This window comes from Mustela erminea, chromosome 4 (assembly GCF_009829155.1).
Source record: "Mustela erminea isolate mMusErm1 chromosome 4, mMusErm1.Pri, whole genome shotgun sequence".
Classification (NCBI taxonomy): domain Eukaryota; kingdom Metazoa; phylum Chordata; class Mammalia; order Carnivora; family Mustelidae; genus Mustela; species Mustela erminea.
In genome coordinates this window covers 148,682,562-148,738,246 of record NC_045617.1, presented here as the reverse complement: position 1 = coordinate 148,738,246, position 55,685 = coordinate 148,682,562, and the positions used below count along the sequence as shown (strand labels likewise).

General features: G+C 46.4%; 1 protein-coding gene, 1 long non-coding RNA gene and 9 other non-coding genes across 11 annotated transcripts; 5 read left to right on the top strand and 6 right to left on the bottom strand.

Annotated features, from left to right (window-relative positions):
- Positions 1-9,946: 9,946 nt before the first annotated feature.
- Positions 9,947-10,020, bottom strand: TRNAI-AAU. Its single transcript has one exon. It is a non-coding gene; the product is annotated as a tRNA-Ile (tRNA).
- Positions 10,021-14,224: 4,204 nt separating this feature from the next.
- On the bottom strand, positions 14,225-21,193 carry PRSS16 (serine protease 16). The gene is made up of 12 exons (XM_032338177.1): positions 21,090-21,193; positions 20,853-21,013; positions 20,467-20,566; positions 20,249-20,378; positions 18,950-19,073; positions 18,644-18,721; positions 18,514-18,561; positions 17,598-17,888; positions 16,732-16,873; positions 14,683-14,862; positions 14,458-14,603; positions 14,225-14,351 (listed from the first exon to the last, which is right to left on the bottom strand). Exons 1-12 carry the CDS (start codon positions 21,157-21,159, stop codon positions 14,283-14,285), a joined length of 1,539 nt encoding a protein of 512 aa, XP_032194068.1. The 5' UTR covers positions 21,160-21,193; the 3' UTR covers positions 14,225-14,282.
- A 3,333-nt stretch (positions 21,194-24,526) lies between these two features.
- On the bottom strand, positions 24,527-24,599 carry TRNAV-AAC. Its single transcript has one exon. It is a non-coding gene; the product is annotated as a tRNA-Val (tRNA).
- Positions 24,600-28,182: 3,583 nt separating this feature from the next.
- On the top strand, positions 28,183-28,265 carry TRNAL-UAA. Its single transcript has one exon. It is a non-coding gene; the product is annotated as a tRNA-Leu (tRNA).
- Positions 28,266-33,590: 5,325 nt separating this feature from the next.
- TRNAR-ACG lies at positions 33,591-33,663 on the bottom strand. Its single transcript has one exon. It is a non-coding gene; the product is annotated as a tRNA-Arg (tRNA).
- A 1,428-nt stretch (positions 33,664-35,091) lies between these two features.
- On the bottom strand, positions 35,092-35,172 carry TRNAS-CGA. Its single transcript has one exon. It is a non-coding gene; the product is annotated as a tRNA-Ser (tRNA).
- A 6,512-nt stretch (positions 35,173-41,684) lies between these two features.
- On the top strand, positions 41,685-41,757 carry TRNAV-CAC. Its single transcript has one exon. It is a non-coding gene; the product is annotated as a tRNA-Val (tRNA).
- Positions 41,758-44,794: 3,037 nt separating this feature from the next.
- Positions 44,795-51,623, top strand: LOC116587679. The gene is made up of 2 exons (XR_004284558.1): positions 44,795-44,993; positions 45,740-51,623. It is a non-coding gene; the product is annotated as an uncharacterized LOC116587679 (long non-coding RNA).
- TRNAI-AAU lies at positions 44,823-44,896 on the top strand. Its single transcript has one exon. It is a non-coding gene; the product is annotated as a tRNA-Ile (tRNA).
- On the bottom strand, positions 51,363-51,436 carry TRNAT-AGU. Its single transcript has one exon. It is a non-coding gene; the product is annotated as a tRNA-Thr (tRNA).
- Positions 51,624-55,259: 3,636 nt separating the features above from the next.
- TRNAV-UAC lies at positions 55,260-55,332 on the top strand. Its single transcript has one exon. It is a non-coding gene; the product is annotated as a tRNA-Val (tRNA).
- The last annotated feature ends 353 nt before the right edge of the window (positions 55,333-55,685 follow it).

Here is a 55,685-nt window from a genome sequence, read left to right as displayed (position 1 = left end):
ACAGAAATGAAGACTACATTACAAGGCACCCAAAGGAGAATAAATTTACAACACAAATGCTTGGTAATGGGAATTGAAGAAAGAGAACCCACCAAGAAAGTGAAAAGGAGATAAAGAAAGAAGAAAAATGGGTTGGATAAAAATGATTTAAACAAAAAGCAGGCAAAGAAATTCCAATATATGAGTAATTGGATTTCCTAAGAGAAAGAAAAACAGTCAACAAAATATAAATAATAATTAAATCTATAATCCAAGAGGTTTCTATAAATAGAGGAAGCCTAACATCAGACTTCTGAAGAGCAATATAAAAAAAAATAGATTAGCATGAAAAAAATAGAAATAGAAGAGTGAAGCAAGAATTCTAGCCAAGCGGAAATCTTCAAGAATCAAGATTAGAGAAAAGAGTTTTAAATATGTACATACTGGACTCTTCTTGCAGAGTATATGATAACATGGATTCATTCAGTTAAGAAATAAAGAAACTTTATTGGGTGTACATTAAATATATTTAATGGTAGATCGATGACTCAAATAAATGCAAGGGCAAAGTGAGAGCATAATATTAAATGTTTCCATTCTGGTACAAAAAATATAATGTATATAAAAATAGGAACAGGGGCGCGTGGGTGGCTCAGTGGGTTAAGCCTCTGCCTTTGGCTTGGGTCGTGATCTCAGGGTCCTGGGATTTAACCCTGCATTGGGGTTAAATCAATAAGTAAAATCTTTTTAAAAAATAGGAACAGAAAGGAAAGGAAAGAGGAAACAAAATAAATGTACTGACCACATAGACAGTAAGCAAGGGCAAATGGCCAACAACAACAGCAAAACTGGGGAAAAACAAGTTAGACAGAGTAAATAAATGGGGGAAACGGGCATTAAGGTAACTGCGTGGACAGAAATTCAAACCATTCTAGATGTCACAAGAAATTTTTTAAATGAGAAATACAAGAAATACACATTATAATGATAAAAATATGACAGAGTTAAGAACAAATGTATCGGAGTGCCTGGGTGGCTCAGTGGGTTAAAGCCTCTGCCTTTGGCTCAGGTCATGATCTCAGGGTCCTGGAATCAAGCCCCACATTGGGGGTCTCTGCTCAGCAGGGAGCCTGCTTGCCTCTCTGCCTACTTGTGATCTCTGTCTGTCAAATAAATAAATGAAATCTTAAAAAAAAAGAACAAATGTATCAATCATATCATATATATTAATAGGCTTACGTCATACATTAAAATGTTTTCAAATTGGCTCGTGGAACAAAACATAACAATATGTTAAGATACACATCCAAAGCAAAATTATTCAGAGAAGAAAAGAAACAGAATAAGGTACACCAGGAGAAAGCCATAAAAAATCAGGGTTCCTGATCTTGACATGAGATAATTTTGAATTCAAGCACCCCAAAATTAAACATGACAGAAGAGATCGGTTTTGAATGTTAAAGGCTATGAATCCAATAAAGTTAGAACACTTATACATTGTTACATACTAAAGAATGTACCAACTACATTTATAAAATAAAAATTATGGAAGACACAAAAAATAGGTTTCAGAGCAATAATAATAAAGACTTTAAAAGGACACCTTCAGCACAAGATAGGTGAAGAGAACTCAAATAAGAAAGGATATAGAGAGAGAAAAAAAAAAAGAAAGGATATAGAGGGGCGCCTGGGTGGTTCAGTGAGTTAAAGCCTCTGCCTTCCGCTCAGGTCATGATCTCAGGGTCCTGGGATCCAGCCGCGCATCCGGCTCTCTGCTCAGCAGGGAGCCTGCTTCTTCCCTCTCTCTCTGCCTGCCTCTCTGCCTACTTGTGATCTCTCTATCAAATAAATAAATAAAATATTTTTTAAAAAAAGGATGTAGAGAAGCAGGGCAGCGTAGTCAAGAAGGTAAACCTTATGGATATATGACTAAATTATAACCATTACCGCTATTTCTGCTTCTGTACCTTCGCTTGCTAACCCATGAGGAGATGGAAAAATACCAGCAGACTTTCTATAGGCACTCTGTAACCACACAACCCCCCGCCCAGATTTGAACCTGGCATAGGGGCCGCTCCCGGACCCCCACCTGGCTCTGGGCTGAGCGATAACAGTCATCTGGAGCCAGAGAAACCCCCACCCAGAATTAGACATGACAAAATGACTGCTCCCGGACCCCCCACCCAGCTCTGGGTGCAAGAGATAATAACCATCTGGCACCCCGCGGCTTGACAGGGAGACCCCGGCCAATCCTGAGGGGGCACATACCCTAGTGGTGCCAACCAAGCAGTTTGAAGAATGACAGCACTTTGACCTAACCAGTAATCTGTTCCCAGCCTTTTCCCGCTCTGTAGCGCGCCAGTCATATTATAGAGTTGCCGTTTGATTTTCCTGCGGTATGTGGCGATTTGTTACAAGATACTATGATGTATGCTAAGTCCCTGCCTCCCCAAAAATAGTGGATAAAAAGTGCTGTGATCCTGAGCTCGGGACCTCTTAACGTCCCCCACAACGAGTGTGCAGAGGTCCGGGTTCCAACTCCTAATAAACAACCCTTGCAGTTTGGCTTTGACTCTGGACTCTGGTGGTTGTCTTTGGGGGGTCTCGGAATTTGGGCATAACAGATATTTATCCAATTTATAACCTCCTCTAGAAAATATGCATTTTCTCCAGGGAACATTGACAAACTCAGGTGAGGTAGCATGTCACAAAGGGGGCTCCAATGCAGAGTAAGTTCCCTTAAGCAGAATCGTAAGAACCAGCACCCTGGTCCTAACAGGAGCCTGCTGTTTTATAAGACTCAGCCTTGGGAAGAGGAGTAGGAGACCTAAAGATCTCTGGGTCCCAGGAGTCCAGCTACATAGTTATCAAACCATTCTGAACATCTACAAACACAACAGAAGATCAAAGAGAAGAAAAGCAGCAGTTCTAGGAACAGAAAATCAACCACTTTCCAGAAGGTAGGACGTGCAGAGAAGTGAATCTGAAGTGATGGGGGAGGGGGGGGTCCCAGGAAGCGGCGGAGCAGCGAGCACAAAATCAGAGCTTTCAGAAGTCTGTTCCACTGAGGGACGTCACTCCAGAGGCTTAGTGGGGGGTGGAGCCCTCATGGGGCAGGACCTGTGGGGTCACAGAAAGACCAGGGGCGTCTGAGTGCAGCAGCGCTCCCAGGTATCTGAGTGGGGAAGCCAGCTACAGAGACGGAGCCGAGGGCTGGCTCTCGGCTGGGGTTACCTTAAACCGTGATCCGGAGCACAGCGGGACTATTGCTGTTCGAGCAGGGACCCCACAAGTGACAAGTCTGGGGAGACTCACCAGGAGGAGCAGGGCGGCAGGAATCTGCTGGGTCTGGAGACTCCAAACGGGGCCATGCGCCAGAGACAGAAATGCTCGGTCACAGGCCAGGTGAGCTCGGGGTGTGGCTAAAGACCAGGGAGACTGGAAGGACTGACAGCTTTTCTCTGAGGGCGCACTGAGGAGCGGGGCCTGGAGCTCTCGCTCCCACTGGGCAGGAGACCGGGCGGCCACCCTTTTCGTTCCTGTCCTCCAAAGCCCTACGGAAAGCGCTCAGGGAACAAAAGGTCCAAAACTGCGCAGATTTCTTAGCCTGGCCCCTGCCAAGGGCAGTACAATCCTGCCTCCAGCAAGGACATCGGAGAATCACAGCAACAGGCCTCTCCACCAGAAGATTAGCAAGACCGTCCAGCCAAGACCAAGCTCATTGATCAATAAGAACGGCAGAACTCCAGAGATACAGGAATGAAACACATAGAACTCATGGCTTTTTCCCCCATGATCCTTTAGTCTTGCAAAGTTAAATTAAAAAAATATATATATTATTCTACATTTGAACATTTCCTCTTTCCTATTTTAACATTTTTAAACTATTTTATCTAATCAATACCTTTTTAAAAATCTTTAAAAATTTTCATTGTTATAGTTATATTCTATTCCTTCATTGTATTTAACCTTATTTTTTGTATATGTATAGGTTTTTCTTTCCTTAAAATTTTGGGATACCGTTTCTTCTAATAGATCAAAATATACCCTAAATCTAGCACATGGGTTTGTTCTAATCTCCAGCATGAACACATTCTTTCCTCTTTTTTCAACCAACTTCTTATCAATTCCTTTTTTAGAATCTTTTAAAATTTTCATCTTTACAGTCATATTCCATCCCTTCATCGTGTTTACCCTTATTGTGGTGTATATATATAAGTTTTTCTTTCTTTAAAATTTTGGGAGGCAGTTTCTTCTACAGACCAAAATATACCCAAAATCAAGTGTGTGGCTCTGTTCTATTCACCAGTCTAATACACATATATATGTATGCATAATCTATCTATCTATCTATCTATATATGTACATGTATGTATATATGTGTGTATATATATACACATATACACACATATATATCAAAATATATATATATTTCCCCCTCCTTTCCTCTCCCCCCAGTTTCAGGTCTCTTCTGATTTGGATAGTGTAAATTTTTCCAGGGTCATTGCTACCCTTTTGGTATTTTGTTCTCGCATTCATCTATTCTTATCTGGATAAAATGACAAGGCAGAAAAACTCACCTCAAAAAAAACAAAAAACAAAAAACACAAGAGGCAGTACTGATGGCTAGGGACCTAATGAATATGGACATTAGTAATATGTCAGAACTAGAGTTCAGAATGATGGTTATCAAGGTATTAGCTGGGCTCGAAAAAAGCATGGAAGATACTAGAGAATACCTTTCCAGAGAAATGAAATCCCTTTCTGGAGAAATAAAGAACTAAAATCTAATCGAGTTGAAATAAAAAAAGCTATTAATGAGGTGCAATAAAAAATGGAGGCTCAAGCTTGGGGTTCCTGGGTGGCTCAGATGATTAAGCATCTCCTTCAGCTCAGGTCATGATCCCAGAGTCCTGGGATTGAGCCACATCAGGCTCCCTGCTCAGTGAGGAGCCTGCTTCTCCCTGTCCTTCTGCTACTCCCCTTGCTTGTGCTCTCTCACTCTCTGTCAAGTAAATTAGTCAAATCTTTAAAAGAAAAAAAAAGGAGACTCTTATTGCTAGGATAAATGAGGTAGAAGAGAGATAGTGATACAGAAGACCAACAACACCCCGTCATCTCTAACAGTAAAACTTACAAGTCTCAGTGACAAAAAGAAAATCCTGAAAGCAGCTCAGGACAAGATATCTGTAACCTACAATGGTATAAATATTAGATTGGCAGCAGACCAATCCACAGACACCTGGCAGGCCAGGAAGGACTGGCATGATATATTCTGAACATTAAATGAGAAAAATATGCAGCCAAGAATACTATATCCAGCTAAGCTCTCACTGAATATAGAAGAGATAAAAAGCTTTGGGGACAAACAAAAACTAAAAGAATTTGCAAACACCAAACCAATCCTACAGGAAATATTGAAAGGTGCCCTCTAAGCAAAGAGAGAGCCTAAAAGTAACAGACCAGAAAGAAACAGAGACAATATACAGTAACAGTCACCTTACAGGCAATACAATGGCACTAAAATAATATCTTTCTATAGTTACCCTGAATGTAAGTGAGCTAAATACTCCAATCAAAAGACATAGGATATTAGAATGGATTAAAAAAAAAAGACACATCAATATGCTATCTGCAAGAAACTCATTTTAGACCCAAAGACACCTGCAGATTCAAAGTGAGGGGGTGGAAAACGGTTTATCATGCTAATGGACATCAAAAGAAAGCTGGAGTGGCAATCCTTATATCAGATCAATTAGATTTTTAAGCCAAAGACTATAATAAGAGATGAGGAAGGACACTATGTCATACTTAAAGTGTCTGTCTCACAAGAATATCTAACAATTTTAATATCTATGACCCTAACATGGGAGCAGCAAATTATATAAACCAATTAATAACAAAATCAAAGAAACACATCAACAAAAAGATACAATAATAGTAGGGGACTTTAACACCCCCCCTCACTGAAATGGACAGACCATCTAAGCAAAAGATCAACAAGGAAATAAAGGCTTTAAATGACACACTGGACCAGATGGACATCACAGATATATTTAGAACATTCCATCTCAAAGCAACAGAATACACATTCTTCTCTAGTGCACATGGAATGTTCTCCAGAATAGATCACATCCTGGTTGCAGACACATGAAAAAGTGCTCAGCATCAGGGAAATACAAATCAAAACCACAGTGAGATACCATCTCATGCCTGTCAGAATGGCTAACATTAACAAGTCAGGAAGCAACAGATGTTGGTGAGGATGCAGAGAAAGGGGAACCCTCCTACACTGTTGGTAGGAATGCAAGCTGGTGCAGCCACTCTGGGAAACAGCATGGAGGTCGCTCAAAAAGTTGAAAATAGAGCTACCCTACGACCCACAATCACACTACTGTGGATTTACCCTAAAGATACAAATGTAATGATATGAAGGAGCACGTGTACCCAAATGTTTATAGCAGCAATGTCCACAATAGCCAAACTACAGAAAGAGCCTAGATGTCCATCAACAGATGAATGGATAAAGAAGATGTGGTGTAGATATACAATGGAATACTATGCAGCCAACAAAAGAAACAAAATCCTGCCATTTGCAACGATGTGGAAGGAACTAGAGGGTATTACGCTAAGTGAAATAAGTCAATCAGAGAAAGATAATTAGCATATGATCTCTCTGATATGAGGAATGGGAGAGGCAGGATAGGAGGTCGTGGGGAGTAGGGAGGGAAAGAGTGGAAAAAGATGGGATCGGGAGGGAGACAAACCATAAGAGAGTCTTAATCTCAGGAAACAAACTGAGGGTTGCTGGGGAGGGGAAGGGAGAGGGTGGCTGGGTGATGGACATTGAGGAGGGTATGTGCTATGCTGAGTGCTGTGAATTGTGTAAGCCTGATGATTCACAGACCTGTACCCCTGAAGCAAATAATACATCATAGGTTAATTTAAAAATATATTTTAAATTGTTTAATGAGTAATGATTTTACTTTATTAATATATTTTTAAAAGATTTTATTTATTTATTTGACAGACAGAGATCACAAGCAGGCAGAGAGGTAGGCCGAGAGAGAGGAACGGAAGCAGGATCCCTGCCGAGCAGAGAGCCGGATGCGGGGCTCCCAGGACCCTGGGATCATGACCTGAGCTGAAGGCAGTTAACCCCTGAGCCACCCAGGCACCCCACTTTATTAACATATTTTTATAGTAGTCTTATGCTTGATGTGGCACTCTGTATCTGTGTATCTATTGCTGTGTAATAAATTGTCTCAAAAAAGTTATAGTATATGTAAAAATCAACTTAAAATAAATTGTAGACCAAAACAAAAGACTCATTTATGTAATTCTGAGAAAACAATATAGGAGAAGATCATCATGACCTTGGGAAATGCAAAGATGTCTTAGGATATCTTTGTATGTAGTATAAAATACAAACATCGGATCAAATAGTCTCCATCAAAAGTAAGGAAATGAAAAGGCGAGTCACAGACTGTGAGGATATTCAGACATATAACTAAGAAAGGACAGGTATCCAGAATCTATAAAGGACTCTTATAACTCAGTACTAAATAACAAAACCCAAGAAAAACATGCATGAAAGAGCTGAGCACACACTTCAAACAAGAAGATATGTAAATAGCCAATACATCTATGAAAAAATACTCATTATTAGTTATAGCAAATGCAAATTAACACCACAATGAGATAATACTTCAAATCCAGTAGACTGTCTAAAATTTAAAAGTCTGACAGTATCAAATGTTGGAGAAGTTTGGAGCAAATGGAACTCTCATAAAGTATTGTTTGGAATATAAAATGGTATTATTACCATTTTGGAGAACACTTGGTGGTTTCTTAAAAAGTCAAACATACATTGACCAAGAAACCCAGTAATTCCACTCATAGGTATTTTACCCCAAAAGAAATGAAAATATGGGTGGAGAAAAAAAAAGAAATGAAAACATATGTGTTGGTTAACATTATGTGTCAACATCGCTAGGCCACAGAATCCAGATACTTGGTCAAACATTAGTTTAGATGATGTTGCAAAGACATTTTTCAGGTGAGATTAACATTTAAACCAGTGGACTTTGGGGTATCTGGATGGCTCAGTAGGTTAAGCATCTGCCTTCAGCTCGGGTCATGATTATGGGGTTCTGGGATTGAGCCCTGAGTTGGGCTCCCTGCTCAGCGGGGATTCTGCTTCTCCCTCTCCCTCTGCCTGCTGCTCACCCTGCTTGTGCTCTCTCTCTGTCAAATAAATAAATAAAATCTTAAAAAAAAAACATAAACTGTGGACTTTGCATAAAGCAGATTACACTTTGTAATATGGGTGGGCCTTGTCCAATCAGTTGAGGTCCTTAAAGAAAAAAGACCTTCTCTCCTGAGGAAGAGAGAATTCTGCCAGCAGACTGCCATTTGCCTGGAATAACACCAATTCCTTTCTGGGTTTCCACTCTGCTGATGATCTACCCTGCAGATGTGTATTTGCCAACCTTCACAATGGCCTGGGCCAATTCCTTAAAATCCCCCCCTCTATTTTTCTGGGGAGCCTTGAATAATGCAACACATGTCCACACCAAGACTGTTCCATTAATCTTCACAGCAGTGCTCTTCATAATAGCTAGAACCGAAAACAGTGAAAATGTCCATTGACTGCGAGTAGAAAGCAAATGGTGATACATCCCTACAATGGAGGAGGACTCCGCAATAAAACGGAATAAAGCCACTGATACATGAATGAATCTCAGAAGTATTGTGCTGCGTCCAAGAAGCCAGGAACACAAGTCTATATCATCCATGATTTATCAGAAATTCCAGAAAAGGCAGAACCTAAACAACAGGAAGAAGATCTGCAGTTGCCTGGGGCTGGGATGAAGGTATAACTCACCAGAAAGGGTATGCATTAGTTTCCTAGTGCAGTTGTAACAAATCACGACTAATTCAGTGGCTTATAACGAGATAAACTTACTACCTTAAAGTCTTGGAAGTCAGTCCAAAATGGGTCGGCAGCCCTGCGTTCCTCCCAGAACAAAGCAGGAAACAAATTTCCCTCCAGAAGCTCTAGAGGGAAATTTGTTTCCTTACTTTGTCCAACTTGTAGACTCCACTGGGATTCTTTGGCCAGCAGTCAGTCCTGCGTCTCTCCAAGGTCTGCTTCAGGGTCACGTCTCCTTCTATGACCCTGACTCTTCTCACAGACCCTTGTGATTACATCGGACCCAATCCAGATAATTCAGGGTAATCACTTCCTTTTAAGATCCTTAACTGCATGCACAAAGTCCCTTTTGCCATGAAAACTAGGGTATTTGTAGACCTCAAAGGTTAGGATCGTGGTCATCTTTCGGGGAGGGCATTACTCTCATTACCACAGAGCACAGGGAGCTTTTGGGGATCATGGAAATGGTCTCTACTTTGCGGTGTTTGTTACTTGTGTGTATAAATATGTCAAGTTCTATGCTTAAATCGGGTGCATTTTATTGTATGTAAATCATCTCATAATAAAGCTGATTTTAAAATAGAAGAATCAGAATCTTACACAAACTGTTTTGGATTCTGCTTTTTTCACATAACAATATGTCTCCAGCATCTACCAGACACAAAATAACAGCTAATTATTGCATTCTAAAGAGTGGAGAGTTTTAAAAACAAACGTTAAATCATGCATAATTTTCTTTCGCAGCTCCTTTAATGCTCACAGTTCAGGCAGAAAGTGCTTTGTTTGAACATGATGGAGGTTATCCCCACCCCCCCTTCTCAAGTCTCCCAAGGCCTCCCGCTGTGCACATTCTCGCCTTCAATGATGCAAACGGTTAGAGCATTTCACATTCAACGTTAAGCGGCGACTTTTTCAGAGATTAAGCATCTAAAGAAAGGCAATTAAGGTTAGAGCATTTCACATTCAACGTTAAGAGGCGACTTTTTCAGATATTAAGCATCTAAAGGCAAAAACATCTGAATAAAGAAAAAGTGGCCCGTACGGGGATCGAACCCGCGACCTTGGCGTTATTAGCACCACGCTCTAACCAACTGAGCTAACCGGCCGATGATAAAGTGCGTTCTTTGTTCTTGCTGAGAGTGTAATAGAAGGCAGAACCATGTCAGTTTTTTCCCTCCGACATGAAATAGGAAATTCTCCAACTCTTCCTACTCCCCTTACCTGTACCTGCCCTACTTTACTCAATTTCCTTTTAAAAAATACTCTCCATTTTAGCATTCGTATGTTACTTAAACAGACACACACACACACAACACATAACAAAACAAAACAAGAACAAGAGGTTAGGTCAAAACAGCGCTCACAAGTATTTCGGTTCAGCAGTGGTGGTCTCTGGGTTGGTACCTGGGAACTGCGCGCAGAAAATGGGAATGGGCCTCGAACCCGCGACCTTGGCGTTACGAGCGCCACGCTCTAACCAGCGGAACTAACCGACCACCGGCCGCAGGGATTCACCCTACCCGGATGATGTAAACTAAAACCGAGGGCCTCGCGGTTTCTTCAAATCCGGGGGCGGGGGTGAGGGCGGGAAGGGGACGCGTGAGGAGGAAGGAGGGCAAGGGGCGGGGGAAAGGGCCAAAACAAAACCCACGAAGGATGAACATTACAGAAATCAATCCCCACCGTCTTCCTAGTTCACGCTCCCCCACCCTGGGTGGGAAAAAGGAGAGGAGTTTAACATTTGCTGTAAATGAACGAAACCTCCTCTTGCGCATCTTTCTCAAATCCCAATTCTGACCCGAAAAGATTCTGACGAAAGGCGCCCAGCGGTGCTTTCTGTCCTAACCGTTTGTTACTGGCTTTTCTTTTCTTTCTTTCTTTTTTAAAGATTTTATTTATTTTATTTGACAGAGAGAGATCACAAGTAGGCAGAGAGGCAGGCAGACAGAGAGAGAGGAGGAAGCAGGCTCCCTGCAGAAAGCCTGATTCGGAGCTTGATCCCAGGATCCTGGGATCATGACCTGAGCCAAAGGCAGAGGTTTTAACCCATTGAGCCACCCAGGCGCTCCTGTTACTGGCTTTTCTTTTTAAAAAATTGATTTCCAGGAATTCTTTAATCTGGACACAGATCCTTTGCCAAATGTATGTAGTGCACGTTTTCCTTCAGTCTTTCTCCTTTTAATGTTTTTTAATGATAATTTTTTAATGAGAAGTTTTCATTTTGATAATGTCAGTTTATCCCTTTTTGTGTGTCTCACTCTATTCTTTTCTCCCCTAAGAAGTACTTGCCTACTACAAGGTCATAAATAATTTTTCTATTTTTTCCTAGATATTTCTTAGTTTGGATTTTACATTTAGACCTATGATCCACCTGTATTAATTTTTGAGGATGGCACCGTAGGGGTGAGATTGCATTTCTCCCCCCAGCTCTGGAGCTCAGAGAAGGCTGAGAGAAAGGAGCCTAGCACCAAACCCAGGCCCATTCAGATGATGAGTTGCAAAGGAATTTGCAAAAGAGATTGAAAGAAGGTCTATAATTTATCCAACTGTTCCAGAATCACTTGTTTTAAAGACTGTTCTTATCCATGATGAGCACTGGCATCTTTGTAGAAAACTAATTGACCGTGTGTGTGTGTGTGTGTGTGTGTGTGTGTGTGTGTCTACTTCTGAACTCGGTCCTGCCCGGTAGATCTGTCTATATGTAATGCCCAAACCTCAGTGTCTTAATTATTGGAGCTTTATGGGAAATCTTTTTTTTTTATGGGAAATCTTTTGATCAGGTAGTACTAGTCGTCCACCTTTGTTCTTCTCTAGATTCGATATGAGAGGTTTGTGTCCTGTTGACAGTACGGTCTAGAGAGGGTGCCTGGACAGGACATCTTCCCAAGGCCCCTGGACCTCTCGCTTCAGGATACGGTTATGACTGCATCTGCACCTGAGCAGAAACCTCCAAAGCAGATCACTCAAGAAAGATTCCCCACTTGTTCATGTTTAAGGACGGAATTTGCCTGCAACAAACCAGGGGTCTTCAGAACATAATGCTTCTACATCCCTCAAAACTGTTTACCTTCATTAAAATTCAATTCTGAAAATAGCATTTGTGGCTGGGAAGTACATAAAATAGTAACGTGATAGGGAGTGACTGGGACCTGGGAGCAGTCAGGAAAAGGCCTCCTGGAGGAGGTGACATTGGAGTTCAGCCTGAATGTTAAGGAAACAGTCATTTAAAGGTCATTAAAGGGAACAACTTCTGGGCAAAGGGAACAACTAATGCGAGGGCTTGAGATAGGAATTGGCCCTAGATTTTAAGTAACCAAAGAGGCCATGTGGTTGGCCTGCAGCACGGAGAGTGCTAGGAAATGAGTTCAAAGACTTCCAAAGCCAAAGTATGCAGGGCCCTGTAGCCATGGGAAGGAATTCGGACTTTATTCTGGTTGTAGCAGGAAGCGATCTGAGCATTTTATACAGAGAGGTATCATGACCTGACTGACCTTTTGAAAGCATCACTGTGGTTGCCAGGAAAAGAACAGATACGAGGGGCCAAGTATGGGACAAGAAGGCCAGGGAGGGAGAACAGCTCAGAATTTTCCATCCTTTTGTAATAGAGACAGTACTGTTATTTGCAGAACCATCTTGAGAGAAAACAGTGGGCTGCCCAGTCACCAGCAGCCATTCTGGGGACTCTGGCCACCCCAGAGCCACGAGGCACCCCCACAATGTATACTGCATAGGTCAGCCCAGCGCCACAGGCCCCCCCCCACAAGGAGTGCCAAGAATGCTTGAGAACAGAGCCTCACCCCAAACCCAAATGCATTCGGATGTCAAGTTGCAAGGAAGTTCTCAAAGGAGATGGAGGGAAGCTGTATCCAGCCGAGTGGAAGGAAAACCAGAAGTGTGTGACTAGCTGAGCGTAGACCCATCCTTTCATTTCCCAACAGGTGCTGAGCACCCACGATGTGTCAGACTGCGGTGCACGTGCTGAACATGTAAAGGGAGGCACTGAGGCTAGACCCCAGCACAACGGGCTATGGTTCCAGGTCAGTAAGTGGTACAGGGTAGCACCTGCTGAACAGGGCTGGGTTAGCTCTAGGCGAGGGAAGAAAGAGCTCGTCCTTGGGGTTTGAAGTCAAGATAGACAAGGAGGGACTTCCTCGCAGGAGAGTGGGCTGTAGCCTCTCTTACCCCCTGCCTTGTCCGGACCTGTCTTTACTTCTGCCCTTCGCAGCTCCCCGGAGATGCTGTCTCCCTGACTTGCTCCTTCCTGCCCTCCCCAAACCCGGGGCATCCCTATCAGGATGCCAAAGTGGCATCAGGTGGTGGGAAGTGATGGTGAGTGAAGGCTTAGGAAGGAAGGCTGAAAGAGAGAGAGAAGGACAAAGATTAAATGGCAAGAAGAGAAACAGAGAGGAGGAATATCAGAGACACAAAAGGAGATTGTCTCAGGGAGACAGAGACCGAGAAGCAGCAAAGGAGAGACAGGACAAGTCTGAGGTGGAGGGAAACAGAGCAGAGATACAGGATGAGGTAGAAAGTGACTCAGGTGACCCAGAGACCAAGGATGGGAGACAAAAGCCGACTGCAGTGGAGACTGTCAGAGAGGAAGTGAAGACAGACAGACTGGGACACAGAGAGACAGAAATGACGACATCCAGAGAAGGGACAAGACTCAGAGACAAAGGCAGAGGTGGGGGTGTGAAGGGCCCTGAGAGAAACAGTGAGAGGCAGGGGCAGCTCAGGGGTCCGAGGTCTGAGCAGGGTCTGAGCAGGACTTGGGCCAGAGCGCATCACTCTGACATTTAGCATTAAAAACACCAGTATTTCTTCTGTCACGTGGGGCCCCAGAGAGAAGACAGCTGAGTAGGAACCAGGGAGCGAGGTCTCACCAGACACCTGATTTTCCGATGCCTTGATCTCACACTTCCCGGTTTCCAGAACCATGAGAAATCACTAGCTTTGTCCCTAAGCCATCACATCTATCGCGTGTTCTCTTATAGCAGCCCAAAGGGGCTCCGCCAAGCTTGACTTGATTCCTACCAAGTCGCTGTGTTTCCGGAAGTAGGAAGAAAATAATCAGTGTGAGATCGGCCCAGAATTCTATGACACAAAGTAGCTTTCCAGAAGATACTTGAAGCAACAAAAAAGGATAGCCATGAAACGATTAATAAAATGCTCCCTAAAAAATAAAATGAAAAACCAGTATTCACAATGAGGATAATTCTCCGTTTATATTTTCACAACTCTGGGTCCCACAACACTTTCGGCCACGTTTGTGGACACAGGGGCTGAAACCCAATTCCCGGAGATTTCCTCTGGTGAGTCCGTCCAGGACCGAGGCAGCCACCCAGGGAGAGGTGAGGGTATGGGCCCCTCAGCCCCCACTGCTTACAGAGCTCTGATTTGCCAGTCCAAGCCAGATCTGCAGCTGCTGGGAGATGCTCTGTGGGGAGAACTGGGAAGGTCAGACTCCGGCCTGGCCCAGGGCAGGCACGTGCAAAGCAATATGCAAACGAGCATGCTGAGGACCCAGCTCAGGGCTCTCTTACCTGGCGCCCTAGGTGGAGGCTAGGGGAGTCTGAGGGCCTCTCCGGGGCCATGTCCATGCAGTGGGAGGCACCGGGGATGAGAAGGGCTAACTCCGAGGGTCCCAAGGCTTGTGTTACGCTCAGCACATGCCAGGGGTCTGTGTCCCCTGGTAAGAAAGGGAACAATGGTGTGCTGTGCCCCAGCTAGGTGTGGATCTAGGAGGCAGGGTCTGATGCCCGGCTCACCATTAATGAACAGCACCTGGGTGGCCCCGGGGGTCTGGCCACCATAGTACGAGTTGGTCTGGCCCACAGCCTGCACGACGGATGAAGTGGAGAGACCGAACACCCGCTCGCAGAGCTCCAGCTGGGAGGGCAGTGCGGGGAGCCGGGAGAAAGGGCATCTGGGGCCCTCACAGGTGACATCTGTGGAAGGAAAGTCTGTCATCCTGGGGCCTACAGCCCTCCCCTTTACTAATCACTTATAGAGCTTTCTCTGGTGATGACCAAATCTGCTCCATACCCTCCCTTGAGTAAGTTCCTGGTCAAGTCTGTGATGGAGAAAGCCCCGGGAAAGAGGAATCCCAGAGGGAGCATGACAGGCTCCAGGAAAGCATCCGGCCAGGGATAAAAACCTTCAGGAATTAGAAAGAGTGAGCCAGACCAGGCAAAGACAGAAAAGAGAAAGCCTCATAAAGAGAGGAGCCTGCAGATGCACATAGGTTGGGGGAGGGGGCGGACACAGGAGTGAAAAGCACAAACTGGACCTCCCCTCCATTGCTCAAATTCCCTATCCCCCCCCCCCCAGCCTTCATGGAACTCCCTTAGCCTGACACTCACTCATTCCTTTCTCCACCACCTATTGAGCACCTCCTGTATGCTCAGAGGCATTGTGAACAGTATTGGGAACACAGCAGCAACCAAGATAGTCCCAGGATCTGAGGTGACAGGGCTCACAGTGCAGAGGCGACAGGCAAAAAGGTCTGTATGATAAGACTGTGGAAAGCACTAGGGGGGGAAACACAGAACTATGGAGGGGGTGGGACGGTAGGCCAGGGGGCAGACTTAGCTCTAGCAATCAGGTAAGGCTTCCTGAGGAGGAAGCATCTTGTGAGGAGTGAACTGGGTGATGAGAGGAAGACAAGTAATCCAGGACAAACGAATAGTATGGGCCAAGTTCCTGAGGTTTCAAGAAAGCTGGTACATTAGGGGGTCAAAATATGCAATGTCTTGTCATCATCATCATCATCATCATAATGATAATAATAATAAGTATTTGGGGAGTACCTGCTGTATACCAGTGTTATTCTTAGCATGTGACATATATTACCTCCCTTAATTCCGGAAACCACCTTATGAGAGAAGCGCTGTCATTATTCCCACTTTGCAGATGTGGAAACTAAGGCCCAGGGGGAGAGCTTAGGTTATTTGCCCAAGTTTGTACAAGATCACATCGCTATGAAACAATGGAATTGGACTTTGAGTACTTCACTTTAAACCATATCTTCATTGCCTTCAAGGGATGTGGAAAGGATCTGAACGCTGGGGTATGGTACTCAGATTTAGCCCTGAAATTACAGGATGTTCCACTACATTTGTATTTCAGAGGAACAAACACCTTTTTAGTATAAGTATGTTCCATGCGATATTTAGGTCATGCACTAAAAAATGTTTATCTGAAATTCAAATGTAACTGGGCATCCTGCATTGTATTTGGCAATCCCACTCTAGGACCCATGGGTTTTGAGCAGAGGAAGGACAAGGTCGTATTTAGAAAGATCACTCTCGATGCAGTGAGGAAATTAGATTTTATGGGTGAAAAGAAGACCTGGAGACCAGAGAGGAGGCTGGGTCAGAGATGGCGGCAGGAGGGGCTGGGGACCTCCACCGGGACAGCAGATCTGGGAACAGAGAGGAGCTGAGGTGAACAGGCAGGGCTCAGGGACTGACAGGCTGTGGGGGCAAAGGGAAGGAGGCACGGGAAACACTGCCAGGGTTTCTAGATGGTAACTCAGGAGATGGTGGGGGCCCTTCCCAGGACAGGGACACGGATGAAGCGCAGATTGGACGGATGATCACCTATGTGGAGGGCTTGTGTGAGAGAAGCTATGTGAGGGCCCAGGGCACGCGCACACTCCAGTGGAGTGTCTATCTTCTAGACCCACACCCAATGCACAGCAGTCTGGCCAGTTGTGTCAGCGAAATGAAAATCAGTCCGGACCCTCCAGGAGACAACTCCTCTGGGCACAGCACAGAATACTGTTTTGGGGGGTGAGGGTGCGGCGGGCCACTCACAGAAGCCGAACTCCGTACAAGTCTGGTACAACCACTGCCGGTCACCCACACCGGACACCTGGGGGTCTGTGGCCTTCAGTCGTGCCACTGTCTCTGCTCGTGAGAAGCTTAAACACCGCTGGCCAAGGCTGTGCATGACAACCTAGAGGACAATATACAGACATACATACATACATTCCTCCTGTCCTGGCAGCAAGTCAGGGCCCAGGGCCAGAAAGCATACATAAGTCCTTGCAAGTCAAAGGTCAGAAGTCCAAAGATCTGCAGAGTTCTCGTGGGAGTCAGGGGTCAGAGTGAGTGGTGCCTGGGTGCCTGTGTGTTAGAGGTACTAGATGGCTGTGAGACTTTGGGCAAGTGATCATCTCCTGGACCTCGGCTTCCTCATCTGTAAGTGGGGATGAAAACAGTGCCTCGCTCCTAGAACTATCACGAGGATTCTGTGAAATAATATATGTGAAGCCCTTCTTACAGCATTTGGTCCAGACAGCGCTGGAGAAGGAAGAGCTCTTTGTAGCTGTGGATTCCGTGGCTGGAATCCCCGGCTCTACTACATTTCCTCCTTCCTTCTGTAAATGCTAATTGAGCTTCTGCGCTGCGCTAGACTCTGTTGCAGGCCCGGGGAAGTGGACAGAACAAGATGGGCGAAAGAGGTAACAGTCACAGTCGCTAACGCCTGCAAACGGCATGCTTCCCTTGACCGAAGTCACTGCACCTTCTAGAGGGCCCGGAGGTGTCATCCCTATTTCACAGATGAGGAAACTACAGCTCAGAAGGGTTCACGCTGGCCCAAGGTCTGGCAGAGGAGCAGGCACCCTTTGCCGACTGACCCTCCTCCCCCGCACCAAGCCGCGCGCAGGGCCGCTCACCTGCACTGCCCGCCGGAGCCCGTGGTAGGGCGCGGAGAGGCTGCGGTTGCTCCGGCCTTCGAGGAGGAGTCCGCAGAGCTGCCGCACGCTCAGCGGCGCTCCCGCCTGCGCGTCGTACTGCACGGTGCCCCCGACCAGCGCCTGCAGCGCCCCCAGCAGCTCCTCCTGGTCCTCCGCGCGGTCCAGCGACGTGCAGGCGCCCAGCTCCGCCCGCAGCGCCCCGCGAGCCTCCGGTCCCGCGCGCAGCCGCCGCTCCACCTCCGCGAAGGCTGCGGACGCCGCAGCCCGGCACTGCGGGGAACGAGGGTCCGCGCTGGTGAAGACTCCGGCCTGGGCCTCGCCTTTCCTGGCCCCGACCCGCGTCCTTCGCGAGCGCTCCACTTTCCCCGAATGCCCGCCCGAGGCCGCGCCCCGCTAGCCTCTCCCTCCTGAGAGGTCCGCGCCCAGCGCGGAGCCACACGCCCTGAGAGGCTCGCCCGTCCCCCCCCTCCCCGACTCCCTTACCCCGCGCGGAGCCTCTCCCTCCTGATAGGGTCTGTTCACGGACCCCCTTTCCCCGCGTGGAGCCTCAATCCCCTGACAGGGTCGCCCCCCCACCTCTTACCCGGAGCCGAGCCTCACCCCACCCCACCCCATAGGGTCGTCCCATCCCAGCCACCCCAACAAGCGCGGAGCCTCTCCCTCCTGATAGGGTCGCCGCCCCAGGCCCCGCCCCGCATCAGCCCCGCCCCTGCTAGGGCACCCTACTTTTCGGTGCCCGCCCCATCTCTCCGTCCAGCGCTCTAAAGTCCGCCCACCTTCCGGGTCTCAGGCCTCCCTCAGACCCCCGCACCTTGCAAGCTTCCCCCTTTTCCTCTAGCCCCCATTTCCAAGGCCTCCCGTCTCCCTACCCCCTCGGACTGGCCCCATCTCCTACCTCGGGGGATCCGCCGACAGCCGTGCTCATTAGGCTTCTGGACACCACCTGCAGGGGGGGCCACGGGAGAAGGAATCAGGGGGCTCCCCGCGCGAGGACCCCTCCCGCACCCGCCGCCCGCCGTCTTCACCTCGTTATACTCCGAGAAATCCAGCACGGCCCGCACCGGAGCGGAGGAGGCCACCGAGGCGAAAATGAGGTGGGGGAACTGCGGGAGGACAGCCGTCAGCCTTCGGGCCGAGGGACCGGGGACCCCACACTCCCGCCTCCCCGCGTCACTCCCGCGTCCTGCGGTCTTAGGCAAGACCCCACCCTCTGGTGACTCTGGTGACAAGTTCCTCAGGGGGGAGAGGAGTGCGCGGGGGGAAGCGAACGGGAACCGGGTACCCTTGTCCTCGGAAGGGGACCCCCAGCCCGCCCCCAGAGTCCCGGGGACCTTCAGCCTGGCCCAGGCGGCCAGGGAGCCGGCGTACGAGCCTCCGAAGCAGATCCAGGGGCTGGAGGCGGACACGTTGAAGAGGCGGGCGAGTGCCAGGCGGGCCGAGGCCACGTCCGCCAGCCTGGGGGCAGAGGGAAGGCTCGGTGGGCCCTCCTCGCCGGAAGTCCCCGAAGATTCCCTCCCAGCGCGGGCGGGACCCGGAGACACGACTGGGAAGGGGGTGTGGCCGGACGCCAGGGCTCTTCTCCCGGGATGGGGGTGAGGGCTCCCCGTGCCCCGCGTTCTTAGCCTGGGCCAGGGGAGGCCCCTCGGGAGAGCCTCCACCCGCGCCCCCCCGGACTACGTGGGGGAGGAAAAATCTCTGAGGCGTTTTAAGTGGAAACCTGACAAGTCCGGGCAGAAAGGGAGAGCTAGTCACTCGGGAAGACCTGGGGTCCCAGGCTGGAGCGGGCGAAGCCAGCGGAGGAAGGACAGACCCAATTAAAAGGGGCTCTGGGATGCGTCTAACATCCTCTTTCCTATCCCAAGTGTTTTTCTTCCTTCCCGGACTTTCGGAAACGGTGAGTGCATCCCTCCTGCCGTCAGAAACCGGTATCGCTCGTGGAAAATGGATAGACCGAGAGAAAGAAACACCGAAGTGGGGACAGGGAGGGGTGCAGGCGGAAGGGAGGCCGAGAGACGCCAGGCGGGAAAGGGACAGATCAGTCCTGCGGGGAGCAGTGGAGAACAGCGGAGCAGGTGTAGGACCGGAAGGGGCTGTCACCCAGTCAGGTCCGGGAGGGGGAGAAGGGGGAGGCATCTGCACAAACGTGGGGGGCAGCCCCCTCCCTGCGGAGGGAAGCGTGCTCCGAAGTCCGGAGAACCGCGGGGCCTCTGAGTAGCTGGAGCCCAGAGAGCGGGAGCAAGTGTTGGTCGGAGGGTTCACAGCGGACCTCGGGGCCACCCGAAGATTCTCGTTTCCTCTAACCGAGAGGAGAGGCCTGTGAGAGACGCCCGCGAGGGGGTCTGTGCTGTGCCCGGCCCTTAGCCGCATCTGGACAGCGGGGCTGGGGCAGAAGCGAAGACGAGTGGGGACGCTGTGTCGGAGAGGGAGGCAAGTATGGCCTGAGAGAAAGACAGGGAGGATAGAGACCCAGAGATCCAGAGACAGAGCGTAAGACTGGAAAAGAGAAGAAAACATGAGCCAGAGACCCAGGGGTCCGCTTCAGGCCGCGCGACAATGATGCACCGGCCACAACGATGTAGGGAGGCTGAGACGCAGACCCGCCATCCCACCGCCCCAAACAAGTCACTCACGCGAACCGGCTGGACAGGAAGCTGAGCTGGGCCACGTCCAGGCCCCCAGCGGGCACACTCAGGCCGTAAAACCGGTGCTCCAGACCGATCACCAGGGCCCCCCAGGCTGGGGCCAGCGCCGCAGGGTGCCCTGTGAAGAGCGTGTGGTTGGGGGGCGCGCAAGCCGCCCCTGCCCCCACCAGCTCCCCAGCCGCGTCTCCCCCATCCTCGCTTCTTACCTCTCATCACGGAGCCCGACCCGAGGCTGCCCTCGCCCCCCAGATGCAGAAACACGGGTCCCCGCGGGCTGGCCCAGTGCCGGTCATTCACCCAGTACCGCTGTCGGGTGAGACAGGGAAGAAGGAACAGGCTGGCGAGGCCTGACCTCTCGTTTCCTCCCGGTGCCTCGCAGCCTCTCTCCCTTCTCGCTCTTCCGCGTGTTTTTGGTGGTATGTGAAATAGGCTTGTTTATTTATGTGTCCCTTTCTCTCCCTCTTGTCTCTTCAGAGGGCCACGGGGGCGCTGACAGAGGGCAGAGGACGAGCCGTGGGGTCCAGGGATGTGGGGACTGGGGGCAGAGTTAGGGCAGGAAGGCGGCAGCGGGCTCCCCTTCTCCGGGCCTCACCTGCAGGAAGGATCGCCTGTCGGATGTGTTGAAGGGGTCCAGCGGCTGCTCCAGCCACCCCTGTTTCGGGAGGGCCCCAGCCCCTGGGCCCGAAGTCAGGCTCAGGCCCGAGCTCTCCTGAACGCGCTGGATGTGCTCCCCCAGGCGTCTCAGGAGAGAGGCTGTGGGACACAGACCGGGAAGGAGTCAGGCCAGGCCCCCTGGGGAGACCCTGCCTGACCCTCAGCGTCTTCCAACCTGGAGCCAAGGACGCCCAGAGGGAGAGCAGGAGCAGAGGGCCCAGCCACAGGGCGGGCCTGCCGGCCATGCTGTCCGCGCAAGCCTCCGGGTGCTCTGCTCGCCTGTCACCCTTCGTCAGGTGTCCGGCGCAGCCTGCACACTTATAGCCTGTCGACAGGAGCTCGGGTTCTTTTCGGACGCTTCTCCCCGGACAGGCGTCTGTGGGAGTCACCACAGCGGGGCAGCGACCCGGGAGTGGGCATGTGGAGGCCTGCAGACCTGGGCCCTGAGATCCATTTCTCGCTCGCTCCCTGCCCCTGGATTTCCCATCCCTCTGTCCCTCAGCCTCCCCGTTTCTAGGCCTGACCTCTACCTTCTGTCCTACAAATTATACACCCCCAGTCCTGGCCCTGCCCACTCGCTCTGCTTTCCTCACTGCTCCTGGCTTGTCCTCAGCCACTCTCTTCTCTTCTCTTTTGTCCCTGTCCCAGTCTTGCCCCATCTGCTTCCCAATCTCCCTCTTTCTGCTCCTTAGCCCAGCCCCCTGTCTCACCACCCTTAAAAAAAAAGTCTCTTTTGGAAAATGAGAAGGATATCCCTTAGCTTTAAAGAAAGCAAGAATGCCAATAAACTTTTTACCTTTTTTAAAAATTGTATTTATTTATTTGAGAGGTAGAGTGAACGGGTGTGTGTGAGAGAGAGAGAGCAGGGCAGAGGGAGAGGGAGAAGCTGACTCCGTGCTGCGCAGGGAGCCCAACGTGGGACTCGATCCCAGGACCCTGAGATCATGACCTGAGTGGAAGGCAAATACTTCACCTACGGAGCCACCCAGGCACCCCAACTTTTTACTTTTTAAGTAAGAAGAGGGTCTGGCCAGGTGGCTGTTAGCTCAGGTGGGCAGAAGGTGCTGCTAACAGCACTGATGTTGGGTGTTTGATCCCCAGACAGTCCAGGAAAGGCGTTAGTTCCTGTGTTTAAATAAAATTAATTTTGCTGCACTCGACGCAGGCATTGGGAAGAGGCTCTCCAACATAAAACTGAGGTTAATTGTCAACGTTATTTCTTAGTCCTCAGCAGTGACACGCACCTTCTCTGTCCCCCTCTCCAAGGTGGGGTTGGGGGGAAGGAAAGAAAAAGAAGCACCATCTTCAGAAAAAGTGGCTTAAAGCCTTCGCATAGAAATCTTAGTAAAGAAAAGGAGGTTCTGGAGTAGGGGTAGGACTGGAGGTGACACAGGATCTGCTGGCCTGGCCTCTGCCCCCCCCCCATGTGTCCTTGTCCCATTCCCTGAGTCCCGCACACCCATTTCGTGGCTCCTCCCTTCACGTACCTGATCTTCCCCTGTCTCCCCGCTGCCTCTCAACACCACGGAAGTCCATATTTCCTATTGTTAAAAAAATCAAATCGTACGCAAGTGTACCTTCCTTTCCTTTCCTTTTTAAAAATTACCTGTTTGCTCCCTACAAAGAGTTCTTGTTTTTCTTTTTTCTGGATCTCTCAGATCTACAACAGTTTTGAACCTAAGCTGGGCATTCAGTAAGTTATTTGTGGAGAGAGTGTGCAAAGCCTTTCTGTCAGAGGGTGTTTTCAAATGTTGGCATTTTGTTTGCTGAATGTAACACACCCGTATAAAGGACAAACACCTGCCCGAGTCTATCTGTGACAAGACAACATGGCTGTAGAGCCCACATTATTGTACAGGATACACAAGGATAGCAGGAATGAGAAATGAATAAAAAATAAAATCCCAGCAAAAAAATGAAAGGTAGATGTTTCAGATTTGATAAAGTTGCATTTTTAAAGGATGATGAAACCATCACTCAGAACTTGAAATATGGAGCCAAAGCTCACTTAGGGGGAGAGCTAGGCTAGAGCCAAGGGAAGATTTTTTGGGGGAGGGGGCTCACGGAAGCAAGGACTTCGGGGGGCTGAGCGGGTTGATATACTCTGCAGAAACATGATTTTGGGAAGAGATGCTCTTGCTTGTTTAGCACTCAAGGGCCTTGAGATGAATCTGTCTCTGACCAGCTGACCTTTAGAAAGCAGGGGTTGAAGGTGATTCACTGCCTTGAAAACAATTATCATTGACAGACTGGTTCTGGTGGCTATTGATAAGTTTGTGGTTAATTTATATTCTCAGCATTTTACTTCGACCTTCCTTCCTTCTTCCCTCGTTCCCTTTCCTATCTATGGCCTCTAAATGTCTAAAATTAATCATCACTTCTAAGTCCTTGACTTCTTAGGGGCCATAGGCAACTCATCCTTTTTAAAATATTTTCTTTATCTGACTTCAAGACATTGCTGTCCTGGTAGTCTTTCTACTTCCCTGTCTTCTTCTTCTCAATATCCTCTGTTTCCCCTCTTCTCCGCCACCCTTTTCTATAATGGAATGTCCCAGGGTTTGGTCCCTGGACATCTTCTTTATAAACACTCATTTCTTGGTGAGTTCATCTGTTCTCATGGCTTAATGACTACAACTCACCAACTTGTGTCTATAGTCTAGACCATTCCATTGAACTCCGGGTGTGCGTAGTCAACTGATCGCTTAGTATTACCGCGGGTGTTTTATACCAGACATCTACACGTTGGCACGTCTAAAACAGAGCTCCCACTACCCCCCCCAATAAAGCTGCTCCATCCAGTCTACCCCATTTCAGTCAATGGCAACTCCATCCTTCCTGAAGAAAACCCTCAAAGTCATTACCGACTCCACTTTTTTCACTCTCCGTATCCATTTTCTCTGGAATTTCTTTTGCCCTGTCTTTAAAATATATCCAGACTGTAACTGCTTTTCACCAACTCAGCTGCCACCATCCTGTCCAAGCCACCGTTCTCTCTGATCCGCAGCAAGATGAAAGGGACCTCACAGATGTCCTTGCTTCCATTGTTCGCTGCACACAGCGGGTCTGGCAGAGGGGTCCTTCTAAAAAACTTCAGACCCGCGGAGGCACTTCGCTGCTTGAAATCCAGGGTCCTCCTGTTTTATCAGGGGGAAGGCCGCAGTCAGGCAGCAATGGCCTAAGAGGGCCGCCCTTGACCCGTCTGCTCCTTTCTGCCACCTGTCGGCCTCCCCCGGAACGACTCTCCGCTCGGCTCGCTCGGCCGCCGCGGGCTTCGTGAACCCTTTTTGCATCCACCAGCCACGCTCCCCTCTTAGGGCTGGTCCCCGTCGCTTCTGCCCCAAGAGGGTGCGGACCAGGCCTTCGCTCAGCGGTCCCGGCCGCGCAGCGCAGATTCTCCGACGGCGCCGGGAGGATGCAACCTGATCAGGATGCACCCTGACGGGGAGAGGGAGCCCGTCTCAGCTCTGCTCCTGCTGTGTAACGGCATTCTTGTAACTTAGAGTTTTGGGCTGCAAAGGGAGCACGAACCTTGAGACTTGGCAGAAAAGTAGGCAAATTGAAGTAGAAAATTCGGAGAACAAAATTTAGAATTTATGGAAAAGCAAAGGGCCTTGTTTCCGCCCGGTTTCGAACCGGGGACCTTTCGCGTGTTAGGCGAACGTGATAACCACTACACTACGGAAACTCACGGCGTCTGCGCCCTTTCCATTCCAGAATTAGTTAAAATTGAGCTTCAATTAATTTATTCTTGCCCTAGGCGCTGTTTCCCCTCTACACGTTCCCATTCTTAGCATCCACAATATCGGAGTTGGACAATTCATAGCCAGGCCCGTGTCCCCCCCAGAGCCCCAGTCACTTTGCAGACACGAGGGGGCGGGGGATTCTAGGCAGATTACTGGGAAAAGTCTTAATGTCATAGGCTGCTGTCTCTGACCGTGTAAGATGCCCTGCCCTTCTCTGGACGGCCGAAAATTGTCCTGTAGGAGCCAGAACCAACTAGCGAGCCCAGGACACTTGTCTCTGGACCCCGCGATGGCGAGCCGCAGGTGGAGTGAGTATGGTCAGCTTCCCTACCCATAGCCTTTGCGAGGGACACGGACAAGCCCTCTTTCCGGGACAGGCTGGGCTCACTTTCTTTTAACTGCCTGGGGGAGGGAACGTATCAAATGTTCTCCCTGTCAGGGGGACAAAAGACATCACAAGCTCTTTTCTTTTGGAAGCTGAAGGATCTGGAGAATTGAAGTCTCATCAGGCAGGACACCCACTTCCGTGTTTTTTTCCCTCATGTTGGCAGCCTGTCGGGATCTTGGTGGTGGTGAGAGTCATTCACAACCTGCTATTAACACTCCTAAATAAGACACTTTCTTGAGGTTTGAAAAGGAAAGATGGGGGGGGGGTGCTCATGCAAAGATGGACAGCAATAAGTAAATCTCCTGAGTGGGTTTGGGAAAGTTTAAAAAACAAGGCAGGGAAAAAAAAAAAAATCACGGGCAAAGGATACTGGTAGCCCAGTCAGCATGTGTCAGAATTTAGGAAGCGTCATCAGAAGTAACAAACAGCTTGCAAATGAAGTTCTGATTATGCCCTAAATGACATTTATTCCTTTAACTTAACCTCATTAGATTGAAATGGTCAGTGGTGAAATGAGAAACAGGGAAATTTGACATAAAAAATTCTTCCCTAGCCTCTTTAGTATTTCGATCCTAATATAAATGGTGGTTCCCTATCACCACCCACTATTTTAGGAACCCTTTGTGTTCCATAGTGATGAAAAATCATAGTCAGTCAGAGATGGACCTGATTATAATTATGGGGAAATAAGCACAGCATTTGCTTTCTCTCTACCCCAACCTATGTTAGAAAGAGGACTAGGGATGTTTAAAGGCATAAATGTATAAGGACAAAAAAACAAAATCATGGGAGCAACAGTAGGATTTTGAAGACCAAGGAGCAGAATAATCCTGTAATGAAAGAAAGAACTTCATTAGGTATCTTTTAAAAAGCCTTTCTTTTTAGGGTTCACTAGTGTTGTTACATGAACATCTGGTCTATTAAATTTCATAGTATCATAATATTCATTATTATGCATTTACCACACTTACCGGTCTACTACCGATCATCTATTACCTATCACTAATGATGGGGGCATGGCTGAGTCTGATTCTGAAGGACCAAAAATAATGCTGCAGTTAGTATCCACATATGACTTGATCTGTGACTTTCTGAGATTTGGGGGAGGCCATGAGGAGTGGGGATCATATACACCTAGCAGCAGAATATCTGGATCATTGGATCTCGTTAATTTTGAGTTAAAATTATTAGACTGCTCTCCAGGATGGCTGCTTCCTCATGAACCTGCATCAGCAGGACACGAGGGTTCTGATATTCTCATTTCTGCAATAATGGGTGCATTCAACCTTCTAATTCTTCAAACTCTATGTTGGTAGAGTAATATCTCATTTTATTTTGCATTTTCATAGAGTACTAATAATATTAATTGCTTTAAATCAGTTAATCTTTTCAGAGTCTTCTTTATCTTCATTTTTATGAGCATCCTGTTCCTATTCTTTACCCATTTTATGTTGAATTTTCTGCCCGATTTTGCTGATTTTTATGGCTTCTTACAACATGACATGGATGAAGCTGTTGTTAAATGCTTCAGATAGATATCTTCTACTTTACTCACACATGTCCACTGACCTTTCCATTGCGGCCTTCATTGAACACGATTTTGATTTGGATGAAGTAAACTATACCAACTGTTTGTGCTTTTAGAATTTTTGTTTAGGTCCTCTCTGACCTCTGGGTCACAAAGACATTTCTCTACCTACATTTCTATTAATTTTTACCTCTCACATTTAGGTATTTACACTCTCTAGTTCAGTATATTTTATAAATTCTATAGATAATTCTACTCTGTGTTAAGAATCACAATAATTGAGGCAACAAAAGCAAAAATAAACAGGTAAGACTACATCAAATTAAAATCTTCTGCACAGCAAAGGAAATCATCAACAAAATAAAAAGGCAACCTATGGAACACGAGAAAATATTTGCATACCATATGTCTGATATGGGGTGAATATCCAAAAAAAAATCATGAAGAACTCACACAACTAATATCAAACAAAAAAAACAAACAAAGTGGGCAGAGGATCTGAAGAGAAATTTGTCCAAAGCAGATGTCCAGATGGCCAGCAGACACATGAAACAATGCTCAACATCACTCACCATCAGGGAAATGCAAATCCAAACCCCCATGAGCTATCACCTCACACCTGTCAGAATGTTTTTTATTATAAAAAAGATAAGAACAAACAAGGGTTGGCAGGAATATGGAGAAAAAGGAACCCTGTTGGGGATTCTAGAAGCCTTCACAGACTTTCAGTACAACCCCCACCAATGCATATCTGGACCCTGTTTTAATAAGTTCTTAAACTCAGTCCCAACTGAAGTGTCTGGACAGCGTCTTATTACTGCCTGAGTAGATTATATGCACCTGACCCAGTGCCTAGCACATACTAGGTACTCAGGAAAGCGATGTCAATAGTGGAGAGTTAGAACCCTTGGTTAGGATACGTCTTTATTAAACCAGTATCACGTGTTAAACTCCAAACTCCGTATGTGTACTGTGGGGTTTTCTAAAGTTACTCCAAAGGTAGCTTGTCTCAATATTGACTGTTCTCTGGTTCCAGACCCAAAACCCTCACCTGGACAGTCAGATTCATTGACTTTGGAATGGGGGCTTAGATTCAGCAGGCAAACCAGTGTTGTCTGATGAGAAGTGAGCAGGGTAGAGACCACCTTTGGAGAGTTAAGAGAGACAGTTCATGTGTCTGGGTTCTCTCTGTCTCTTACTCCACTCCTTTTCCTTTTTGGATTTCTTTCCAAATCCACTAAGAGAAGGGTCTTCCCTTGAGCATAAGTGGTGATAAAGTGAGTTGAATCTGACAATGTGAGTATTCTTTTTCTTTCTTTTTTTTTGTCTTTTATAGTACTTCTTTCTTTTTGTGCTTTTTCTTTAATAATATTTCTCATTTTAATGCAAGTCTGCAAGATCAGGGATGTGTCAGTCTTTCCCTAACACCCATTGTAATGTATGGTACAAATTAGTGATTAGAATAGTTGTTGCACATAGACATTTTGTTAGTCCCCCCCACCCCAGGATGCCTGGTCTCAGATTTCTCAGGTATATTCATAACCTCCCAGGGACAAGAATTCTAATAAATTCTAATTTAGTAATTTTGACAAGAATGCTTGCATGTGCCACCGGGATGGCCAAGTGGTTAAGACGTTGGACTTAAGATCCAATGGGCATGTGCCTGCATGGGTTTGAACCCCATTCCCGGTAGGGGTGAGATTAGAATTCCCTTGTTAAGAGCTGGGGTTTGCTCCAGTATTGCAGCTGGGTCCAATTTTTTATTATCCAGAAACTGACAGACTTTACCATTGATGCCTTCAGGTAATCTATATATAATGTCATCACTGTCATCACTGACATATTGTTATTAAAATCCACTGTCTTCTTAAGTTGCTTCTAGGTGTTTCTTTCCTTTATCTTTCTTCCTGTCTTTGAAATTTATGAGCATTTACATGGTTTAATTTTTTTTAAATTTCTTATTTTTAGTAACATATAATGTATTATTGTATTACTTTGTAATACTAATTATTGTATTGTATTATTGTATATGTAACTAATGTATGTATTATATAATGTATAACAAATAATGTATTATTCACAGGTTTGTGAATTCAGAGGTTTGTGAATCGCCAGGTTTACATACTTCACAGCACTCACCATAGCATATACCCTCCCCAACGTCCATCACCCAGCCACACCATCCCTCCCACTCCCTTCCCCCCAGCAATCCTCAGTTTGTTTCCTGAGATTAAGAGTCTCTTATGGCCTGTCTCCCTCCCAATCCCATCTTGTTTTATTTTTTCCTTCCCTAGTCCCCAAACCCCCAACGTTGTCTCTCAAATCCTTCATATCAGGGAGATCATATGATAATTGTCTTTCTCTGATTGAAACATGGTTTAATTTTATCTTCACTATTGCCTTATTGTTTTTCATGTTTTTTTAAATTTATTTTTTATTTATTATAAACATATATTTTTATCCCCGGGGTACAGGTCTGTGAATCACCAGGTTTACACACTTCACAGCACTCACCATAGCACATACCCTCCCCAATGTCCATAACCCCACCCCCCTTCTCCCAACCAGCACCCCCCCCAAGTCTTTCATGTTTTTAAAAATGATCTGGACTGGCTTCCCTAGGGCTTTCTATACACACATACAATTAGCCCAGGTCCCCTGCTGCTGCCTGTGTGGAGCGAGAGACTAGCCCTCTCTGGTTTGTGTTATCATTGTCATGTGTTTGCTTTCGTGTCTACGGTACAGCAGTTACTACTGCTTTATGGAGTCGATCTTATCGAGTGTGATTAAAATTGGGGAATGTATGCCTTCTGTGTGCCTGCACTGTAACCATTTCTGTGCACATTCAGTCCTTCGTATCTCTTTTGTCTCCTGTTCCTTCTTCTTGAGTACCTTCTCACATTTTCTATGGTGCAAGTCTGCTAGATGTTGTTTGTCTGGACATATCTTTATATCTTCTTCATTTCTGAAAAATATTTTTTGCTTAGTAGAGAATTCAGGGTTAAGAGTTTTTTGGGGTTTTAAAAATTATTATGATTTTTTGGTCTCTCATCACTTGGAAGTGTCATTTCCTTGTCTCATGACATATGTAATTTCTGGTGAGAAGTCTGCAGCAACTTTTATCTTTTTCAGCTATATATAATATGTATTTTTTTCTTTCATTGCCTTCAATATTTTCTCTTCTATTTGTTTTCAGCAGTTTGAATTGGAGGTAAATAGGGTCACACCACACCCCAATATGAAATGCTTAGGTTTCTATGGTCTTGGGGCTGTGGCTTGATTTCATTATTTTGAGAAAGTAATCAGTCATTATCTCTTCAAATAATTTTTCCATTCTCTATTTCTTTGCCTTCTGGGATTTCAGTTATAAATATATTAGACCACTTGACATTAATCACTAACTCTTCAATGATCTTTTTTTTTCCAATTTTTTTTGTAAACCATTAAAAGCATCCTATAGCTCTATTACATTGTGTATTTTTTTTTAATTTAGCATATCCATTTGACTTTCAGTTTCCAACAATCTACTGAAATTTCTCATCTGCCGACATACGTGGTCTCTACTTTCCACTAGAGCCTCTCACATGATACTCACAGGTATTTGAAACTTCCTTTCTGACTGTTCCATTACAAGGGACATCTCTGAATCCCACTTTGTTGATTAGTTTTTCTCTTGACAGTGCATGGTTTCTTCTCCCATTTATGAGCATTTCATCATTTTTAGATTGTTAGGACCGTAGCCTGTGGGACAAATAGTATTTAGGCTGAGATGGATATGTTGCTTTTAGTAAGCTATTGATGTGTGAGTTTGAATCACACCTATGGTGACTCTTTCAGGATGTGAAAAGAATTAAAAGCAGTTGTGGGGATCATTTAAAATAAAAATCTGCATTTCCAGTAACTGCTGGAGCTCTTATTACAAGCTGTCAGATGATAAATTCAGAGGTCAAAGACAAAATATTCCAATCACTGCAAAACAAATCACTGATAATCTCATTGCATTGTCATCAGACGAGAATTCTGAATTTTTTGGTGTTCAGGTAATAGTTTATGGTGCTTCAGTCTTGAGCAGTGAGGAGTGATTTTTTCATGCAAATTTTAACACCTTCCATCCAGTCTTTCTGTCTCTTCTTTGAACACTTCTATTATCACCACCTTCTGAAACTGAAGGCATCTATAAAGTAAATGTCAGGATTTTAGTCTTCCACATCATGTAACAATTGAGTAACTCAGGTTGCTTCAAGAATAAATCCGCCAAACTGACTGCAACAAAACTGGGACTAACATTTTCAAAGTGACAAAGCCTGCAGACAGAGCCTCACCAAACTGCAACCCAGGTTCTTCTGTTTCCTAAGCAGACAACTCTGCTTAGGAACAAGACAAGAGAGCCCTCTTGCAGAGAAAAAAAAAAAGGCAGGTAAAGAAACTAAGTTCAAAACATTTTTTGTTTTCACACACTAAGAATTGCTTTTGGAGAAGAATACATGCATTTTTTTTTTTTTAAGTAAAAAACAGATTCTTTGGAATGCAACACCACCACGGAGTCTGCCCCAAAGAATGGCATCCTGGCAAACTGGTTGCCCTTTACTGGTGTTACCACGTCAATAACCCCAAGAAGATGTAAGACTTAAAACTATATAATAAGTAATTTTAATTTTCCAAGTAGCTATTGCTAAAAGTATAAACAAGTGTAATTAATTGTAATGCTTTTCCCCCAAATATTATAATCCAACATGGAATCAATAAAAAAAAAACCATAACTAAGAAATCATACATTTTTTTCTGGAATTAAGTTTTTTTTAAAAATTTACTTATTTATTTGACACACACAGAGAGAACGTGAGCAAGCACAGGGAGAAGCAGGCTCTCTGCTGAGCAAGGAGCCCAGATGCAGGACTGGATCCCAGGACCCTGGGGTCATGACCTAAACCTAAGGCAGAGGCTTAAGGGACTTAGCTACCCAGGCATCCCTAGAGCTAAGTTTTAGAAATGTGTTAATGACTATTGTTTTGGACAGTGCGGCTCTAGAACGTTCTGGGGGAAAACAAAAACATTTTCTCTTCACAAAACAATCTCTGTTGATGTTTTTATGGGGAAGAGAAGTTCCCGACCTGCAGCTTACAAAAAAAAAAAAAAAAAAAAAAAAAAAAAACCTAAGTTTTCTTTAGGTTCAAGATTGTGAGTATTAAATCTAAGGTCTTTTTGTTTGTTTGAGGGGGAGATGGAAATGTACTTCTTTCTAAAACAAGACACCAAAAAGGAAAATAAAAAGTATTCGATGAAATTGACACGTTTATAACAAAAATCTTGAGGAAAATAAAAATCTTGAGAATAGAAACGGTCGGTTACCTTAAAATTAATGACCCTGGGAAAAAACTGATTACCTTGGTTCAAGCCTAGCGGAATAGTGCTACAGCAGTGATTTCCCTGTCCGTATAGGCTGTTTTCTTTTTCATTCTTCCCTGGAAGCTCCGCGGTGGTGTTGGCTGTCAAAAGCGGGTGATAAACTCAAAAGCCCGAGTCCGGCAGTGAAGTGAGGCCTGCGGATTAGTCGCGCCGGGATCCCCTTGCTAAAAAGTCCCCGGCCGCCTCCTGCGAGCCCAGGTGTCATCTCCGGAGCCAGGCCCAGAAACTGCGCTCACGCCTCCCTCGCGGGGACTCTGCTGCGCGCGGAAATTTGAGAAGCATTTCCTGCAGGAGACTCCAAATCCTCTGGACCATTCTTCGTCCTTCCCCACCTTTTAATTCACCTTGGCGGATCCAGCTTGGTCTGGACGCGCGGCGGGCTTCCCCTTCTCACGCGCGCTGCCCAGCGCCAGCCCACGTTTGTAGGATAAAGCCCCTGAAGGTCACTTTCGCTCGTCCGTGTCCCCCTCCGCCCGCCCCTCCCACCACTCCTTCAGCTCCGTTTGCTTCTCAGGTGCCCCCACCCGCCGCCCCGCCGCAGGAGGCACGCGCAGGGGCGCCTGCAGAGGAGGCCCCTTTTTGGAGAGACCCCGCCAAAGGCTGTCGCTCCCTCGTCTCCCTCACATCCTCAGCCTCTCGTCTGCTCCACTTCAGTCTGGGATCCTTTACGACCCTGAACAGATTCCCGGTGTCGGTTCTCGGCGGGGGTTGGGGGGGGCGGCGCTGCGGGGGACCTCGCGGGGCAGGCGGGGAGGGGCCAAGGAGGCTGAGTCGTTTTCGTGCGTGTCAACTTGCATTTTTGCGAAGATCGGCGAATTGAGGGTCTAAGCGAGGCTCTGATTCCGTTTGTCCACAGCTGGGCCTTTCTTGCTTCAACATTTCTCCAGGGCGTGTCCCTTCTCTTTCCTCCGGACCGATGCTCAGAGACAGAAAGTGTGCGGGAGAGAGAGAGCCCTCCCCAATGCGGGAAAACGTCGTGAGAAAAATACTGGTTTGTAGTGTGTGTGTGATTTTTTTTTCTCTTTGACGCTTCTTTGATTTTTAAATATTAAGGTACAGTTTATATACCATAAAATTCAGGGAAAAGTGTACAATTCAGTGGTTTTTAGTGCACCCAGAGTTGTGCAACCATCATCCTTATGTAACTGCAAAACATTTCCATCAGCCCCAGCAAATTCTGTACCTTCCCTCCGTTCCCAGCTCCTGGGAGCTACCATCTCGGTGGAGAGGCCCATTCTGGACCTTTCCTATAAGAGGAATCACACCATGTGGCCCTTCACAGCTGGCTTCTTTCACTCAGCAGATGTCCTCAAGGTTCATCCACGTTGTACCATATATGACAACATTCCTTTTTATGGCCGAATAACATACCTCGTTTGATCTGGAAGTTGTCTTTCCGAAGATCTTTCAGTCCCTGTCATTATGGCAAAAGGGACGTGCAGAAGAGGGGCCGTTGAGCACTTACTCCCACTTACCCGAGGGCCAAGGCTGCCACCTGGTGAGGAGCCAGATCGTATAAATTACCTTCCAGAGCACTTGGAGAGTTTGTTTCTCTTACCAACTTGAAGAAACACGAAAAGACATTCTTGTGAGAAAAGAAAAGAGGAGGCTCGAGCCAGCCAGGAGTCGAACCTAGAATCTTCTGATCCGTAGTCAGACGCGTTATCCATTGCGCCACTGGCCCTCCTGTCTAAAGGGTGTTCATTATTCATTATTCATTAGAATCACTGAGTTGCTTCCTGATGTGGGGAGAAGGGAGTTGAACAGAAAAGACTTGTGGATTCCAGTAAAGCAGACCGATCGGGGTTGGCTAGATTGCATGAGTACCTTCCAGTAAAAAATTACATTTCTGAAACATCATGTGTGTGACACGATGTCACTTGCATTTTTTTTCATTTATGTGCATGCTTGTTTCTATTTTTTCTATCTGTGAACTGTTCAGTAGTTTATGCAATGGGTTCCTTGGTCCATCAGCATCGCATTTTTCTTCTGTACTTAATACTGAGGCTATGTGCGTGGATCAGTTATTAGCTGTCATTTACATCACCATTTACATACATTTGCATCATTTACAATTTTCATATAATGACCAGGAAAGTGGAATAAAATATACTACTGTCTATTAATCATATGTTTCCCACCTCACTCTCCAAAGAGCCAAACTTGGGCTGAACGAGGTGATTTCAGACTCTGTGCAACAGAGCAGACATTCAGAAACACCCACCTTCCCAAATTAAGCAGCAGGGTGGCAAGAATTCAAAAAAGGTAAACATTTTAAGAACTCAATTCACATAGGAACCTAGAATTTTGGATTTATAATTATAAAATTAAAGACTAGGAGCCATCATTACCTAAATCAGCTAGTAAATTAAAGTGCTCAGTGCCGGTGGAATAGTCACATGGAAACACAAGAGCAACTGTTAAGTGACTCGGGTCCCCTCCTCTGAGGGCGAGAAGCACAGGAGCTGGGGTCCCAGGCCAGCCAGGGAGCACCTGACACCTGCCCCACGCGGCTTCTTGCCTTGGCCAAATTGTTCTTTGCCTCCTTGCTTCCATCTCCTCATTTCTGTGCGATGTTTTAAAGAGCACTTGGCACACACACATACTAATGGATCTTTACGATCCTAGACCTTAATGTTTCCTAACAGTCTGTTTTAGGTTTTGCTTTTCCTTTTTCTTTTTTTAAACACCAGAGGTCTTTAAGGAAACTTACCTACGTTGCTATCTTCAGCCGGAGGCCTTTCATTAAAGAGTTTTAGAAATAAAATTTCCTGGTTCTCTTTGCCCTTGGGATTTGCCTCCAGATTTCCTAATCCCAGGGCAAAACGAACAGACGGTCCTGAGCGCCTTTGCTCGCGGGGCCTCAGGAAGCAGCGCGCGAGCGCGAGGGCGGGCGATTCACAGGTGCGCAGCTTCCAGGATACCAGGGCCAGCATACACTGCGCGGTGTGTGTGATGTGTGTTGTGCGGCGGTGGTGGTTAGTTCAGACCTCCGGAGAGGTAGGAAGCTGCCTTACTACAGTCCAGTTTGCGGAATAACATGAAAAGCCGAAAACACATCTGTTGGTGAGAATGTGATTTTGTAACTTGGATGGAAAAAAAGACCACCAAGCGCTGTGAGCAGGATTTGAACCTGCGCGGGAGACCCCATTGGATTTCGAGTCCAACGCCTTAACCACTCGGCCATCACAGCCCCACACAGGTGGGCACTTTGGACACTAGGGTTCACATTGGTGCAAGGCCCCGGCTCTCACACTCCCATCTTACCAATGCTGGCTGTTTCTGTTCGTTTGGCACATTTACTCTAAGTGGGACCCAGAAAGAAATCACTCCCAAGGCTATCCAAGAGAAAGCAATATTCCAGCGTCACAAGAATCCTTGATTTTCAGGATTTTACTTCATAGTTGGCAGGAAGTGAAGTGAGGAGTTGTGCTGTGTGCTGGTATCCTACTCAGCCACGCTCGTCACAGAATATCCAGGAGGCTTTGGTGCTGGGGAGGACAATTTGTCAGGACCCACCAATATTTCAAATACTGGCACACATGAGAGGTTATACTGTGCTGAAGTCTAGTCTCTCCAGCATTAATAACAATATAGGGAAAAACCTAATTATTCAGAATTATTTAGTTAGATAAATTATGGCATAATTAAAGAGTGGAGTGCTATGCACTCCATATGGAGTGTATTGAAGAGAAAATGAGAAAGATCATGGTGTACATATATATATATTTTAAAATAAAAGCAACGGTCAGAGCGATCGGCATAGAATGTTACTACCACTACAAGTACATTTGTGTTAGATTATATGTATTTTACCAAAAAAAAAAAAAAATCTCAAGGATATTCAGGAAACTCATGACAACAGTAACCGGTTGAGGAACTGGAGACGGAGGAGATGGAATGCTCCGGAGCAGGAGGGAGCAAGTTACCGCCTGCCATTTGGGACTTTGGATGTGCCTACTAAAAAATAAAGCCTCAAGAAAACACTACAAATGAGGAGGTAGGGGACAGAAACTGTTTTTACCAGAGGCCCCCTCTAGAATGCTGGATGGAGAGTTTCCTTTCCAGAACCAAGCATCCCGAAGGGCTTGGAAAGAGGCTTCACCTGGAGCCCCAGAGAGAGCGAATTGCAATTTGGAGTCAGTCTGTAGTGAGTGGAGAAGGCAGGAAGGCTCTGGAATGGGGTTCTAGCCTGTCTCCAGGGCCAGGGAGACGTGGAATGCACACCTGATTTCAAAGCTTGTTGGGGGAACCATCTTGATTTATTCTAGAGTATTCTGGGAGAAGTGAAAGAAGTCCTCTCTCCACAGTGCAATCTTGGGCTATTTTGTTCCAAACCACAGAATTTAAATAGCTTAAACTTCCTCCTTTGGATCTAGGAGTAACAACTTCCAAAATCTGTTGTGTATGTGTGTGTGTGTGTGTGTGTGTGTGTGTGTGTGTGTGTTTTATTTTTGCAGAAAGTAGTATTTTTTGTCTGGGCCAGAGCACAATCCTCCTTACAATGTACAGTTTCCAGGAGTTTTTTTTAGAGGAAATCCTTTCTTGGCTTTAGGAACAAAGAGCACTAAGTGCAGTAGCTCAGTAGCAATCTCCAGTCCCCATTCCCAGCCTTGCCATTTATCCAGTCCACAGCTCTGCAACAGACCCAGGACCAACCCAAGGCTAGCCAAGGGACAGTTTGATTGGTTTGACAGAACCCTCTAGAGACTGACGTAATCTTGCAATGAAGACTATCGAGTCCATCCACAAATCAAAGGCTCCTTTGAAATGTCTGTGGTTCTTAGTTAGATCTTGATTTTCTCCTAGTCTCTCTACCCTATCAAGAAATCCAGGAGTCCCTGAGGAAAAAAAAGAAAGGAGCCATTTGTTTGGAAGGACACCACCCAGGGTGCCTGCATGGCTCCATTGGTTAAGCTGCCAACTCTTGGTTTTGGTTCAGGTCATGATCTCAGGGTCCTGGGGTCGGGCTCCGCATTCGGTGTGGAGTCTGCTTGGGATTCTGTCCCTTGCCCTCTGCTGCTCTCTCTCCCAAAATAAATAAATGAAATATTTAAAAAATAAATAAATGGACACCAGCCGGGAGCTGTCACAGCTCATCGCGTCCTACCTGCTTTGTCCTGGGGAGTTTAAATTTTGTCAGAGATTCTTTTCAATCTCAATGGCTTCTCAGATTCTGTGCCACTGGGAACTTGCCACATTCTTGCCCCCATCGACAGCCCCCAAGGAGATGCTCTTTTCTCTTCCCTCCAGGATTGACACCCCCGGACAGGGAACCCTGAGAAGCCCATGTGGACGCTGCCCAACAGGGGAAAAGTTGGTAGAGAAAGGCCTGGTGAATTATTATAATTTTCTTTAAAGAGTCTTTGATTTCAAAAATTGTCCCAGAGACTTTCTCAGTCAATGTCCGTTCTCAGTTTCAGGAAGTGGGAGGAATCTTAGAAGATGCTTCCTTTGTTGCCTCTCCAAATCTTCAGGCTCAGCAGACCCCAGGAGGTCTGGATGTGCCAAATCAACTCAGGATAATTTTCTCTCAAAATGTTGTAATAACCTATTTTCAGCGCCAGACTTAGCGTCGTGGTTCAGTATCACTTCTTTGAACAATATAGGAAGAAAGATGCTTCTCACAAGAGAGAAGAAAGAAAACTGAGACAGTCAGCAGTGACCTGTAACCCCAGTCATGCCTGGGACCCCTTGTGCCCCTGGTCTCCCTGCATAGGACGTGGGTGTCCCCTTACTCCAGACAAACAGAGTTTGAAATCAGAAAAAAATAAAATAAAAGGGAATGTTTGGAGGGTTGCTGTAGACTGCTTGTTCTCCTCCAGAACTGGTATTTTGAAACCTAATCCCCACCCAGATGGTGGTGTCTGGAGGGAGGCCACTTTGGAGGAGGGGTGTTTGGGAGGTGATTAGGCCATGAGTGGGGAGCCTCCAAGAATGGGAGAAGGTGCTCATCAAGGAGACTGTGGAGAGTTCTTTGACTTATTCCTGAACGTGAAGACCCGGGGGGAAGTCTGTCCTCAGAAGCCAAGAGGCCAGGAAGCAGACTTTCACCAGACTCTGAATCTGCACCTGCTTGAGCTTGGACTTCCCACCTCCCAGAACAAGGAGAGGTAAGGTGCTTGTCATTTCAGCCTCCTGGTCCAGGCAGCCCGAGTGTACCTCGACTGGGATGGAGGTGATAAGAGTGAGCCGTTCTGGAAAGGCAGGTCTATTCCCCTTGTGAACAGTTTGCATAATGTACATCTGCCCAAAATGTCCAAATGTGAGACAATGATCAGCTTGCAAATTTAGAGCATGGCAACATGGTAAGGGGCTCTGTGACTCATTTATGACATGGGACCGGAGTGCTGATCTCCCGTGAGGGTGGGTCGGTAAGGGGGACGGCTGGCTCAGCCAGATGAAAGCCCCCTGCTGCTGATGGGTTTTCGGGTTCAGTATAGAGAAAACAGCACGCACCACATTGGTGGCTGTGTACTGGGCGTCAGCGCACCTGTTAATTTTTCCTACTAATGACACGGTCCCTGAAGAGCAGATACAATGGGAATAAATCCTTGATAAAGAAATAAACTTGCAGGTGCTCACTGTCGTTCTCCGTAGCGCACTTGACTTCTCCAGCTGAGTAAGCGAGCTGAGCGGAGATATGGCGGCAATCTCCGCCCTTGTCTCTTTCCAGTCCCTGATGTTGTCACTACTCTGCAGCCCCGCCATTGTGGCTTTTGGCTTACTATTGCCACGGTTAGAGGAATTTCTAGTGGCTTCCGCTTGACCTTTTTCGTGGTACTAGCATTCCCTCCATCAGTCATAGAAACAATATTAGGGGTACCTGCAAGGTTCAGCTGGCCAAGTGTCCGACTCTCGATTTTGGCTGAGGTCATGGTCTCAGGGTCGTGGGATCCAGCCCCACCTCTGGCTGTATATTCAGGGAGGAGTCTGCTTGGGATTCTCTCTTCCCCTCTGCCCCTCCCCCTCTGCTTTCTCTCTCAAAATAAATAAAAGAAACAATGTTAAAGATACTGTCTGGAGTTAGGGAAATAATCTCCGGGTAGGTTTAGGGACCCACTGTGCCCACAGTGAAATGGACCAGAAGCAGACTTCCTGGAGTCTTGCCTGGTGGACAGCAGTATTGCTTTGTACCTCTAGGAATTAATGCCAGCTCTGAGTCATTTCCTAGTAATGCCAGAAAATTCTATTTCCTTTTCCCTAATGCACACGTTGGTAAAAGGACACAGGTCCTTTTAGGAAAGGCTAGGAAGACCCAGGTCCTGTTAGGAAGGCTAGGAAGAAGAACGGTATCAATTTTTGGCAAGATGTCAATGGGCTTTCTCAAGGGAAACTGGATATCTCTATCTTCAAAACTGGCTCCAGGATGGGAGCTCATGCAAATCAAGCCCAAGATCAAGGTACGTGCAGAGACGGTTTCTGATGAGACCTCTCTCTGGCTTGTAGATGGTTGTCTTCTCACTGTGTCCTCACACAGTCTTTCCTCTGGGCAAACTCGGGGAGCAATTTCCGGTATGTCTTTGTCTTCATATAAGGACACCAGCCCAGTTGGATGAAGGCTCTACCATTATGACCTCATTTTACCTTATTTACCTCCCAAAAGTTCCTATCTCCAAATATAGTCACATTAGGGGTTTGGGCTTAAACATGTGGATTTCGAGTCCGTAACAATGCCCAGCTAGTCTTTGGGAGTTCATTGCCAACATTTGGCTCCTTTCATCCCAGGATCCCATCACGTCCATTATGTTCAGTGGTCCCAGTCTCGTGGCAGCAGGTCCCCCTGTAACTTCTGGCCTTGAGGAAAACAACAAGTTGGCAGAACAACTTGGGGGATGCTGAGGCTCTCCTTGTGAATTTCTTTCTCACAACCTTGGTGAACATTCCTCTGGAGAAGCCCATGATAAATTCATCCTAGAATTTCAATCTCCTTACACCCCTAGTTTGCTCTGCAGACACTAAGGAAAAACTGATGTTTCAATTTTATTGTGTTGGTTTATATATTAATCATTTATTAATTATGCTTTTTTAATGAATGAAAATGTAGAGCTGTTCCCAGGCCCTTGAGTTAAAACATTGACTTGGGGCCCTCGGCCAAGTGAGACTGTCAGTGAGCTTGGTCTGATGCAACTTTGTGTGCTGCTACCTTGATCCTATCCACTTAAGATCCATTCCCATTCACACTGGCCAGGTATCTGTCGATATAAATTGGGGGAAATCATGCAATTATTTTGATGTGGACCACAACTCCTCATGGGTCACACTTTGTACTTGACCCCCCGGAGTCTCAAAAAAGGAGACAGGTGGTAGTGATAGGGCCTGGAGAGAATCAGCTGAGCTTAGCAAGACAAGTACCAACGAGGCCATTACAAACATCTCAGACAAGAGGACACTAACCTCTTCAGGCTGTCAAAGGTCTGCTTCTACCAGTTAGCACTAGGGGCTTGTAATCTGGACGTGTAGAATAATTTCCCTAAATATGGTTTAGCCAGGTGATAGTTTCCCTCTTCTAAGCTTATCTCATCCATAAAATAAAGTTTGCAATATTTCTAATTTTTAGCAAAATCTCTTACTAAAATATAGACTCACCTATTATTAAATTAGTATGCAATTTCCTCCTTTCATGTTTCACTACCCTAGCCTTACCCATTCCCCAAGATTAGAATTTATCTTTTACCTAAAATCAGTTCATTTTTATTGGAGTCAGCTTACTTTTTAACAATAAATTTAGAAAGACTGTTTCTCAGTCTGAGTCTCATCAAGAGTAACGGCATTACATTTTGTTGCCAAATATTGCCAATTTGGTTGTCATAATACCTTATATTAATTTTTTTTTTGCTTTAATGTCACGTGTCCTATTCAGCTATGATGGAGAGAGCATGAGATTTGAGTGTGAAGTGACAATCTTGTCTTGATTCTTGTTTGTACCAGCTCTAAGTTCCGGCAAATTAAACGGTAGAATGAAAAAACCATGCTTCTGTAGGGAAGACTAGTTCCAGACTCTGAGTTTCAGCATCTGCATTCTGTGCCAGCGAATGGTGTTCTCTAAACACTCCACTTGCTCCTGTATGGGTCTCTGGAGCCTGGTGGTGAGATGAAGCCCCACGACTGTGTCTAGTCAATTATCTCCAAAGGAAGAGGCTGTGGCTTCTGACCATCTCCCGAGCTCAAGCCGCTCAATTCCGGTTCCAAAGAGTCATTTTCTGTCACCAAGAGATGAGTATCAGGCCCCATTGCAGAGGCCGAGACACCCCGTAGACAGCATGGGGAGGTCTTGAGATCAAAGTCTCCAGTTGGGGTTGTCATTTGACGGTCTGTGTATGAGTCCAATCATTACGCTGCCTCCTTAAACTTATACAGTGCTCTCCGTCAAGTTTTACTTAAAAACAAAACAAAAACAAACAAACAAAAAACACCTTATATTGCAGGTCATTACAGGTCTGACACCCCCCCGCCCCCAGTACTCCAGGATGCTGCCTGGGCTTTTCATGGCTGAAGCTGGTGCAAGAACTGGGGCCCTGGGTGAAGCCTGCGCTCGGTTATGAGGTTTTTCTTTCTGTGTGAGTAGAAAGGAAGGGGAGAAACGCAGCACGACGACCATCTCCCGAGCCGGCCTGGAGTCAGTGCGCCCGGGCCCTGTGGACGCAAACCGCCTTAGTGACGCGCGCGGGGTCAGAGGTACCGAAGCGACTACGGCGGCACAGCGTTTCCGTAGTGTAGTGGTTATCACGTTCGCCTCACACGCGAAAGGTCCCCGGTTCGAAACCGGGCGGAAACAGCCGCCGCTTTATTTGTTTTTCCTGAAATGCACTTAACTTGATTTCAGAGATTCTAGAGATTGGAACTTGTATCTGCAAACCACGGGAAATGCCAAGTCGTCGCCCTTCCTGTTTGTTAGAAACGAGTTTTCCTGAGAGCCCTGCGCTGCGGGTCCCGGGCCCTTGGGCGGCGGGGGAGGAGCGGGGACAAGGAGAGGGAAGCGGGACGCGGGGAGGATCACTGTCTTGGGGTCGGGTCTCCACGGCCTCCCCGCCCCCAAGCCGAGTGGCAGGGACCCCAGCCGCCAGCCCCTGTTTCTTGGCAGGCACAGATGTTCACCCCCGATGCGCTGACCCCGGCGCGGGGGAGCAGGTGCTGCGGGGGCACCGAGGGGGCGCGCGCTTCTCGGGGGCTCGGAGCGCGGCCCGGGGCGCGGGCGGCAGCAGGGGGGACCGCGGCCCTCGCGCGGCCCCTGGAGCGGGGGACTCTTCCCTCCCGCCGCTCCGCTCTCCGCGCGCAGCTGCTTCTGCCCCGGCTTCTTTCCCCGCTGCCCCGGGCTCTGGGGGACAGGCAGCCCGCGCCTCCTCGCGGTGGGAAGGGCGCCCTGCAGCTCTCCGCGCGCTTCTCCCGGGCCGTTCCCAGCGCGGGCGAGCCGAGGGGGCTCGAGTCGCCCAGTCTTTAGAGGGCCAACCTAGGACACAGCCGTACCAGGTCAGAACAATCACGAAATGCAAAAAGAATGATTATACACATATGTATGGAAAACAGATGTTTACTTGAAATTGTATTATTCTATTTGCTGCTCTGTTGCTGAATACTGTTATTTAATAGAAACAATACGACCAGGTTAAAGTAGCCTTGAGTAACTAACAGCAGGACTAATTGAACAAATAATATATGTGAGGAAACATTACAATATTTTTATGTTTCTGTCCTCTGACGCAGAAACTTAAACTTCTCATTGTATATTTCGGTTTTGTAGACTACGTTATTGTGTCTGCATAAAGTACATACATGTAATATTTTTTCAAAACGAAAACAAATACAATAGGACAAATTAAACATATTACCTATATTTAATGACATGGGCTTTTTCTTCCTGTCCCATGATACTGTAGGATATTTTTACTTTGTGTTTCCATTTCCAGTAACATTTCAGTGAACTGCCTGCAGCCCTCAGGACATTCTTCTTTTCTTTGATGCAGTGCTGAAGCCAAGACCAGTTATAGGTAAAATTCGCTTTGATATGCAGATCTGTTCCGTTCAAGCCCACATTACACTGTTCCTTGTGTCATTTCGATGTGGTGATATCCGACATGCAGATCACCTGGCAGAGTCAGACCACAAACAGCTTCTTTACCGAGAGCAGCTAGGCTGTTACCATATATATTTTAAGGGAACTAGTTTCAGTAGCAGTTTTGGCCTGGAAATCTGGAAACTGCTTGGTTCAGTTGTGCAAAGTTGAAACAATGTGTCCCTCTCAACCTACTGATTAAAGCAAGCCCCTAGGCTTCAGAATATCAGGTTTCTGAACCCAGACTAAAGAATCAAAGGAAACTAAATTCCACAAGGAGGCCTTCATAGGATAAAAGAGGCCTCTGGTTGCCCTTATCCCTAGCAGAGGAGCAGAGGGGCAAAGGAAGACAAACCTATGAAAACCCCATTAGAGTCTTCAACTGGAAGAAACTGGAAGAAACTCCAAGAGATTTTTAAGGTTTGTTGGTGGGCCTGCTTACCCAAGCAGAGAATTCCATGCAGCCCAAACCACTGCTGATTGTCTCTGCGGAGGAGACTAAGTCAAAAGGGGCCTGAGGGAAAAGGCCACAAAGTGGAGAGAAATATTCATTGAGGCACCTGCAGGGGTAAGGCCGGTCCAAGGCATTTTGTATTCAACAGCCAAGAGCCAGCACTGAGAGCTGAGAGCAATCTCTCCAAGGCTCTCTGGAAGGAGAGGGATCTCCTGGCCGAAAAAAAAAAAAATAGCCAAGCGAAGACTGGAGAGCAAAGAGGTTGCCCAGCAGCCCAAAGAGCCCGGCCCTTCAGCAAGAAAGCTCTCCCAGGGTTTGGAAAGCTAAGGGAGCTGCAGTAAAGTGCAAAGAGAAAAGGGGCCGGAGAACAAAAAATCTGATTTTTCAGTTCACCTTCTACTGAATTTTTACTAGAGGACAAAGCAAGTGCCGACAGCTGTGAGTTCACACGCAGGGTGCCGACGCCAAGAAACGCACTAAATACAAGGAACATGATCTCACAGCTTTTATTTTCACATTAAAAACCAAAGTTATAGTGGCATAATGGAAAATAAGCAAATGAGTAGTTGATCTGCCTTGTCGAAAGACAAGAGTTCTCCTTTCTGCAAAAGAAAAAAAGGAGCGAAAAAGTGTCTTTCGAATCTTGCTCAGATACACGTTTGTACAAAACCGGTCAGCGAACTTCAGAAGCAGCAAAGCGCACTGAGACGAGACATAGGAGGGTTGCAGCGTCCAGCAGAGAAAAGATAAAGGCCCCAACTCCAAACTCGCCTTGGTCTCGGCTTCTTTCGTCTCGGATTTAGGGCGTCTTAGTACATTTGGGACGGAGAGGGGTCAGACGCTCTGGAGCCGGCAGACCCCCCAGTCCTCGAGCCCCGCCGAAGCCAGCCCTGTCCTCGAGCGCCACCACGCGTCCACAAGCCGCACTGCCACTCCAGATTCCCGGCGCCGCTCGCGATTCAGCCCGGGGCGAGCGCGGACCCGCGGAGGCCGGGCGGCAGGGGCTGCAGGGTTGGGTCCCCAGGGTCTCGGCGAAGCTGAGCTGCCCTGAACGGGCCCCAAGAGCGTGGAGCCAGCGCGGCGGCGGCCCCGCCCGGGTTGGGGCGGCTCCCAGTGCAGGAGAGGGAGCCCCGCAAGGGATTTCTAGCGCTGCTGCCGTCAGTTTGGGGTCTGTTTTCCCGGGAGGAAGCCCATCCCGCTCTGTCGGCGCCGGGAAGCCTCTTTTCTCCTTCTTTATAGAAAAAAGGGCATTTCTCTTAACCTCTTGGGGGGGGGGGAGGGAGGGGCTGGGCGGGCATGACTTTAACATGTGTAAGTAGAGGATCCGCCCTAAGGCGGCCGGTTAGCTCAGTTGGTTAGAGCGTGGTGCTAATAACGCCAAGGTCGCGGGTTCGATCCCCGTACGGGCCATGTGCGCACTCTTTTCCCTTTTCTGTCCGCCACGTCCGCGTGGACTCTGCGGCCTCCCTCCCAGCGACAGACAGCCCAGAGTCGCCGCTGCTGAGCGGTGAGTTCGGAAATTTCACTTTTTTGAAAAAAGAAATCGCGTCCGGGGGGCCAGACAGGTGCTGCCTTTCGGGACGCGTCAGGGGGGTTAACAGAATGCTCGCAGCTGTTGCGACCCCGCGCAGGCTTCCGGAGGAGCCCGCGGCGCTGGGGCCGCGTTGCCGTTTCCGGGGTGGCGGGGCGCTTGCCGCCGCAGCCCCTTCTCTCCTCGCGTCGGGGCACTGTACCCGCTCGCCGCCTGGTTCTGCGCCGTGCACGGCGCGTTAGAACATTTAAGAACTCCCGTCCCAACCCCGCGGTTCGGCGTCTCTGTCTACGCGGGGCGGACGCGGTGGGGGCGGGGGAGCCTCGGGCCGCCCCGGGTCCCAGCGCCCGCCTCGTTCTGCCCCCGGCATCTTCCGGGGCCTCTGCCACCCGCTGTTCCTTGGCCCGCGCACGGCCTCGCAGGCTGCCAGCGCGCTCTGCTCTTCTTCCTGTTTCAGAGTCTGGGGTACCACCAAAGTGGCATTAGCCGCACTGATTACGTAATAACGTGAGCAATGTCTCAAGCGCGGTGCCGGCGATGTGGGAGATGCTCAGTGCATCCGAGAAAGCGGGGGCTTCGCCTGTGTGCTCAGTGCTGCGCCCTTCACGTCGAGAGCAGTGCCGAGGTCAGAGTGAAAGGCTGAGAAACCTATTTTAAAAATTAATAAAGGATACCTACTTCTCCATGGTATATTAACTACTATACTCAGAGATTTGGGCAAGGACTCGACAGGCCTTTGCTGACCTCGAGGATGAAGGGCAGCTCCGCCACGGGTTGCGGAAACGCGCTGGAACCTGAGCGTGACCGCTCGCTGACAGCCTGCCAGGACGTCTCAGCCGCACACCTGCCTCGAGGAACCGGGCCTGCCACACCTTCCTGCCGGCCGGATGAGCCCCCTGGGTTTTGTTTTTCTTGGATGAGGTCATAGCTTCACGTGGTAGGTAACTAAATGGGTGTGTCCCCAGCCTGAACCTTTTTCACCCGTCACTGCTCACCACTGTCTCCCAGATGTAACTCCTATTCTGAGTTTCACGCGTATGCTCCCTGATGTCCTTATGCGTGGAGATGTAAATATGAATATAAATGTTCCCTTTCTAGTTACACAAAATGTCACATTGTACACGCTATTTTGCATCGTGCTCTTTTCACTTGAGGTATCTTGGAAGTATGGGTTGATCATCATATATCGAGTTCTCAAACAGCATACTTATATAATATATATAGAAACAGAGCCCATTTTCAGTTGAACTGGTCCAGCTAGCCAGAAGTTGAAGCTGAACTTTTGAATCCATTTTACCCCTGACTCATGAAGTATACAAGTAGGGCTGGCGAGAGGGCAGGAACAGGGCGCCTTTAATTTTCTGTTATAATGTGAATAAAACACATTCTCTGAATTTCCAATAGTACTAAAGTAGCAGCGCCAAAACACACTGTTGATCAAAAGAAGTTATGTATAGATTTATTCAAAGGCAATTTTCAAAAAAAGGTAAAACTAGGACTCACAGAGAACAAAAATGAGCCTGTTGTTAGACAATAAGATATTTTCAATTGTTTTAGCTCACAAAAGTGAAGTCTATCAAATTGTTACAACTCACAGCATAGACTGAGGAAAGAGAAAGAGCTTCTTTGTAGATCTAGAAGATAGAACTCTGTAACAGCATCAACAATATTCCAGACAAACAGACAATATCCCAGTCACCTCTCAGTCAGTCCTCTGTTATTCTTGCTCCCCCAGATCTTGAGTTAACAATTATAAGGGTAAATGGAAATTATTTTCTCTGATTATATAGCGAAAGTGCCCTTCTTCTACTCCCCCCCCCCCCACCTCCTTCCTTGCAGTGTTTCTTGAATATGTAGTGAATCTGAGTCCTGACTCCAGGCTTCGGAATAGAGATCAATGTCTCTATGGATGAAGTCCGGTCTTCAATTTTTACCATGCAGAGTATCTCTAAGGTTGTGAGCCAACCTCTAGGTATATAAGAATGTACCTCCAGAATTAGGTCAGGACGCTCTCAGGAGATTGACCGGAGACTCACAAGGTGCAGCCCTTTGCTTCTCAAGGAGATAAAGAGAAGTCAATATTCTTTCTTCAGCTTTGCTGTAAACAATGAGTCAGTGTTTATACTTTTGTCATCACTTTGGTGATACCCTATATACATGTAAGTACGGTAAATACTTCATTACGTGTCTTCTCTTTCTTCTATTGATAAGGAAGCATCTTTCTGCTGGTGGGGTCATTTTCTTTCCCCACCACAGTTTCATGAACCCACACGCTTCTTGAGCAGAATTCTGGAAATCCAGACTCAGTAGGATGGTTATGGTCTTAAAGCTGTTGAAGCCACACCATCAGGAGTGTGTAAGCAAGCCTATCTGGTGTAGTCATCTTTTCCTAAGAAGCTTTGAGATGGTCTCTTTGTTGGAGATGAAGCTGATCGCAAGTCCTTTCCCAACAAAATAACTATATAGGGCGATGACAAAAGATTTTAAATGTTGTGATTGATTTATTACTTATGATTTTCCAAGGCGAAAGGGCTGATGAGAATTCATAACAACCATAATGCCACTAACAAGGAATTCTGGTTGTTTCTGTGACATGCAAAACAACATAACAAAGCCAATCCAAAAGAAGTTCTAGATAAAATAGTTGTAGACATAATGACCTATCATATTTTCAAAGAAGATAGAAAACACTGCATTTAATTTATAGAAATGGGTAAACATAATTTCCACAGAGAAAAAGTCTTGAAACGGACATATGCTACTCCTGAGACATCCTATGCCACAAACGTACAAGTCACATAGTAGGAATATAAAAGGACGATGTCAACAGTATGAAGCAAAGAGGCTTGGTAAGTCGGGAGTAGGTTCTACATATTTATACATTAAAGACTTATGAATAATAAGTGATGTAAGTCCCCAATTAAAACTCAGTAGCCCAGAAGATGCTAGATTCAAATTAAAGAAGTAAAGTTGCGACTGAGTTTACATAAAAGAAATTGCTGGGATTATGACTGATTACACTCTACCCCTGTTGTCTATTATCAACCAAACAACACCAGGAATTTATATGTTGATAGAAACATCTCATGGACAGTAAGAGCAATGATGAATCTCCGGGAATTTCCCATTTGATGTAAAGCTTCTGCAATATTTATATTAACATTTTATCCATGCAAATTTGACTTAGGGAAGACTAAGCCTTTCTCCTTCTCTTCTCTTCCCTCCTTCTTCTTCTTCTGATTTTCAAGTCTTCTTGTGCAACTTAGCTATAGTGACATATCAGATAGCCGTGGTTCTTTCCAGCATCTCTCTTTTTGCAGGGTGAAAGAAGAAATCTTTATGATTTTCTAGGTACCTCCCAGGAAGTCTCAAAGACAGTGGTAGGTGGAAAAGATATCTTGAAAGTTTTATTGTACATTTAGGATTTCATTTGGAGAGGACAAAAATTAAAAGTTGTCAGGCCATTTGAACACTCAGGAGAAGAATCAGATCATGGTTACTGGAGAAAACACTTGGCTACTTGTTTCAAAGTTACAATAAGCATGGAAGGTAACATGATTGTCAAGAACTGTAGCTCATTCCTATATGAGGGAACTTTGTTGTCTCAAATGATTAAAGACAGCACAGTCAGCATAAACTAAAAAAGGTTATCTCTAAAATACTGAATATTTGCTCTCCAAGAAGGGAAGACCAAAAAGGACCCTGTCATATTATGGGGAAGGCAAGAAGCAGTAAACCAAAGAAACATCAAAACAGACACATCAAAACGAAGCAAACTTTCCTAGATTTTAATACAGTTCATGGCTTTTAAAACTCAGGTATTATAAATGAGGATAAATAAATAAGGTTTTCAAATTCTGTCCTTTGTTATGCTCTTCCCCATCCTGGGACACTTTGGCACTGTATTTCAGGACTGGCTTCAGGAATCTACAAGGTTGGAACTAATTCCATACTATTACCAAGCTGTCCCCCACATGGGTTGTGTTCCCCTTTGTTATTGTCCAATGAGTTAATCAGTAGCAATTGTAAACACTTGTGTTGGAACTGTTTGTAACAGAAGAAGCATTCCAAGTTTGTAATTTAGGTACTTAAATCTCTGATTTAAGTTTATTCCGTTGTTTACAGGGCTTTTCAACAGCAGCTTTACACTTTCCAGTGTAAAGGAGCCTTGGAATACCAAAATTCTGACTGTTGCCCCAGATGAGTGGACTGGCCCATCAAAGCATAAAAGCCAGGAACAGGAGACTCTTGAGATGTAAGAGAAATAATCTGTCTGTTCCAGCATGTACAGAAATAGATAAACAAACCAACCATTAACAACCATGTTTCACGATTTGATTTATAAATCTGTTTAAAACCCAAGGCAACTGCTTATAAACTGCCAGACAGACTTATTTTCATATATTTTTCCTGTTGTGTGCAGCATTTTTGTTTATTTTGATCTGCCGGTCTTGTTTTCTTGAATTTGTTTTAGTCATTATCTTTCTAGGAATATTTCATGTCAGCCCACTATAGAAAAAAAATCTTTACTGAATCCATTATCTTGCAAAACTTATATGTTCTGTCATTTCTCCTAACTTCCTTCCTCCTCTTCCTAAGTTTGGCCAAAGACATAAGAGAGAGGACTCGGCTTTTTTATCCATCACGCAGACTGCGGGGGCCGGGGTAGTGGTCTGGGGGATATATTAATAATGGTATTAATTATGGAGGAGACTCCCTTTCATCTGTTGTGAGTTTGAGGCAACCAGCAGTGTTATGGAGGCAAATTTGGCTTTTGGTTGTTCGCTTCATGATTTAGACAAGGATTGACAGGTACCGATAGCATATGTGTTCCTCCCTGATGGAGCTTTTTGTAGGTAGAGGGCAGGAATAATATTTTAATATATGATCTATAGGTCTAATGGTATTTTCAACCTTCCCTGGATTTAGTTTCTGCTGAGAGAGAATACTGCAGTATTAAAGTTACACGAGGCCTGTAACTGATAGGGGAAGAAAGATGATCTGCCTGCCTTCTGCCTTTCTGAGATCTTAGCTGAAACCCCTGTAAGGAAAGACGAGGAAGAGGAAAACAAACTGAATTTGTTAACACATTTACCAGGTAAAGGTGGGAGACACCCCAGGAAAGACAGGTAACTGTCCACGTGGCTCAGAAGTCCAGGTCATGTAGCACCTTTAACAACGACTATAAATTGGTGGTGAAATGATGGAACAAAGGAAGGCAGAGTCAGGCCAAGGGCAAAGATAAAAGTTAGTAAAGTTCGTGATTTCATTTCCAGGAAGACAGGCTCTGAAGTTGTCTCTGGGGATTAACCTTTGTCTTTTCAGGTAGACAGGGAAGGAGGGACCTCTGTGTAAACCCCTGTCCTGCTTCTAGGCAGGTTGGGGGTGGGGCAGAGAACTTTTTGGGAATCTGGTTCTTCTCACTTGCTTTCAGCTCACAATAATCCGTTTACCAAAGTGGCAGATTTGGATGGTATTGTCTGACGCCCTTCATCACCATCTTTCTGTTCACATCCCTTTGGAAGTTGGAAGGGGCAGAACAGCTAGGAATAAAAGGAAGATGAAACCAAGTTTACTCTGGAGTGTAGGTGGGATTTCAGGCATGGGGCAGGACCAGGTTATAGTCAGTGATTCTCAAGGAACTCCAGTCATAACCTTTGAAATCTCTTTACATAAGATGGAAGAGCCCAGTGCGTGGGGCAGTGCTACACACGTGTTTTAGCTTATGAACTAAGATATCACCGAAGATTCAAGTATGTGACAGTCCCTTTGTGATTTATTTCTTCAAAATGTCATTGAGCCCCAGTCTTGTCCTTCAAACTCAGTGGCTTGTCTGATGCACAAGGATGACAGCTCTTAGGGTTGCCCAAAACCAGAATGGTGAGAGTGTAAGTGTCCCACGCACTCCCTTACTTGTCCTCATAAACCATGAATCTGACTCAAACCGGACTCCTTAGCTTATTACTTCTTGGTCTGACCCTGACAACCGGACTCCGTCATTGAGCTGAAAATGTTGGTCGTCACAGAATCAGAGACTGGAGACTGAACTTCCAAGACAGAGTGTGAGACGTTGCTTTCTATCACCTACGGCAAGAGAACTGGTGCTCGGGGCCTAACCTGGACTTCCCTATCATCAGCAAAGCCATCGCTTTGACCACCTACAGAAATGTGACTCATTTTCCCTTCATCCCAACCCTCATGATGGGATGCAATTGCCTCGCAAGAGACTCTCCCCCGTTGGTATAACAATTGAACGTAGGCTTTACCTACCATATAAATTCTTCAAGGCCTCTCCAACATATTCCAGGGCAAGGACACCGTTGAAAATAGAAAACGAAACAAAGAAGGCCCCGCTGGGATTCGAACCCAGGATCTCCTGTTTACTAGACAGGCGCTTTGACCAGCTAAGCCACAGAGCCCCTTTTTGCATTTATGTTCAGTTATATCATATTTATACCATCTTCTGTGAAATGTAGCAGTTTGTCAGAAATTTACTTGATTTTGTGGCAAAGGGAAGATAGCTGTGTTTCTGAGATTTTACTAAAACAGAAACTTCAACATTTAAGAAATGCATTCTTCAATGCAAGGTTTTAAAAATTCCAAATTTTTTTTAAAAAAAAGGGTTAAATTCCCATTTCATGGTGACTATTGCCATCTAGAGGAAATATTGGATATTGCAGCACCTTTTAATTTGGTTTCTGCTTTAATTCACTCATTTTGTCCACAAATGTGTGCTTTCCTTATACAATTTGTAATCTAGACGGAGGTAAAGAAAGCAAGTGTAAATAATCCACCCTAACCCCCCCCCAACAAAACAATGACGTAACCACTACCGCCAGGTTACACACCTACAGTGCTACCTTCTGAGCTAGTTTATTGTATTTGAACAAGACTATCATGCTTCCTTCCATTTTATCTAATTTGGCTCAAGAAAGTGAGCAGAGATGGGGACACGTGGACGCAGAGATTTTCAGCCACCCTGCTTCCAACTTGCCCAAACCAGACAATGTCATGCCCTTTCTCTCAAGGACAGCTTGGAGCTCCACAGATGTGTGGCTCAGCATGGAGTTCCACAGGAGGAAACTTCAGGCACAGTCTAGTTCTGTTTGTGGACCTGCTGGGTTAAAACGGACTTGATGTCTGTCTTCATCAAGACAGAAAAACTGAGTGGAGGATACAGAGAAGCCAGAAGAAAACTGGGGTGAGAAATCACATGGGAGATTACCCTGGGACAGATCCTCTGTAAACCTGCCTTCCTCTGGAACATCTCTGGCTTTTCCAGTCTACCCTGTATCTGACCTAGTTGCCCTTTCTTAACACCTTAACACCTCAAGATTGATGCGTTCCCTTTGTTCCCACGTCCTGCTGCCATACTTCTCTTTATATAAGCTAATCTGTTTATTGTACATCGTTTCAATATGTATGTTTTGTAAAATTGACATTGCATGAACATATATTATAAATTTATATAAATGGTATATATTTTTATGTCTTTTAAAATTATGACTTCAAGAGCCATCAAAATTATCCCATGTCTACCTAAGTCATGGCTCCTAACTGCTATATAAAATCCCATGGTGGGTACTGTTTTCTCTCTTCTGTCCCAATGGTGCACTCACAGGTTGCCTCCACTGTCCCCAATTCCAAATAACACCACCTTTTCACCCACCCCCTTTATGTCTGTGTTTGCAAATTTCACTGGGATGTAGGAGTGGAATGGCTAATTAATCCCAGTCTCCAGGCCACACTCCCCCTGTCCACACAGCCTTGTCACAGCTTGACCCTATTCAGTTTTCTACTTTGTAAACTAAAATGTGTAATGAGTCTCATCACTGTTTTTTTTTTTTAATTCACATTTATGGTTTCTAAAGACTCTGAGCATCTGTTTATGTGTCTGTTCGCTACTGGCACTCCATCTTAATGACATTGACTCTTTTCTTATAATGAGCCCATGTTCTTATTGAGGTTGGTTTGTCTTTCACATTGATACACAGGGGGTATATTGTGTACCGTGGTCATTGGGCTACTGTGAATTTTAGGTCTTGCAATATTATCTCCTAATGTGTTACCGGTCTGTTGACTTGTCAGTGGAGGAACTTAATGACAGATCCTTGATTTTGTTAAGGATTCCTCTCTTCCACCCCAGGGTTTGTACTTTCATAGTTATGCTTAAAGGGTCTTTCTCTGTTATTAAGTTAAAAAATGTTCTTTCTAAAAAACAAAAGTTGTGTACATTTTCTTTTTCACATTTGAGATGTTGATCGATCTAGTATTGAGTATCCATCTAGATAATATCTAGAGTATCCATCTAGATAAGCATGTTTGTTTTTTATATGACAATCTATTAAAACTTATCTTCTGGTTCTCAAAGCTTTGGTTTGGTAAGGGTCTCCAAGATGTGTGGTTGCTTGTGTGGTGGCCTTTTCACATTTTCATGCAATTACATATTTAATAAAATCATACATTTTTCCTATCATAATATCTATCTGCAAGGTCAGGGAGAATCCAGTTCTTTCCTAATACCCCATACAAATCATCACATGTAAAGAATATATTTTAATAAAACAATTGCCCAAATTACATTCTACAAATGTCCCATCAGATAACCTTCCCTAGATTGGTTTTTTGTTTATATTCTTGTAAGCCTGGGCCTATGTTTCATGGTCCTATAATTCTAGAATTCTAGGTTCCCCAAACTATAAACAAATATTTCATTTCTTCCAAGAAAGATATGAGAAGACAGATTGTAAGTTGCTGTGATGGATGAATGGGCAAGGTGCTGAACTTCAAGTTTGCAGGAGTCCAATCCTTGCTTGTGGCAAATAATCCATCTGTTAATTTGTCGTCTTCAGTATGAACTACAAACCCCTCTTGGTTCCAGAAAACCTATGAATTTCTGTTTTGCACTGAGACAATTTGATTATTTTTCTCTCTCCTATAATCCTGCACCTTACCACCAGAGCTTGGGAAACAAATCCTACAAGGCCATGTTTAATAGGTACACTATTGGCTCTCCCATGGTCTTAGCCCACCATGGATTTGGCATAACTGCCCAAGTCCATCCATTTCTAAGTCTACTGGAATTTTATCCTAAGCTAAAATGTAAAGTGAGAAGACCTTGGGTGACACAAAAGGGTTATGTGGCCCATGACCTCCTGGGCCTAGTGGTACTCACCAGTGACTTGACTTTCCAAAGGCTCCTCACTCTTCACTAAGGCTCCGGAGAACAGGGCCCAGAGTTTGAAGGAGACGGTCAGACCCATACGGTGTCCGAGGAAAGAGGAGAGAGAGAGAGATTGTGTAAAGGAGGTAAAATTTCTCTTCTACGCTTTTAGCATTTCTGGCTGGGCCTAAAAATTAAACGGACATCAAGCAGATTAATAGGAGAAACACACAGACATTTCATTAAGTAATTTTTACATAGATGGGCGGCCCTCACAGGATAAACAAAGGCTCAAAGAAGCAGTTAGAGCTCCCTGCCTACTCAGTAGGTCGAACCAATCGGGTGAAACCGGACAAGACAAAGCGCGGGGGGGGGGGTGGGGGGGGTGGGGGCATTTAACTGTGGACAAGTGACTAGAAAGATAAGGGTTAGTTTTCTCTGGGCCCGGAGGCAGGGCTCTGGCGATAAGAAGCCTTCCTTCCTCCCGGGACAGGGAGGGGCTCCTTGCACGGGGTACTCTACCCGCCGCTTTCAGGAAGAAAAAGGAAGGTCCAGAGTGCTCGCTCTTCCACCTGCTGGTTTTTGAGTGCCTTTAACTCAAAATTATCAATATGCCAGAGACGCATATTTTGGGGGTGGCATGCTCTGAACCCCAAGAGTTGAAAACACGTATTTGTGTCCCATCCTGATGCATTAATATCCTGAGCTCTGACCCAGTGGCAAATAAAGGGAGCCCGGGACAGTGCTGCGCTCTCGGCGTGTGCTGTCCGGGGGGGCGTGGCAGCTGGTAGCCGTGGGCGGCCTGGGAAAGAAGAGGTGAGTATGGGGCAGTCGGGGAGGGCTCGAAGGGGGCACGCATCGAGAACGCGGTTTTGCCGAAGTTTTTCTCGTGCGCTCACAGATGGCTTTACTGGCTATTTCCAGCCGCTGCGCCAGGGAGACGCTCCCGGGACGCAGTTGAATATTCCCCGTGTTTAAATAGAGTCACCTGTCCCTTGACTGGGTAATTAGGAATTTTTTTCGACGTGGTTGTCCAGAAGCTTTTGTATATGGGGCCAAGCAGGCGCTCGTCAGCTTGCGGTTCCATAGTGTAGTGGTTATCACGTCTGCTTTACACGCAGAAGGTCCTGGGTTCGATCCCCAGTGGAACCAAACGGCAGCTCTTCCTTTTCTGCCCCGGCTCGAAGGCACAGCAGGTTTGTTTTAGGTTTTATTTTCAGTGCGTTTTCTTTTCTTTTTCTTCTCTCTCTCTCTCTCTTTTTTTTCGCCCCAAGTAAAGGCTTTCTGGGAGTGCTGACAGAAACACAGACTTACGGATCGTTCCGGAGACGCACCTTCCTGCGCCGCTCAGTGGCAGGAGCGGAGCATCAGGTCGTCGCAGAAAAATTGTCTTGCTCCTGTCACGTCCAGCCGCCCCGAAGGTCACAGGGAAGCCTGCGGGCTCCAGAAACAGATCTGCTCACCGAGACAGCGAGCGGCTCACCTGCAGGAATTCCTACGATTGT

Excerpts from the sequence above, each read along its gene's own strand:
- PRSS16 (XM_032338177.1), bottom strand. The coding sequence starts at position 21,159 with ATGGCCGGCAGGCCCGCCCTGTGGCTGGGCCCTCTGCTCCTGCTCTCC. Across the intron at positions 19,074-20,248 it reads TTCCTGTCCAGCCGGTTCGC|GCTGGCGGACGTGGCCTCGG; the intron begins GTGAGTGACTTG and ends CTCTGCCCCCAG. Across the intron at positions 18,562-18,643 it reads ATTTCTCGGAGTATAACGAG|GTGGTGTCCAGAAGCCTAAT; the intron begins GTGAAGACGGCG and ends CCCCCCCTGCAG.